At 36.3% G+C, this 72,089-nt stretch overlaps 1 protein-coding gene, 1 long non-coding RNA gene and 1 other non-coding gene across 5 annotated transcripts; 1 reads left to right on the forward strand and 2 right to left on the reverse strand.

The window, feature by feature from the left end:
• Positions 1-16,443: 16,443 nt before the first annotated feature.
• On the forward strand, positions 16,444-22,588 carry LOC126611036 (nuclear poly(A) polymerase 4-like). Of its 2 annotated transcripts, XM_050279211.1 has the most exons (12): positions 16,444-16,967; positions 17,061-17,138; positions 18,254-18,361; positions 18,566-18,628; positions 18,729-18,890; positions 19,483-19,596; positions 19,714-19,776; positions 19,874-20,203; positions 20,324-20,488; positions 20,582-21,366; positions 21,795-21,868; positions 21,966-22,588. In XM_050279211.1, the coding sequence occupies exons 1-11, from the start codon at positions 16,833-16,835 to the stop codon at positions 21,862-21,864; spliced, it is 2,073 nt and encodes a 690-aa protein (XP_050135168.1). In that variant the 5' UTR covers positions 16,444-16,832; the 3' UTR covers positions 21,865-21,868; positions 21,966-22,588. The 2 variants fall into 2 exon arrangements, with proteins under 2 accessions (XP_050135168.1, XP_050135169.1); XM_050279212.1 differs by lacking the exon at positions 21,795-21,868.
• Positions 22,589-36,278: 13,690 nt separating this feature from the next.
• LOC126612704 (small nucleolar RNA R71) lies at positions 36,279-36,383 on the reverse strand. The gene has a single exon (XR_007619271.1). It is a non-coding gene; the product is annotated as a small nucleolar RNA R71 (small nucleolar RNA).
• Positions 36,384-41,517: 5,134 nt separating this feature from the next.
• LOC126609629 (uncharacterized) lies at positions 41,518-42,901 on the reverse strand. Of its 2 annotated transcripts, XR_007618215.1 has the most exons (4): positions 42,601-42,901; positions 42,374-42,488; positions 41,933-42,005; positions 41,518-41,843 (listed from the first exon to the last, which is right to left on the reverse strand). It is a non-coding gene; the product is annotated as an uncharacterized LOC126609629 (long non-coding RNA). The 2 variants fall into 2 exon arrangements; XR_007618214.1 differs by having other exon boundaries at positions 42,374-42,901.
• Between the last annotated feature and the right edge of the window lie 29,188 nt (positions 42,902-72,089).

A 72,089-nucleotide genomic window follows, 5' to 3' on the forward strand; every position in this document is an offset into this window, starting at 1 on the left:
TTAAATAGGTCTATGAATTACTCGTAGGATATATATGAAGCTAGTAGTCTCGATTTATTGACTGATTGTAAGATACTAAGTGTTTTCATTGGAGAATTAGCATACATATGATTATATATGTAGTGTCACTGAACAAATTGCCAGATTTATTCCTAAGATGATACAAAGAATTATGATCACTTTGGATTTGTAATTTTGCAATTGAGTTATGAATTATTATATAGCTAATATGAGCTCTAGGAGTTAGTCTTGAACTCAGTGTTGGTTCACGATTTTAGAGAATCACTTGCAAAATTATTGTTATAAACAGAATCATAATTATGAAAGAGAATTAGTGCTTCAATATGAGGATTTGGGTATTTATATACTGGTCAGAAGAATTTGAGAGTACCTATATTGATGCAGAAGGTATTCTACATGTTTCAATGTTGAAGAATTTAAATGAAATGTATAAATATGTTGTTGAGACTTTGTATAATGATAATTAGGCTTGAATAAATCATAAAGATGATGAAAATGCTCTAAGAGGAGGGATGAACTTCGGTTGTCTGTCAACTAGTTTGATTAAGATATGGCGAGTTTTGGGAATCAAATTAAGATCGAAAAGAGATGCAACTGTATTTTAATATCATCCATACGGAAAGAGAGTAATTTTCAGTGGATAAGCTTCTGTTGATATTAAGAAGAAAAAGAATTAAGGAGCTGATGATTTTAAAAGAGAATGAAGACCACAAGTATACACTTTTGGTGATAGATGTATAAAGAAAGAGTGAAAGACAATAAAGAAAGGGAAAGTGGGAGTGCCATAATTTCATGACTTGAAATTTCATAGGATTGAATAAGAAATTGGCCTATTTAAATTTGGACGTGGACTACTAATTGACTAGGATGCAATTACTGAAATGAGAATTGTGTTTAAGTTGTCTTGTGGTTAGAATTCAAATGGAAGAAAAAGAGCTGAGTTGAAGGAAAAGTGGAGTTAGGACTTACTATTGAACTAGAGGAATGGAAACAAATTGACGAGGTTTTTAAGATTAGTTAGGTATATGAATTATAAGTGATGAAAATAAGACTATTAGAGAATTCTTATTGGCTTGACATGTATGAAAGTCATTGAATTGTTGGAGTTGGAAGATCTTATTTCAGTGTTTAATTAGTGTGCATAAGGTTATCGATAATTAGAATACTAAACAAAGGGCTTAGGATGCATAGTATTGATTCTCTCTTTGATTTGGAAGTTAAGTAGTGATTAATTGTACAAGTTCACTAGACTGATGTAATCATTGGAGCGAAGAGCCTCATATACTTTCTTTTACCACAAGTATTTAAGCGGCTAAAGGAAAGTTATGAAGGGAATGGAGAGTTGTGATTGGATGATCAAAGTAATCCCTAAGCAGGAATATGATGTGTACTTTTGACACAAATTGAAGAAATCCAGTACTTTGACTTATCTCTATGGAGTGTTAGATTTGTAGGTTTAAGAAATAAATTTATGGTTGTTCATGTGGAATTCAGTCTCGTAGCAGAAGTACATAAGATGAAGTTATTGGAGAATATAAGATTTTAGTCTTTGATAAATTATTATGCAGTTGAAGTTATTAGTTAGTAGAGGATTAGAATAGTGAGATAACTTGGAATATTGGTTGTTCAGTAGAATCATGAAATTAGTTTCAGATTGACATCACAAAGTGCTAGGTTGCTATTAAATTTTAATTTCTTAGCATGTGATTTAGTAGTGACTTTTCAAAGAACATTTAATTATTTTGGATTTAGAGATATAAGTGATGTATGTACGAATTTATAGAAATACTTGGAAGAGTATTCACTATAAGTTGAACTCCTTGGAGGATATTTCAGATAAGGGTGGGCCGGGCCCCTTTTTTTAGGAACTGGACCGGACCTGGATGCAAAGGAAACGGGCCAGCCGGGGATAGCATATTCTAATATAGGAACCGAACCTAACCCGGCCCAGTTGAAACGGGCCGGTTCGGGCCGGGTCCACGGGTCTTTAATTTATTTTTTTTGTTATATATATATTATAAATTAAAAAAAAAAGTAACATTTGCACATATTCAAATTCATTCCCAGGCCTCAGCAGATTCACTTATTCACATTTGCACATATTCAAATCCAAATACAAAGTTCAACATCGTTCGATACATTAAATCCAAGACATTCAAAATAACATCTGAGAGACATCTAAAGATCAAATCAACATACAAAATATCCGAGAGTCCAAGACATCCAAATTCCGAAGTCCAATTCCTCAACGACTCATCCTGCATTTCGGTAGCATTCTAGTATGAAATATCGAGATTCAAACACGAACTCCCGCACTCAAAGCATATTATATGTATACAAATGACAGATACATTGACAGATGAATGTATTAGTATATCATTAACACCATTCAACTCTTCTAGTCTTTGCTTTGTTATTATCTGGAACACAATGCATAAGTATGCACACCATCAACATTTGTATGCATGGTATGAGTTTAAAGTACACCACATCTAAGTGACTACTAATAATGACCTCAAAAGATCTGTATCACAAATTCTTCAGCTTAATTGACAAAAGAACCAGATAATATTAAATATAACCAAACACAGTAGCAACTCTTTAATCTGTGGAAGAATGGATCTAGGTATCTTGAAACAGCCGCTACTCCATCTATAGCTACGAGTATGCAGCTAACAATCTGATTGAGTGTGTTTGTTCTCCCCAAGAGAAGGGCAGAAAAACTCAGCTGCCACGCCAAAAACGTCTGTACAATGTGGATACAGAGTAAAAGATGAGAAGAGGAATTTCCAAATATAGGCATAAGAAGAAAACAAGATTCAAAATAATAAACCCAATAGTTTCGAGTCACAAAGATCAAAACGCAGGGAGGTGTTTGGGTTAAAACTTGAACTTTGGGCTTAAAATGGAGTTAGCCCAAAAGGACGTCCAGAAGAAAGGAAACGTGGCTCAGCCAAAGCCCAAAAGGCGAAAGAGGCCTTTTTCCCGACTAAGTGTAAATCACTCAAGCCACCTGCTCAGCTACCTAAAGGTCAAGTGGTGTAAACTAGCCAGCTAATCAGCCCAAAAGTATTTTACAATGGCAGGACAAGTAAAAAGCTGATGAGTCACTACCCTTCTGAGGCATTTGGGCAAGATCAATACTGCAGGCAGCCAAGCCAAATCGTCTATAAAAGGAGAAAGAAAAATCAGAGATAAGGACACTCAATCAAACAAACAAATACACAAACTCTGCTCAAGCCAGATTTGCATATGAAGCTGTAGTCAGCACTAAGCCTTCATCCTTTTCGGGATCAACTTTCACCAGAAAAGCCTTTGTAAAAGCTCTGCTATCCTGTTTAAATCTTGTTGTAGTATCGATTCTTTCCTATAAACTCATCTCCCAATCTCCCCTTCTAGCCCTCAAACCCTTTGTAAATCACAAAAAGAGGAAGTTGCAAGACAATCAGCCTTGCCCGACAAGGTGAAACCTTGCCCGACCTCCTTTGTTTTAGTCTTTTCATTCATAAATCTAGTAATATGATGTATATTTCCATCTGCATCCAAGTTATTTCTAGCTAGTTTATGATTAAAAGACTTATAAGTTCTAACCATTCAGCCAGACAAGATTGATCAATTAAAAGTCCTTGGTCTCAAGGCATAAAAAAGAACTTTATGTGGACTTAACCCATCCACGACAATCTTTGATAACAAGAAGTCCGAAGTTACTTGGGGCGCAAGTAATTAGCCTATTTCTTAGTTTTACTTCTGTTATATCATGATTACCACAGAACGCTTGAGTATAGAATTAATTCTGATGGGAAGCCTCAAGGCCTATACCTAAAGCCCGACAAAGGCACTTATCTGAGTTCGTTCTGCTCTGCGGGCTCGAGCGATTAAAGTATAACGGTTGTGATACTTCTGCAACAATGAAACAACCAATATATGTTCGAGTACTTGGTTAGTTCTGGTTAGAAGCCTCAAGGCCTACACCTAAGGCCCTACAAAGGCACCTGTCAGAATTAACTTGGTCTCTCGGGCATATATAATCAAACAACTGAACATCTGTTTTACATCTGTCATGCTAAAGATGGCAGTGGCACGCCTGAACACTTAAAGTTAATTTTGATTGCGAGCCTCAAGGCCTACACCTAAGACTCTACAAAGGCACATTTCAGAATTAACTATGTCCTTCTCTTACAGCACGCCAATAAGTAGAAGCCCGACAGACGATATTAACCGGCGTCAACCTCTCGGGGAGCTGTGTGCTCGTTGGCCAGGAAACGTCCCCACTGGATATTCCACCAGACGAACTGGAGGGACTACTTGAATCAAAGATGATCAAGTAAGATCTCAATGAAATCAAAGAATATAAGCCTTTACTTGAAATCAATTTACAATTTATCAACATTTTGTAAACAGAGGTTGGTAATTGAATTTTATAATTAAGGAATTAAAAAGGAAAAGGAAGAAGAAAAAACTAGAAGAAAAAAAAAACTAGAATAAAAAAAAAACCTGAATCTGAAAAACGCAATTCTTGTTCTTGATCCAAATTCCAATTAAATTCAAAATTGCCTACTCAAATTGAAATCCCAATCCCAATCCCAATCCCAAATTCCAATCAATAACCAAACACTCCAAATTCCAACACAAATCCGAACTCTCCAATCTCAATCCCACTTTCATCCAAACAGATCCACAATTCCTTCACCCAAATTTTCATGCATGCATCAAATTACTCCCACCTAAAGATTTAGTCTCTAATCAAATCCTATTATTCATGCTATTGATCCTCCACATCAACAAAAATAAAATTCAGAGAAGTAGACTTACAGTAGCCGGCGAAGTAATGGATGTCGTCGAGGTCGGATGATGGTTTGATAGGTGGTGGTGGTGCCGTTGTGTTGGTCGCGGCGGCGGTGATGGGCGTTCTCCGGGATGTCGTCGGAGTCGAATGAGTCGAGGGAGTGACGGATGTTGGAGAGGTGGGAGTGAGAAAGTGAGACTGAAACTGATTCTAGAAACCTAGGTTAGAAATTAACGGTTCAGATTGGATAATAGGTTATCATTCAATCTCAACCGTTGATTATAATTAAAAACGGGTCGGTCTGGGCCCCCCTTTTTCTAAGGTTTAGGAATCGGCCCGCCTTGTAAATAACAATGGCCCGGCTTGGCTCGGCCTATTTGTTCCCAAAAAAATAGGACCTGGCCCGAACCTACACTACCCGTCCCGACCCGTGTGCCCACCTCTAATTTGAGATGAGATCGGAAATAAAAATTTGATATTGATGACATAATTTTTTTGGAAGACGTTAGTGGACAATAATATTGTGATAGACTTGTGGAACAAGGATTTTAAATGGTGTTTTGATATAGAATGAATATTGCATATTGGAGGAATGCAAATGGTGAAATTTCTTAAAGGAATGATAATGGAATATTTCTAAGTTTCAAGGGAAGAAGAGTTATCAATTAAGGATTAATAAGCTGAATTGTCAAATTTAACTTCTGAAGAGAAATATTATGAGTTTAGAGTTGACAGTTATAAGATGTATTTTTGTGGTAGCATGAGCTTGATGATATTTTACAGTCAAGAGATGTACTTGGAGTTTCAATCCATGACCTAAGTGTGGAGATTAAACGCACAAGTGTAGTGTTGAAGTTTTAGTTTGTTAGGTACACATATTTTGATTGTGTGATGAATCAGATGAAATCAAGAATAACGTGTGATAAGAATAAGATATTCAATGTAGTGGACCGAGTGATGGGTTCTGAATGATGTAAACCATTGAGGCATCAGAAATACCACATGTAGCTATGATTCCATTTGGAAACTACATTTAGGGTTTTGCTTAAATGGCCTTGTTATTTACAAGTATTTTCATGAGATTGTAATTAGAGGCAACTGGAGTTGTGGCAATTAAGCTTTCAGATTAAAGTTGCAGTCATAATGATCCTATATACATAATGTGTCTTATGAAAAAGGATCGATTTGTATAGTTGAACGGAAAATGCTTAGGAATTGGTAAGTACCTCTTGTGAAGGTTAGATGTATCATGGAATTGAAGAAGCCACATTGGACCTAGAGTCTCACATGAAAAAGAAGCATCCCCTTCTTTTTAAGGTGTTTAATTAGTAAATTTTGAGTACGAAATTTGTTTAAGGAGCATAGATTGTAAGACCCCAAACTTTTTAATTTTAATTTATGTGTAGGTATTATTTTTAATTAGGGTGAACCTTATATACTTAGCTAGCTGGTACCGTGTTATGCATGTAACTATGCATGTTCACACATATGATTACCTAAACCTTTATGACTAAGCCCTTGAGTTGAAAGGATTAAGGTGGAGGTGTCTTTTAACTTTGCAAATAATGGACAAGTGTATTTGTGATTCATGTTACCTCAAGTAAGAGCTGTCGAAATACAAAGAAAAGTTATCAAATATGAAGTTGCATTGTGGACATGTGCCCTATATTACTATGTAGTTGACACCACCTTATTACAATAGAGAAGAACCGGTCCTATTAAATTTTATCCATATATATATTGTATTTAATGCATTTACGTAGTTACTAAGTCTTGGAACTGACTTATATTGCTATAAATAGGAGACCCTCTCCATTTGTTTTCCAAACGGAGCTAGCATGCAATGCATGCTTTGCAGCTCGTGTGTGTGTGTGTGTGTATATACGTGTCTCTATATTTTGACATGATAAATATGTAAACATACTTGTATACATACTTACATGTATCTATATATTTATATATGATATATATATATATGTGTGTGTATATATGTAGTGAGAGTGATTAGAAAACATAAGAGTGAAAGAAATACATGGTATTTTGACATGACTAAGAAACTTGCTTAAGTACGTGGAGCTTAACTATTTCGGTAGTGACCTGAATAAGTACGTGGAACTTAACTATTTCGATAGTGATGTGGATAAGGACGTGAAGCTTAACTATTCCGGTAGTGACGTGGATCTTTGTTTTAGCTTTGGAATCTAGGTAGGGGAAATACGGCAAACCTTTACATAAATTGATTTTATTAAATTTCGTGAAGTGCTATAATATTCTTGATCTTTTTGGTTGATTAATGTGATTGGATAATAATTGGCTAATTGCTTCAGTTAAATGTTTACTTGTTCTTGGTTATGGAATTATTGATGGAATGCTGTTCATTAAGAATATACTGTGATACATGTGAAAGATGAAATGGCATTATTTGTGCATCATTCATGTTGATGTGGTTGGAATTTCCGTATTCAAATTGGAAGTATGGAAATGAGGGTAGTTGGAAATGATCTTTTGTATAGTTGAATCTATTCATTGTGAAACCAATTCTGGGTGAACCTAGTGTCCACATTAGAATAGGATCAATGGGAATTGTCGATGTGGGTGATTTGGGTTGGAGATCAATGAATTAGATAAGATGACTAGCAAAAGGGGTTTATGAACTTGGGTTATCATATGAGGGTTAGTTTCTATAATAGAACATTCAAACCACTTCTGTAGGGGTAAAATGCATGGTATGGGACGTGTAGGTCCACGTGTTTTATTATATAAATTAAAGGGGGTAGCCGAAGAGGTTGCATTGAATTCATGCATTTTTATCAATAATGATTTGGCAATATGATTTCTTGACACTTTAATATTGTCAATTTACTATGGTAAGGTTATGTCCCTATTGAGCTATTGAAGCTCATCCCTCTATTGTTATGCAAGTTCACGAATTAGACATTCAAGAGGGTAGGAAGCATGAGATAGGATTACATTGGAGTAGAGAAAGCTTATTCATCTATTTACTGTAGGTTGTAAAGAATTTTGATTTGTTTAAGAATCATGAATTATTTTTATAAGAGGAATTTATTTTCTAACCTGTTTCAATTTCCTTTTATTTATTTAGCTTTTAACTCACGTTTCGGATTCAAATTCGAGTTTTTATTTCTGACCTCGAGTTCGGAGTGTGACAAGCATATAGCCGGAAACATTTTTAAAATCAAATTTCTTGTATCAAAATTAAACTTTTTAATATGCTTATAATAAAAGTGCTACCAACCATTGCGTCAATGAACTCTTCCAAAAAAAAACTATAAAACATTAATCTAGTGGTACTTCTTACATGTTTACTTATAGGAAATAGAAATCAGAATCATGTCAATTCTTCATTTCCATGCGCTTACTAAAACATGGGTTGTGGAATAATTTCATTTTCTAACTTCCATGTTTTTAGTAAGACATGAAATTTAAAAAGTATGAATTTAACCTTGATATGATGTACTTGAAAAATTTAAGTATCAAATTAACTTAGAGAGATTAGTTGATCACATTCACCTTTTTATCTTCCTCAATCTACGACTTCCGTCATTAAAATAGGTAAACATTTCATAGTTGCATAATCACTTATATTTCCCTTCTCTATTTTGATGTTAGATCCAATCTAATGGAAATTTTTTCTTTATATTTGTAAGGAGTTTCAAATTCGAAATCCTGCTATCAAACTTTTACCATGGAAAGTAAAAAAAATTAAAATCTACTTCCAACTTGTTATTAGATCATCTCCAACCCTTGAGTTAAAATATAAAAAATTTAGCCTAGAAAACTTAGGTTTTAACCTAGAAACAGTTTTTCTACTCCAACTCTTCGAGGTTAAATTTTTAACCCAAGATTATTAGACAAACTCCAACCCTTGGAGTAAGTCCTATAATTTACCTTCTATTCCCCCTTCATTTCATTTCATTCCAACCCTTGGGCCAATTTGGGGTTATGAGTTAGAAGCTAAGTTTGGGCCAAATACCATTCAGAAAAGTAGGCTAGGTTAGTGGAGGGATCCCCTAATGCGCTTGGAAGAGACGGAGTTGGACGACAATCACCCAAAATCACTCGCGTGAATTGCTGAACGCGTTGGGATGTTTTCAAGCCATCATCATGTCTGCAAAAAGCAACCCCACCCACGTGGGTGTGTTTGCTGCTTGTCGGCTAAAAAAGTCTGAGCCTAACGGCTCTTTTATTTTATCAATGGCTCACATTTAAATGGGTTGTTGGTTATCCGACAGTCCACACTTAATCTAATTAATGTTTTGTTTTATATTTTTAAATTTGTTGAATCTAATGACTGATATAGTGCTATGATGAAATCTAACGATAAAAAAACAGATCTAATGGCCTAAATTTAAATTCAACGGCTAAAATAATTTATTTGAATCAAAATTCATCCAAAAACTCTATAAATACATGTTTGATGGGGTCAGTTTAGTGAATTTTTAAATTTCTCATAATCAAAATATTTTTAGATTAAAATGTTCATAAAATTAATTTAGTATGACCAAGATAATTTTTTCTTTAAAAAAGTATTTTTTAAAAATTAGTCTAAATCCATTCTTTAATAATCTGGGGCTAAAAATTTAACCTATAAGAGTTAGAGCAGAAAAAATGTTTTTGGGTTAAAACCTAAATTTTCTGGGCAAAAAATTTTAGATTTTAACCCAAGGGTTGGAGATGATCTTAAAGAATGAATTTAGGCTCATTTTTTTTTAATGTAACTTTAAAAAAAAATTATGCAAACTATCGTAATTTAATTTTAAAACCATTTTAACCTACACATATTTAGATTCTGATAAATATTGAAAAATCACTAAGCCGACATCATGAAACATTATGGAAGAATATGAAACACATGATAGTTATATATACAACTTTGAGATAATTTTTTTTTTTTAGCCGTTAGATTTAAATTTAAACTATTAGATCAATTTTTCATAGTTGGATTTGATCATATTAGACTTCAGCCATTAGATTTAATGAATTTATAAATATAAAACAAAAAACAATTTGAATGTGGATTGTTGGGTTAACCAACACTCCATTTAATCTGTAGATGACAAAAAGAGGCGTTAGGCTCAGCCACAAGGCCGACAACACCCACGTGGGTGGGATCTCTGCCTCTTTAAACTTCTGCATGTTAAGGCATAAGACGCGTTAAGCACGGAGCTGCCTTCCTTTTGCTAGCGTGTCCAAGCGCAGACGTGGGCCAGCCCACTAACCCAAACTCAAATCTTGACCAGAATTTGCCCCAATTTTGAGTTTTAACCCATAACTCCATTTTGGCCCAAGGGTTGAAGTGTTTTGGGGGGAATAGAAGCCAAATTTTGAGATTTACTCCAAGAGTTGGAGTGGTTCTTATAAAAAAAAAAAAAAAGGGAAAAATCATATGAGTCTCCCCCACGTCGCCACGTGTAATGGGTAAGAAGTAGGGGTGGGCACGGGCCGGGCCGGCCCCAATTTTGGAGGAACCGGACTTTACCCGTTTTAAACAGTAACGGGGCAGGACGGGCCGGGTAGAGGGATTTTGAGTTTAGGAACCGGACCTAACCCGGCCCGTTTCAAACGGGCCAATTCGGGACAGGTCCACGGGTCCAACTCTTTTTTTTTTTTTTTGTAATTTATATACTGCACAGCAACAGAGACATGTTTTAGAAAATTACAAGATCTGTTTCTCAAGCTTTTACACACATGAGCTATTTTTTAAAATTGAGGATGCGCTACACATCAATTCTTATATATTCTTATACACACACACACACACACACATAGGCCTGGCAATTCCTGACACGACCCGATAACCCGACACGACACGACACGACACGAAATTAACAGGTGTTCGGGTCGACACGATAACGAAACGGGTCGTTATCGGGTAACCCGATAAGCACCTGTTAAGATAACGGGTTTGTTCGGGTATACACGTGGGTAACACGATACACGATAAGCAGAATATTAATTTAATAATTTATAACCCTAAAAAAATACTATAATAATTATATATATATATATATATATATTAATTTAACAATTTTATACCCCTAAAAACTATAATAATTATATATATATATATATATATATATTAAATTAACTATAATAATTATAATAATTATATATACTATAATAATTATACCCAAAATATTAACTTTAATAATTATATATATATATATATATTAAATTTTATACCCCTAAAAACTATAATAATTATACATACAAAATAAATAGATTTAAATCTACTTAATAAATAAATATATATATATATATATACACACACACACCATTGAACTTCATGGGATACGAATTATACGAAACTAATTTCAACGATCCAACCGTCAAACATGTTTGTATATACTTCGAGATCGCATACGCCAAATATTGCAAAAAACAAACATTCAGAAAGCAAGTAACGGGACAAAACGTTTTTACGGTTATAAACGAAAAATCACGAGTCATTTTAACTCCGATTTTGATGATTTTTTACAACCACACTCCTTGACCCTATATGAATACAATGATTGAATTCGATCTTCAATTTAAAATATTTACACTAGTGGATACCACAAAATCTTATGTTATACTTAATAAAAGTATGAATAAACTCTTAAGTATTAGTGAATCTATTGTTTTGATGGGATACTCATTCTACAAAACTAGTTTCAATGATCCAACCGTCAAACATGTTTGTATATACTTCGAGATCGCATACGCCAAACATTGCAAAAAACAAACATTCAAAGATCAAGTAATGGGACAAAGGTTTTCGACGGTTATAAACGAAAAATCACGATTTAACGGTTATTTTAACTCCGATTTTGATGATTTTTTACAACTACACTCCTTGACCCTATATGAATACAAGTAATGAATTCGATCTTCAATTTAAAATATTTACACTAGTGGATACCACAAAATCTTATGTTATACTTAATAAAAGTATGAATAAACTATTAAGTATTAGTGAATCTATTGTTTTGATGGGATACTCATTCTACGAAACTAGTTTCAAAGATCCAACCGTCAAACATGTTTGTATATACTTCGAGATCGCATACGTCAAAAATTACAAAAAACAAACATTCAGAGATCAATTAACGGGACAAAACTTTTCGACGGTTATAAAAAGAAAAATCACGATTTAACGGTCATTTTAACTCTGATTTTGATGATTTTTTGCAGCTACACTCCTTGACCTTATATGAATACAATGATTGAATTCGATCTTCAATTTAAAATATTTACACTAGTGGATACCACAAAATCTTATATTATACTTAATAAAAGTATGAATAAACTATTAAGTATTAGTGAATCTATTGTTTTGATGGGATACTCATTCTACGAAACTAGTTTCAATGATCCAACCGTCAAACATGTTTATATATACTTCGAGATCGCATAGGCCAAAAATTGCAAAAAAAAAACATTCAGAGATCAAGTAACGGGACAAAACATTTCAACGGTTATAAACGAAAAATCACGATTTAACGGTTATTTTAACTCCGATTTTGATGATTGTTTACAACTACACTCCTTGACCCTATATGAATACAATGATTGAATTCAATCTTCAATTTAAAATATTTACACTAGTGGATACCACAAAATCTTATGTTATACTTAATAAAAGTATGAATAAACTATTAAGTATTAGTGAATCTATTGTTTTGATGGGATACTCATTCTACGAAACTAGTTTCAAAGATCCAACCGTCAAACATGTTTGTATATACTTCGAGATCGCATACGTCAAAAATTACAAAAAACAAAAATTCAGAGATCAATTAACGGGACAAAACTTTTCGACGGTTATAAAAAGAAAAATCACGATTTAACGGTCATTTTAACTCTGATTTTGATGATTTTTTGCAGCTACACTCCTTGACCTTATATGAATACAATGATTGAATTCGATCTTCAATTTAAAATATTTACACTAGTGGATACCACAAAATCTTATATTATACTTAATAAAAGTATGAATAAACTATTAAGTATTAGTGAATCTATTGTTTTGATGGGATACTCATTCTACGAAACTAGTTTCAATGATCCAACCGTCAAACATGTTTATATATACTTCGAGATCGTATACGCCAAAAATTGCAAAAAAAAAACATTCAGAGATCAAGTAACGGGACAAAACATTTCAACGGTTATAAACGAAAAATCACGATTTAACGGTCATTTTAACTCCGATTTTGATGATTGTTTACAACTACACTCCTTGACCCTATATGAATACAATGATTGAATTCGATCTTCAATTTAAAATATTTACACTAGTGGATACCACAAAATCTTATGTTATACTTAATAAAAGTATGAATAAACTCTTAAGTATTAGTGAATCTATTGTTTTGATGGGATACTCATTCTACGAAACTAGTTTCAATGATCCAACCGTCAAACATGTTTATATATACTTCGAGATCGCATACGCCAAAAATTGCAAAAAACAAACATTCAGAGATCAAGTAACGGAACAAAACATTTCAACGGTTATAAACGAAAAATCACGATTTAACGGTCATTTTAACTCCGATTTTGATGATTGTTTACAACTACACTCCTTGACCCTATATGAATACAATGATTGAATTCGATCTTCAATTTAAAATATTTACACTAGTGGAAACCACAAAATCTTATGTTATACTTAATAAAAGTATGAATTAACTCTTAAGTATTAGTGAATCTATTGTTTTGATGGGATACTCATTCTACGAAACTAGTTTCAATGATCCAACCGTCAAACATGTTTGTATATATTTCGAGATCGCATACGCCAAAAATTGCAAAAAACAAACATTCAGAGAGCACGTAACGGGACAAAACTTTTCGACGGTTATAAACGAAAAATCACGATTTAACGGTTAATTTAACTCCGATTTTGATGATTTTTTACAACTACACTCCTTGACCTTATATGAATACAATGATTGAATTCGATATTCAATTTAAAATATTTACACTAGTGGATACCACAAAATCTTATGTTTATACTTAATAAAAGTATGGTATAGTACTATTGTTTTATTTTTTTTCATAATTATTTTGGTAAACTTCTCATAATTTGAATGATTTTTAATGTTTGGTTTTTTCTATGCTTAGTTTATGTAGAAGATAGTTATGACGTGGAAAACCTTACTGAAAACATCATCAACATAACTCTTGAAGGCAATAGATCAAGCCAAAGTTCCAATGCAATTTCATGATGATCGATGTAAATCGAGGATTTTGTAAATTGAGGTTTAAACTTTTGAGAAAGATTTCACAACCTTGAAAACAAAAACTGTTTCATTTTGCATATCCTTGCACATTTAAAATTTGTAATAAATTAGTAGTGTATGTATTATTTTTTTATTAGGCTCTTATTTTCGAGTGTAGATGTAGTACTTAAACGACAAATGTGTTTTAATGTTTTGAAGTAATATTTATGTGGCAATGTGTGGTATGTGCAAATTTAAGAAAAAAAATATATTTTTCTTAACGGGTCATAACGGGTCGGGTCACTTTACCCAACGGGTAAAGTGACACGACCTGTTAAGGACCCGTTAAGATAACGGGTGTGACACGACACGACCCGTTAAGATAACAGGTGTTACACGAAAACGACACGAACACGACTGACACGACCCGTTTGCCAGGCCTACACACACATATTAATGAACCGGATGTGGGAACTCGGCAAGTATCATTATCAATCACCAATAAGGCACTGAACTCAAAACTATATAAATCCTTATGTAATGGACTGTACAAATTCACTGAATTTCTAAATCCTCAACAACTTCATCTCTTCAACTAGTGAAAGAGTACAACCATACTATTGTTTGGCATCATAACAATATTTGGTATTGCAATAGCACCTTAACAAGAGGGTACACAGACCCTTGATCCTATCATTGTAAAATAAAAGGCTAGAAGAAGTATGATTCGACATAGCCTAGTCTCCCACTAAAACAAATGACATTTTTGCATTCAACGGACAACACTAGATTTCATTAACCAAACATAAATATAATCGTAAAAGAAAGGCAAAATTAAATGTACCAATAAATGAATGAAGTTCTATAGCCAATTTTGCACCATGCTCAATGCCATTTCAAGCATCTGTGGTACTTGAGCTAAACAAAATGTGAATGATTAACCATAATAGCAGAACCCCATCGGCCGTAATAATACATCGAATCTGCTCTAGATTAACCACAACAGCCTTTTCACTTCCAAGGATGGTTGAAGATACATCTTATATAAAGCTTTGAATGTAAATTCATCTCTGAAGAACATCATATACAAATTCAATCTACAAACTCATCTTTGACTTACAAACATCAAGATTGCAGCTTCAATTACCAATTTTAGTTCAAAAATAAATATCTTCAAAAAATTGTAACAAATTTAAATACCAACAACTTAAAATCAACAATCTATAAGCAGATCCATAAAATTCAAAACCAATCAAAAAGTTTCAGCAAGTAATTAAATCACAGCAGTCCATATAATGAATCGAAAAACTTATGCAATCACAACCCCAAAAAACCTAAATTCCCAAATCAGAAACCCACATAATTCCTAAATTAATTGAAAAGCTTATGCAAAAACCCTAAATTCCTAAATCAGAAACCCAAATTCATAAATTACCCAGGGATTTGCAAGATGATGGTGGTGTTCTCAATGGCGAGGATGGTGTGGTGGTGGCCAGAACTCGCGATGGTGTGGTTGTGGTGTTCTTCCCCGATTGATGTCGACACAATCTCAAGGAGTCAAGTCCAGTAGGGGTGGGAGGGAGAACGAGAAAGTGGGGGGATGGACAGAGATGACGCCTTATCGAGGCCTGAAACGAGAGATGAGAGGAGATTCGGGGAGTGAGTGCGACTGTGCGAGGTCTGAGAGAGTCGGAGAGACAGGTTTGAGAGAGTCAGAGAGATGGACTCTGATATATGTTTTCGAAAAGGATGATGAGTGGTGCCGTTGTATTCACCGAGAAGGATGATGGGTGGTGCAGTTGTATTCGCCGAGGAGAATCGACAGTTGGTGAGGGGATTGGAGTCGAGGGAAGGACAATTGGAGTCGAGGGAAGGACAATTGGAGTCGATGGAAGGGAACTCTCGAGGGACTGAGGTCTTAGAGTTTGAGAGAGTGAGAGTGAGAGTCGGGAATTGGGATAAGAGAGATAGAGAACTTAGGGTAACACTAAAACAACAGTTTAGATTAGATATGTAGCTTATTCATCAATCTGGTCCATTCATTTTAATTACAAACGGACCGGTCCGGGTACCCGCAATTCCTATACTCCAGGAACCAGCCCGAACCGAAAATCACAAAGGCCGCCCCGTTTCTCTTTTTTAAAAGTAGAAACCGGCCCGTATCCGTCCCGAACCGTCATTACCTGCTCCGACCCGCAGTTCCTATACCCGTTTGCCCAGCCCTACTAAGAAGGATCTGTTGAAAGTTACAAAAGTTTCCTTGTAGTTGACGTTACTACTGTGCAGTGTACAAACCCGGCCGGTGGAAGAGCGCACCAGGTTTCCCTCTTCCTTAATTAACGGCGCGCACCGCGTAACCACCATAACGCCGTTAAAAAGTAAAAAAATATCAAAACACAAAAAAACCCATTAAAAAAAAAAAAAAAACCAACCGGCCGCCAGGCACTCTCTCTCTCTCTCTCTCGTCTCATTGACTCCTCCATCTCTCTTCTCCGACGCGTTTTAGGGTTTGTTTTCCTTGTTCGGTTTTGTATCTGAATTTTCAGAAATTTCCCAATTCGTTACGCTTTTGGAATTCTTATCTCTTTAGGAAAGTTCTCTGCTTTTCGATTTCCTTCCGTTATTAGGGTTTCGGCTATGTCTTTACTGTAAAAGCCTTTCCTCTTGCCCTCTTTTCGTAGATTCTAGGGTTTGGGTTCAAGATCCTGCGATCTTTCTAGTGGAATTCTAGGGTTTTCTGATTTTGTTCGAAAGGATTTTATTTTATTTTTTTTCAATTTCGTTTTGGGGATGCTGAGATGGTGAGTTCCGAGGGATTGAGTGCTCCGCTGTCGCTTCCTCAAGTGGCAGCGAGGCAGTACGGAGTGACAAAGCCAATATCGACTGCCGGGCCGACGGAAGTCGATATTCTGAGGACATTAGAGTTGGAGAAGGTTTGTGCTATCGAATTTTGATTTGGAAATATTGATTATTTTTTGGTTCTTGATGTTCTGGTTGTGAAAGTTTTTGTTTCTGGGTGTTTGAAGTTTTTGGTTGATGCTGGGCTTTATGAAACCAAAGAAGGAGTTGCCAAGAGAGAGGAGGTTCTTCGGCGTATCGAGCAGGTGATTATTCTTTGTTTTTAAATTTCCATAAGAGAAAGTTTTTGGTTGTGAAAATTGTGCGCTAATGAACACTTAATACAGTTTTAGTATTGTAGACTTGTTTGAGTCACTAAAATCCAAAGAGAGCGATTAGAAAGTTATGGTTTAGGACAGTAATTATTTACTATTAATTTGATAATTGTTTTGATGCTTACCATCTTCCAAAATTTTCAGTCAGAATCTATTATGCAGAATATAAATCTCTTCGGTTGATTGCCTTCTTTTGTTTGTGCTAATTGTAGGTGTGATTGATTTTACTATTAACAAACTTGTGTTTGTCTTATTTATTCATTGTTGCCTAATTTTTGGGTTTAATTGCTGGGTTATGCTAGGGTGACCAACTGTTTAGACAAAATTTTGTAAACATATGACGTGGTTGTTGATGATTGGATTGTTACTTAAGTGTGTTGATTAATGTGCTTATTTCCTTTTGGTGACACATCACATGGTTTACAAATTTGGTGTAAAAAATTTTTCTTCCTAGCATTACTCTTAATTGCCACTTGTAATTACAAATATGCGCTGGTAGGGTGTTTATATCTCATGGGTTTGGATGTGTAATTATATTTTGTGTCATATGGGAACATCGAATAGGTTTTCTGAGGTTTAGAATAAGAACATCTAGAAGACTGAAAGGGGTGAAAATATTCTACACTTCACTAATGGCAATGATCCTGTATTAGTGTATGATGAGTAAAAAGTTGCAGACATACGGTTATAGAGGTAAAGTTAGAGTACGTGTCTTGTATAAATTATAGTATCCCCTTAAAAACTATATGACTAATAAAGTAGCAAAAGCTAACTTGTGATGCATGACCAGGATGATAGCCTGTACAAGCAACTATTTTTGTTACAGAAAACATTTTGATGCTGACCGTTGGAATAAAATTCATGGTTTTGGGTTTGATGTGTTTCTGATTAAAAGCCATGCTTTTGATATATCAGCCTTATGAGATCTGTGATTAATGTCTATGTTAATCGGCATTGATATTTTGTTTTTGTTCCTTTTATAATAATCTATTTAGTTTCAGTGATTTGTCATTTTCAACTTTCCCATCCCCTCTTCTGATTGTTAGATTGTCAAGGATTGGGTGAAGCAACTTACTCGCTTGAGAGGGTACACAGATCAAATGGTTGAGGACGCTAATGCTCGTATTTTTACATTTGGGTCCTATAGGCTCGGGGTAAGTGTGGTTGCTCTTGATTTTGTTTTTAGATTTCGATTTGTGGTCTGAATTGGTTTGTGAGAGAGGGAAACAAGACTTTGAAATACAAAATGTCTTTAGTCGTTGCTCCATCAACTTTTTACTAATTTGTTATTTTTCTTTGCCAATGATATTGGTTTTGCTTGTTCAGATTTTACTTGTATACTGGTACTTTTTATGTAGGTGCATGGTCCTGGGGCTGACATAGACACGTTATGTGTTGGGCCATCCTATGTCAATCGAGAGGTAAGTATTGATGTGAAGCAGTTTTTCCTTGGAGTTCTGAGTCTTGTCATTGTTCACTCTATAACTGTATGTTTATTTAGTACTGTTATGTCATATTCAGGAAGACTTCTTCTTTGTATTGCACAACATTCTTGCTGAGATGGAAGAGGTGACCGAGCTGCAACCAGTTCCAGATGCTCATGTCCCTGTAATGAAATTTAAGTTTGACGGAATATCGATCGACCTCCTTTATGCTAGTATTTCTCTCTTGGTTGTACCAGAAGTAAGTGCTGAACACTTGTTGATGAACTTACTTGAAAAAACCCAAGTATTATGGAAGAAGTATGGAAGTGCAACACTTTATTTTTTCTGAAGTTGACGTGCTATTTTGTGTATGACATGGTTTAGGGGTTTTCTCTCTCCTCTCTCTATGTTGTCTTTCTGTTATTTTTTTGATGTGATATGCGGGTTGGCCGCAGGCTTTGACTGCGTAGCTGTTTAGGATAGATTAATTTGTTTTTATGTTCACCATCTATACGTTCGCTGTTTCTATTTAAGAGAACTCTGCCGTTTATTGAACAATATAATAAAACATTCTTTACGTGTAATTCAAGGGAAATATAAGTGTTCAGTTAGCTATCTGAAAAAATAAGCTTAGCGTATAAAATTCCCTTATGGTGATCGTAGGAAAACAGGTTTTGTACATTACCAGGTTTTGCTACTTATTTGCTGTAGCTAATTTTCAACTTATCGAGATGTATAGCATTTTAGAATGTTTTTAATTTATCATGTTAATCGCATTTTTTTTGTAGCCTTGGCATTTGTCCTCTTCATCATTTTGCATAATCAATCTAGGGGTCTTTTTTATTAAACAGGACCTGGACATTTCTGATGTATCTTTGTTGTACAATATCGATGAGCCTACTGTTCGAAGTCTTAATGGCTGCAGGGTCGCAGATCAAATTTTAAAGCTTGTTCCAAATGTTGAGGTCAAATGCTTCCTATGATTGGGTTTAATTTGTATGCCGATTGCCAGTTTTTATTTTATGAAGACATATATGTACTGATTTATAGTGAACCTCTCATGTGGTATTTTTTGGTTGTAGCACTTTTGCACAACACTCAGATGCTTGAAATTTTGGGCTAAAAGACGCGGTGTTTATTCCAATGTGAGTACCTTCTCACTTTGGAAGTTATTCTGTTTTATATTTTTTATTTTTCAACATTTAAGCTGACTGCGTCCTGTATGAAAACATTTATTTTCAGGTTACTGGATTTCTTGGCGGAGTAAACTGGGCTCTTCTTGTTGCCCGGGTTTGCCAACTTTATCCCAATGCAGTTCCCAGCATGCTTGTTTCTCGATTCTTTAGGGTCTATACGCAGTGGCGGTGGCCAAATCCTGTCATGTTGTGTCCCATTGAAGAGGATGAACTTGGCTTTTCTGTTTGGGACCCTCGCAGATATCCTCGTGACCGGACTCATCATATGCCAATTATAACTCCTGCATACCCTTGTATGAATTCTAGCTATAATGTTTCACAAAGTACTCTGCGTGTTATGGTCGAGCAGTTCTGTTACGGAAACAAGACCTGTGAGGTTTGTACTTGTTCTGTTCCCTTGCCCGCACATTTCATTTAGTTTTGTGGTATGTGTTATTTAGCTTGCTTTGCCTGGCTGACTATTTTATCCTTTCTTCTTTTCATTTTTTAAATCCAGGAAGTGGAATTGAATAGAGCTCAATGGTGTGCATTGTTTGAGCCGTACATGTTCTTTGAAAGCTACAAAAACTATCTCCAGGTTGACATAATTGCTGCTGATGTTGACGACTTGCGTGCTTGGAAAGGCTGGGTGGAATCTCGACTGAGGCAACTAACTCTAATGGTAATAACTGTATTTTCATTTTTTTCTTCTTTTAAAAATAGAAATGTTAGTATATTGTTACCTCATATTTTGGTGTGTTTTTTATATTTGCAGATTGAACGGGATACTTTAGGGATGTTACAGTGCCATCCTTGTCCACATGAGTATGTTGATACGAATAAAGAATGCGCACATTGTGCATTTTTTATGGGTTTGCAGAGGAAACAGGGTGAAAAGGTTCAGGGTCAGCAGTTTGATATACGAGGGACTGTTGATGGGTTCAGGCATTCCATTAATATGTACATGTTTTGGAAACCAGGGATGGAAATTCATGTATCTCATGTTCGTAGAAGGCAACTTCCTCCTTATGTGTATCCTGATGGTTGTAAACGACCTCGACAATCCAGAGTTATGGTCCAGCAGCAGGCTGATGATGGCGAAGCTTGTGGGAGTGGTTCTAGTGAGAGACACCTGAAGAGGAAGGATCTTGATGGGGTGGAGGTGAATCAAGATACTCCACCGCAGAAATGGCAATCTACTAGCCCTCTGCCCCATGGTTTGGTTTCTCCTGTAATTATCAATCACAAGGCAGGCAGTGCATCTCCAGAGCCTTCGGATAAAGGTTTTAGCATGGAAGTAGTAGAGTCAAATAAAATAACACTGTCTGGTGAAATGGAGCCTGGATATGCCTCCAATTCCAGTACTATTACAAATGTTTCAAGCAAGGGCAGTTGTGATGATGCTGGATTTGGATCAGTGGCTGGTAGCTGTGAGGGGAACACTAGGAGCGTTGAGGGAAGCAGTGTTGGGAGTAACAACCCAGGATATTTGCTGGGTGATGTGTGTGAGGCAGACTCCGAAGCTCTTTCGGATAGTGGATGCGTAAATGGAAACCTACGGTAAAATGAATCCCATGAAGCATTAGAGGTTTTGGATTTAAGTTCCTTTACTTTGACTCAGTTTTCTGGTGAATCATTTTCATTATCTGGTTGCTTTCTTCTACAACGTATTATTATGCTAGTTGGATGTCGTCTTAATTTTGTTCAGTTTAACTCAGAGATTCTATGACCAAATGCACCAATGGCATAAAAGTAGCAACATCTGAGGTATCTTCAAACACTAGTGCACGTCCTGCCAGGATCTGCGTTGGTCCTCATTTATGTTGTGCATGTTTAAACATTGGACATTTGGGAATACCCTGCACCATAACTAGCTCGTTTTCATTCTCCTTAAGATCCTCTTATCTCGGAGCTTTAGTTTGTGCTGACCAATCTATCTAATTTCTTTTCATCTTTTTTTTTTTTTGTTTTTTATGTTTTGCGTTTAGTAAAAAGGTGAATGCTGCACTTGGGACGGTTGGTACTCAATTCCAACGAGGGATAACTCAGAACAAATAACAGGGTTGGGGCATGTGTATTGAACTTCTTCATATAATTTTCTTGATTATTTTGAAGTCTTGTTTATCTTTATGCTTCGCCTTTTGCTGTGGTGATAACAGGTTGAGCCTAACATCAATGGCCTGAGCATGTTGGATCTTTGTGGATTTTTCTGAAATTAAGGAGCTTCAATTAATGAGAGAGGACGAAAGCCAGCAGCTCGGGTAAGTGTTCTTTTTATTGCTGGCTTTCATTTCGTTCTTTACCAGGCATGCTCGTCTATACAACCTTGTGGTCAAAGCCAAGAGATTCGAACGGGAAGTTTGTCTTTTTGTACAATTTACTTCTTTAGCATTTATGAATTATGCTTATCTGCTCAACTTTTGAGCTTTGGAAGAGTCTTAAGAGAATTTATTCAATTGCTCGCTGAACTTCTGCAGATAGGCATTAGTTTTTTACTTTTAGTCGTCTGGGCGGGTGTGGCCAAAGGTTTTTACACTTCGTAGGTACACTGGATCTAGGGAAAAAAAAAAAAAAAAAACCAAAAAAATTGAAAAAGGAAAAAGAGTTCGTAGTGTGTTCTTTTCGCAACCATGGTGGGGATTGCTTTGGCTATGTAAGGTGCTCAATGTGCACTGGCCTTTGTGTTCTGAGTTTGAGTGGGACCACTGTTGAGGTTTGTCTGATCTTCAATGTTTGTACATTCTATCCTATGTAATGAATATTGAAAATGTCTCCGTCTCCATGGCTCGTTACTTGTTCTGTAGAGATAATGTCTGGTTCAGATTGTGTTTATTCGTACGACTGTTTTATTAATCCTTCCAAAATCAGAATACAGTACAGTTTACGCTGTTGTAAAGCGTTGAAGTAAAGACGCCATACGTATTGCACTGAGAAAATTGTGAACTCATTCATAGCAGTCTTTCTACTTGATCATTCATCGCAACAAATGCCGAACTTGAAGGCTGCATTGTTTGGTCATTCATCGCAATAAAATCGGTCCAACTCCGTTCAAGTAGTTCTTGAGGATCCTTGAAAAGGTTTAAATTGTCACTGTACTGGTTTGGTACTGAAGTGCTTTTATAAAAAGTAGGTATAAAAAAAAATCGAGTTCAAAAAGGTGTTTGGTAAACACTTAAAAAACAACTTATTTTTATATTTTTGGATGAAAAAAAAGCTGAAAATGTGAAGCAACAAAAATAAGCTAATTCTCATAGTACAGCAGAAGCAGTTGTTTGGAGTGATTTTTGAAATGGACTAAAGTTGTCGCTTATCACGAAGTATTGCAATCATATCCATTGACGAAGTTTGATTGCCAGTTTGATCACTTTATTGATTTGATATGTTGAACGTGAGATCCTATATAGATCAGCGAGTCATATTAATGGACTAGGATTCTCTTCTCTCATTTTTCTATCTCCTTCCATCTTCTCTTCTCATATTCTTTTATTTTGTCTTTCTTTTGCTATATAAAATTAATATTAAATGTTGATTTGGCTTAACTGTAACGGTTCAAATAGGAGAGGAGGGAAGGGGAGGGAAAAATGGGGAAGAGAATCCTACTCCCATATTAATTGGGTCATTTTGACATAAAAATCTCATCAATTCAATGGGGAGTAGACGTTCAAACAAGGAAAATATATAAATTGATATAATTTCAAAACCTAAGTGAGAGGTCTTAAGTTTGATTCTCATCGAAAGCGAATTTGAACCACATTATTGTTAGTTCATTATGAGGCAGTCCACGCCCTTTCTCCCTAAGGGTGAAATATGAAAAATTAGATCATGTCCCAAACGTCATCAGAAAAGTGCAGTAAAGTATAGATAGATTTTAGCTTTTATATTAGTACCCCACAATATGTTTAATACACCCAACATTAAAATTTAATATGCAATAGCAATTTTGGCCTCATAAGGTTTAAAAAATAATAATTATTTACATACGCTCCAAATTACTTTTAACGTGTATAACCCAAGTTCTATCTTTCTTCTTCACCCCTTAAAACCATACTCACCCTTCTAGAACAAAACCCTAACTAATGAAACTACAAACACGTTAATTGAAAAAAAAAACATGAAATCGACATTTTAGAAGCTTCAAATGAGGTAACAACAACAACAACAACAAAGCCTTTTCCCACTAAGTGGGGTCGGCTATATGAATCCTAGAATGCCATTGCGCTCGGTTTTGTGTCATGTCCTCCGTTAGATCCAAGTACTCTAAGTCTTTTCTTAGAGTCTCTTCCAAAGTTTTCCTAGGTCTTCCTCTACCCCTTCGGCCCTGAACCTCTGTCCCGTAGTCACATCTTCGAACCGGAGCGTCATTCGGCCTTCTTTGCACATGTCCAAATCACCGGAGCCGATTTTCTCTCATCTTTCCTACAATTTCGGCTACTCCTACTTTACCTCGGATATCCTCATTCCCAATCTTATCCTTTCTCGTGTGCCCACACATCCCACGAAGCATCCTCATCTCCGCTACACCCATTTTGTGTACGTGTTGATGCTTCACCGCCCAACATTATGTGTCATACAACATCGCTGGCCTTATTGCCGTCCTATAAAATTTTCCCTTGAGCTTCAGTGGCCTACGACGGTCACACAACACGCCGGATGCATTCTTACACTTCATCCATCCAGCTCGTATTCTATGGTTGAGATCTCCATCTAATTCTCCGTTCTCTTGCAAGATAGATCCTAGGTAGCGAAAACGGTCGCTTTTTGTGATCTTCGCTAGATTGCTCCGGTCATTAGTGTGGATAAGTATATAAATGGATAGAGATAGGAAAGCAAACACAAGATGTACGTGGTTCACCCAGATTGGCTACGTCCACGGAATAGAAGAGTTCTCATTAATTGTGAAGGGTTTACACAAGTACATAGGTTCAAGCTCTCATTTAGTGAGTACAAGTGAATGATTTAGTACAAATGACATTAGGAAATATTGTGGGAGAATGATCTCGTAATCACGAAACTTCTAAGTATCGGAGTGTGGTGTCGTCTTGACTTGCCTTATCTGTCTCATAGGTAGATGTGGCATCTTCTCTGGAAGTACTCTTCCTCCATCCAGGGGTGGTATCTTTAACTGGTGGAGATGCACAAGGTAATGTATCAATTTCACTTGAAGCTTACTTGTAGTTTCAGGCTTGGTCAAGCGCGATACAAACCATGTAGTAAGAGTCCCCCAAGTCGCCGAGCTAGGGGGTCTGCTGAAAGAGGTGACAGACAAGGTAAGCAATCAGAGCTCCGACTGATTGTTCACCTTCTCCCCATCTTGCAGCAGCATGAAGGATAAAGAGAAGAAAAATGAGAAGAAAAATGAGAAGAGATGATATGAGATACTTTTGCTTTTGAAGAAGTAACTTTCCACAGGCTTATTCTTGAACTGAGCTGGAGGATTTTCTGGTTTCCTCCAGAGTATAAGGCCGACTGAAGAATTTGAGGGTCAAAACAAGTCCATCAAATCTAGAGTACGTTCCACCCTGCTGATATGGGATACTTTTGCTTTTGACAGAGTAATGGATGTATCGGCACGTGTGCTGTTACGCTTGTCTCCACATGCTTCCTTGTATCCTTCGCACTTGCCCTATTTGTTCCTCAAGCAGATGCGGAATCTTCCCTGGAAACATAAGATGTTGAAGATGAGTACTCGAGAGCAATGCCAGGTAAGTAATCAGGTAAGGGGTTCCAGGCAGTCAGTTCCTGGCTGGAAGCTTGATTCCAAGTGCTGACTGATTGCTCTCTTTCTCCTTGTCTTGCAGGTAAAAACAAGGCCAAAGGAAAAGACAGGGAAAAAGCATGATATGTGATACTCTTGCTTTTAACCCTGATGATATGAGATATTCTTGCTCTAGTATAGCTTGTTTGCAGAGGTATTATCGGGGGGAAAGAAAGCTGAATATTTCGAAAGGCTTCGTTGGGAGTGCCCTCTCAGATATGATGAAGGGTTGAGCATTTTTGCAGGTCTGCCTGTCTGTTGGGGATGGAGGTCGACATATATAGGAGTCTCCCTAACAAGTAGTAATGCTATTCCTTTACCCTGCTTGGTCATAGCACGGTAGTGGGAGCTGCCAGTTTCACATGTTTTAACTCTGTCAGAGCACTTTGAAAAAGTGGTCTGTGGTATCTGGCTCTCGAGATTCGAAGAACGATGCCTCTTCGATTTTTGAGAAAGCAATCATGCTGTGGGTCTGGCTCTCGAGATTCGGAGAGCAGTGTCTCTTCGATTTTTGAGAAAGTAATCAGGTTGGGAGTCTGGCTCTCGAGATTCGGAGGGCGGTGCCTCTTCGATTTTGGAGCAAGCAATCTTGTTGGGAGTGTTTTCTCGAATGTGAGTAAAGGTTGGGCATGTTTGCTAGTCTACCTTGCCATGAAGCACAGAGGTTGACACACAGGGACTTTCCAATTATCCAGCAATGGTACTGTTCCTTTACCCTCTCTTCGATTTTTAAGAAAGTAGTCATGTTGAGAGTCTGGCTCTCGAGATTCGGAGGACGGTGCCTCTTCGATTTTGGAGCAAGCAATCTTATTGGGAGTGTTTTCTCGAATGTGAGTAAAGGTTGGGCATGTTTGCTAGTCTACCTTGCCACGAAGCACAGAGGTTGACACACAAGGACTTTCCAATTATCCAGCAGTGGTACTGTTCCTTTACCCTTGTGGGTAATAATATGGTAGCTAGACCTTCAAAATTTATGGGTCTAAACTTTGTTAGTGCTGTTTCTTTGCTATTCTTTTACCCTTCTTGGTCAGAGCGATGTAGTAAGAGTTGCAAGCTTCACGTGCTCAACTTTGGCAGAGAACTTTGGCAAAGTTATCTGTGGTACCCATGAGCTATTGTTGCGTGTGGGAAGTGGGTGATTGAACAATAAGATTCATGTGTTTTCTACTTCCCCAGAAGTCTTCGACAGAATGCCCATAATTTTCGCAAAGCTGAGTGTGCGTGTGACAGGTGCTGACAAGGCTGGAAAAGTAGGTGCCTCTTCGATTTCTGAGATCGGCCCTCGTGGTCTCTGGGGAGCCCAGCTTTTGAGAAAGCGAGCGCCTCTTCGATTTCTGAGATCAGCCTTCGAGGTCTTTGAGCAGCCCAACTTTTGAGAAAGCAAACGCCTCTTCGATTTCTGAGATCAACCCTCGTGATCTCTAAGCAGCCCAGCTTTTGAGAAAGCAAACGCCTCTTCGATTTCTGAGCAGGCGCCTCTTCGATTTCTGAAGCTCCGTCGAGTGCAGATTTTTATAGGGGCTGGCATTAAGTTCCAAAGCACACTTGAATCTCCACCAGTAGAAGCTTCATTCTTGCATTTCTAAGATCTTGATTTGTCCGACCTCTTCTCTCTTCAACACCTTTGAAAATGTCTGGCCCCTCCGACCGTCGTTTTGACTTGAACCTTGTTGAAGAGGCAGCCCCGCCTTCTCCAGACAACATATGGCGCCCATCATTCGTCTCCCCTACTGGTCCTCTTACCGTTGGGGATTCCGTGATGAAGAATGATATGACCGCTGCGGTGGTGGCCAGGAACCTTCTCACTCCCAAAGATAACAGACTACTTTCCAAACGGTCTGATGAGTTAGCTGTTAAGGATTCGCTGGCTCTCAGTGTTCAGTGTGCAGGTTCTGTGTCTAATATGGCCCAACGCCTATTTGCTCGAACCCGCCAAGTTGAATCATTGGCGGCTGAAGTGATGAGTCTCAAACAGGAGATTAGAGGGCTCAAGCATGAGAATAAACAGTTGCACCGGCTCGCACATGACTATGCTACAAATATGAAGAGGAAGCTTGACCAGATGAAGGAAATTGATGGTCAGGTTTTACTTGATCATCAGAGATTTGTGGGTTTGTTCCAAAGGCATTTATTGCCTTCGTCTTCTGGGGCTGTACCGCGTAATGAAGCTCCAAATGATCAACCTCTGATGCCTCCTCCTTCTAGGGTTCTGTCCAGTACTGAGGCTCCAAATGATCCCCCTCCGGTGCCTTCTCTTTCTGGGGCTCTACCGACTGCTGAGACTTCTCCTAAGCAACCTTTGTGAAGGCTCCCTCTTGTGTGTTTATTTTGACTCATGTATATGTACATATTTGTAGCTTATCGGGGATATCAATAAATAAGCTTTCCTTCATTTCAACGTATTGTGTTAGATACACCAAAGCCTTCTTCGCTAAGTTCTTTGAATTTTCTTTTGTTGAAGCTTGTATGTTGAAGCTTTCTGAGTGGAGCATGTAGGTTGGGGTAGTGTTCCCTTAATTTTCCGAGTGAGGAAAACTTCTCGGTTGGAGACTTGGAAAATCCAAGTCACTGAGTGGGATCGGCTATATGAATCTTAGAACGCCATTGTGCTCGATCATGTGTCATGTCCTTCGTTAGATCCAAGTACTCTAAGTCTTTTCTTAGAGTCTCTTCCAAAGTTTTCCTAGGTCTTCCTCTACCCCTTCGGCCCTGAACCTCTGTCCCATAGTCGCATCTTCTAATCGGAGCGTCAGTAGGCCTTCTTTGCACATGTCCAAACCACCGTAACCGATTTTCTCTCATCTTTCCTTCAATTTCGGCTACTCCTACTTTACCCCGGATATCCTCATTCCTAATCTTATCCTTTCTCGTGTGCCCACACATCCAACGAAGCATCCTCATCTCCGCTACACCCATTTTGTGTACGTGTTGATGTTTCACCGCCCAACATTCTGTGCCATACAGCATCGCCGGCCTTATTGCCGTCCTATAAAATTTTCCCTTGAGCTTCAGTGGCATACGGCGGTCACATAACACGCCGGATGCACTCTTCCACTTCATCCATCCAGCTTGTATTCTATGGTTGAGATCTCCATCTAATTCTCCGTTCTTTTGCAAGATAGATCCTAGGTAACGAAAACGGTCGCTCTTTGGTATTTCTTGATCTCCGATCCTCACCCCTAACTCGTTTTGGCCTCCATTTGCACTGAACTTGCACTCCATATATTCTGTCTTTGATCGGCTTAGGCGAAGACCTTTAGATTCCAACACTTCTCTCCAAAGGTTAAGCTTTGCATTTACCCCTTCCTGAGTTTCATCTATCAACACTATATCGTCTGCGAAAAGCATACACCAAGGAATATCATCTTGAATATGTCCTGTTAACTCATCCATTACCAACGCAAAAAGGTAAGGACTTAAGGATGAGCCTTGATGTAATCCTACAGTTATGGGAAAGCTTTCGGTTTGTCCTTCATGAGTTCTTACGGCAGTCTTTGCTCCTTCATACATATCCTTTATAGCTTGGATATATGCTACTCGTACTCCTTTCTTCTCTAAAATCCTCCAAAGAATGTCTCTTGGGACCCTATCATACGCTTTTTCCAAATCTATAAAGACCATGTGTAAATCTTTTTTCCCATCTCTATATCTTTCCATCAATCTTCGTAAGAGATAGATTGCCTCCATGGTTGAGCGCCCTGGCATGAACCCGAATTGGTTGTCCGAAACCCGTGTCTCTTGCCTCAATCTATGCTCAATGACTCTCTCCCAGAGCTTCATTGTATGACTCATTAGCTTAATACCCCTATAGTTCATGCAATTTTGTACGTCGCCCTTATTCTTGTAGATAGGCACCAAAGTGCTCGTTCGCCACTCATTTGGCATCTTCTTCGTTTTCAAAATCCTATTGAAAAGGTCAGTGAGCCATGTTATACCTGTCTCTCCCAAAAGTTTCCACACTTCGATTGGTATATCGTCTGGGCCTATTGCTTTTTTATGCTTCATCTTCTTCAAAGCTACAACCACTTCTTCCTTCCGGATTCGACGATAAAAAGAGTAGTTTCTACACTCTTCTGAGTTACTCAACTCCCCTAAAGAAGCACTCATTTCATGTCCTTCATTGAAGAGATTATGAAAATAACCTCTCAATCTGTCTTTAACCGCGTTCTCTGTAGCAAGAACCTTTCCATCCTCATCCTTGATGCACCTCACTTGGTTTAGGTCCCTTGTCTTCTTTTCCCTTGCTCTAGATAGTTTATAGATATCCAACTCTCCTTCTTTGGTATCTAGTCGTTTATACATATCGTCGTAAGCCGCTAACTTAGCTTCTCTGACAGCTTTCTTCGCCTCTTGCTTCGCTTTTCTATACCTTTCACCATTTTCATCGGTCCTCTCCTTGTATAAGGCTTTACAACATTCCTTCTTAGCCTTCACCTTTGTTTGTACCTCCTCATTCCACCACCAAGATTCCTTTTGGTGTGGGGCAAAGCCCTTGGACTCTCCTAATACCTCTTTTGCTACTTTTCGGATACAACTAGCCATGGAATCCCACATTTGGCTAGCTTCCCCCTCTCTATCCCACACACATTGGGTGATTACCTTCTCTTTGAAAATGGCTTGTTTTTCTTCTTTTAGATTCCACCATCTAGTCCTTGGGCACTTCCAAGTCTTGTTCTTTTGTCTTACTCTTTTGATATGTACATCCATCACCAACAAGCGATGTTGATTAGCCACGCTCTCTCCTGGTATAACTTTGCAATCCTTACAAGTTATACGATCCCCTTTCCTTCAAATGAGGTAAGATTTAGTTTATTTATTTATTATTGTTTTAGTGATTTCAATGACATCGACATGCCTATAGCTGATTTCTCTTAAAAAAAAGTATGATTGATGATGAGAATCACACACCTAATAAACCTTAACCATATCTGATCACAAGGATCCCTAGATCAGATACCATGGCTGCCATAATTTTTTTGCGTTATAATTTATTTAATTTTAGAAGCAGCGTAATAGCCTAATCTGTTCCTCTAATTCAATGATTTAACAACTCAATACATTCCCTTGATTCGACCATATGAAAAGAAGAGGATTCATCATCATCCAATGTCACTGCAGCTACTATATATCAAGCTCTACATTCCTATGGCTGCCATATTTGTTTCGATTTTTTTGTTTTTTAACTTCCTCATCTTCCTCATCCACTGCTGCGAAAATCATCTTTCTCATCTGCTGACGTTGAATACCCACAACCTTCCACCTCTTTCCATAGAGCAAATAGGATCACAAAATTGAAGGGATAAAGAAATATGAAGGGATAAACACATGCAAATAGAATCAAATAATTGTTCGCAACACATCGTTCAAATATTGAGGGATGTAGGATGATAGTATTTAGAATTATATGAAGGCATAGAGAATAGAAGAGATCCGGATTCACCGGATTCACTCCGGCCTTCGGAAACCATCAGACTAAAAGTGTATTCGAATCACTTTAATAGAGAAATTAGAAAAATTCCAAAATCACACCGGCTTCAGTATCACACCGAAGTTGTCTAGGATGACTAAGAAATAAATTCTGTGGATAATAGCTATAGAACTCATACATCTCTTCTTGATCAGATTCTTCTTCATTATTAATTTGTCTGCTTGGCCTATACGTGTTGAATAGCGTATATAAATGCAATTTTGTAGGGTCTCTTATATTAGCATCTCCTAAAATATTTGATACATCTCATTCTAGTTCTTCTAATTTTAACGTATCGGCCTTTTTAGCTTTGATTGCTGAAATACCCTTACTTTCAAATATATCTAGATTCTTATTAAATCTAGTCTTGTTTTACTATTGCTATTAACTTGTAATTTTCATATAAAGCCTACGCATAATTGTAAATTATCTTTATTTTCTATCATATCGTATCTTATCGATTTTACAGAAATATGAAGATCTTTGTAAAAGCCTTTACATGGGAGCATAAATCGTAGTTGACAATGGACTACTCTAGCATTTTCTGACATATCAATTTCCATCATTTCGATTGTAACTGCATCTAGTTGTCTATGTCTGTATCTAAGATACTTATTAAACCTTCACTCCTAATTGTGGTCTGGTTAAACTTTTGACTCCTACTACTATCCTTCCAAGATGTATTAAATTATATATATTATCTATCTATTTCGTCGTAAAATTCTTTAGTTATTAAATTAATTCTACTTACATCCTTTTTGTCTACTGCTCTTATTATCTATTCTTGATAATGACTGTATAATTTACTTTGGCTAAACCACTCCCCTCTTTTATACCAATTTTCAGGATTCAAAAGATATAAGATATTTTTGTTCAAAAAAAAAAGAAAAAAGATATAACGTATTATTTCTAAAAGCTTCTGCTTCTCTTTCAGTATTTATTTCTTCTTCTATTCTTACAAGTTCTTTCCCTTTGTTATACAAACTGTTATTACTTTATCTAATATAATTTGGATTAGATTTTACTAGCGCTCTAGATGATCATGCGAAATTCATATTGCTAATTTAGATAATTCTTTTGTCCATTCTCTTATTTTCCTTTTTGAATTGATTAACTGCAAAAGCTCTACTTTAATTTGAATGTTATAGTCGAAATCACCAAGTCTTCTAATGATTCTAACTGAAAAAGTTCTTCTATTCTATATTCTTCTAAAGAAGTCTGGAGTATAAATATCCATCTTCTGAGATGTTTAATCTGATTATCATCATAGGTGCAATGAGTATTATATTTTGGTTCTGCACTCATAAATTTGAAGTAAATGCTTGAGTCGTTTAGTTGTAAGTCCAACTCGATACTTCTCATTTTTTTTTTCTCAAATAAGTAATATCTTAGTAATAAGAAAATATCTTACTTGAGTTTTAATGAAAATTTATCTAGAATTATTCTTTAAGTGTTCTTATTACTAATATAACCACAGTTCATGAAAATTCCGGCACCTTTCATACATGTTCTATTAGCGCCTAAATAGACCTAGACAAAGCTTATTAGCAGCAATGGTCATTTTAAGGTAAAAGACTCGGAGATATTAGTTGTGCAGAAAAACATAACCGATTGATTTTCGTAAGAACAAAAGAGTAATACAAGGTCAAGATTCATAAAGATTAATTAAGTATTCATAGCACTCAAGCAAAAGTACTTCGTTAAAACAAGAAAATTATATACAGAGTTTACTGAGGATTTTCTCTTTCGGGAAGTCCCTTGAAAAGCTAAGATTTTACAAACTTACCTTAAAAACACTCCTGAAAGACACACGTTTTGGGTGGAATTCAGAAGATTTCAAGTAAAGTTACTTGCTATGAATTCTAAACATCTGCTAATGCAAAATCATCCTTTATTTATATCGTTGAGGAGTTCACCGAGAACCCATCTCTCAACCACACAGACCAAAGTGATTTCCACGTAAGGTAGGAATCAGAAAATAATAAAATTTTATTAACAAAGAAAATGATAAGATGCCACAGCCTGGCAAAGCAAAAGGAAAGAACAAAAATATGCCACGAGACTCAGATTTTTAACATGTTGTTTAATACTCATCACCAGCCTTTCTGGAAATACAGATAGGAGAAAGTCCTGATCTGTGTAAGGAATGATTAAGGAATCTAAGGAATCTAAGACCCCATAATCTAAGAGTAACCCAAAAGTGATTGGCAAGGTTATAACCGAAGAAATTCTAAATGGTCTAAATTATGATAAATTAATAGTTGCTTTCGTGAAAAAGAAGGGGAAACTACTTGAGGGTGAAACATTTTGTTTGATTATATGAACATTTATTTCTGGTATTGATCTAGGGTGATGGGCTAAGTAATTCAATGCGGAAAAACAATATCCACATTTATTTCTTTCTTCAGATAAATATATTGAATATCTTTTGGTAAATTCTTAATCTTTTCTCTCATATGGAAGTTTGTATTGTTAAAGTTAATTCTTTGCTTCTGTTTGCTGTCTAATTTCTGATGTCCTTTTATGTAATTTGTAACGTTTTTCAGTCGACTCAATTCTGTGTAAAAGGGCTGACTGTTGCCTTTATCAGTCAACCCATTCTCTTTATCAGTCGACCCAATTACTTCAGTCGGCTTATGTATTGAGCCATATATATCAGAAATATATGAATGAAAAGATCAGATCTCTGTTTTTATAAAAAGCATCATCCCTCTGTTTCCAAAGCACTTTGTTTCTTTGATTTTCAATCTTTATCATTTTATTCAAGTTTTATTAATGATGAAAGATTGTCTAAATACCAACATGGTATCAGAGCCAATCTGATCAAAGAGTGGGGCGTTTTTTTATTCTCAAAAAGGGGGAAAATTCTAAGTGAAACCCTATAATCAAAATTTTTCAAATTCATGGCTGGTTCAAGTAGCAGTGGTGAGATTCGAACTCCTATCTTTAGTGGGTGAACCACGACTTCTGGAGGACAAAGTTGAGAACAATTTTTGTATCTCATGATTTGTGGAGCTTGATTGAAGATGGCTATGTTGCACATCTAAGTACTGTGGTTTTGACAGAGACTTGATGAGTAGATTTTATATTATATATTTTACCCTAATCTTAGTATATTTTGGTTAATATTTTGGAAGAATTTTGATACTTTGAATTGTATTTTCAATATAGGACTTTCGACTTCCTCTGGAGCAAAACAGGACCAAATGGACGAATTTTGGAGTAATTCCAGTTGGAGGACGTTCGTTAGTCACTTATCGTGATCGTATCAAAATTTGGGATTTTTCGACCAAGCGGTTATTTTCTGGTGATAAAATAAAGAAGCGGTGCGCAGTGCTGGAAAATGACGTTTTTGGGCTTAAATTGCGTTTTTGGAGTCCAAGATGACCTCGGATGGGTTCGTGGCCTTCTGGAAAAGTGTTCAACATATCCCAAACATTAAATCTAGCTACATTGGGCCAGTTTTGGAGCAGCTTATGGGTCAAAACGTGGCTGTTCAGATTTTAGACGAATTTTATCATTTAATTTAGGGTTATGTTTCCTAAGTTTTTTTGGGGGGATTATTAATTTTTAGTTTCCTAGGGTTTGGTGGAGGCTGAGCAGATATATTGCTTGGCCGTCTACCATTTTTCTTGACGTTTCTTTTATGCAATTTTGGAGACAGAGATATTTGTTAGGGTTTTGGAGACTTTTTACTTGAAGGTGTTTTCAATCATTTTCTTGAATATATTTTCTATGATTTCAATTATGAATATGGGGAACTAATTTCTATTGCTAGGGCGAAACCTTGAGCCTTAGCATGAATATGTGATTTTTATTTAATTGCTTATGATTGATTGCATGCATACTTTGAATTGTTAATCACCGAGATAAAAAACTATCTAATTGTCTTAATGCTTGATCACCATTAGGATCTTTAGAAAAGTAATTTGATGCAATTTTGGTCGGAAGGTTCCCTGAAATTGATGCTAGCTTCTTGTGATTAATAATTGTAATTTCACTTAGGATGAATATCGCGTCTTAAGGATTGCATGGTTTTTCAAAGGATTTTCATAAAGCATAATGAGTCTTTCATGTTCAAATTTGATCCAAACGTCCGGACGGGTTGCATGTTAGATATACGTTCTATGTTGGAGGTTCCAAGTAGAATATGAATTAGGAAAATCTAACCTTCAAAGTGGCATGTATAGATCATAAGTAATGGGTAAAAATTCATAGGATTGTTAGGTGATGGTAGAACCCTAGTGCTTTCTTAATTTTATTCTCCCAAAACTGTTTTCTTCTCTCTAGCTCTAATATTGTAGATTGTTTATTTTAATTCATTAATTTCGTTTTTATTTTAATTAGGTTATAAAATCAATCACCTCAACTTCTATTTTACAATAATTAAATGAAATCTGATTAGTTTCGAATTATTTAATAGTCCCTGTGGAGACGACCTTGCGAGATCCGTTTATACTACAATAACCTTGTGATTCTTGCAAGTAAAATAGGAGATTTAAGCTCGTTCACATGAGTAGTAAAATCCCTATCAAGAAAATGGCGCCGTTGCCTTGGATTATTTAAAATAATCCCTACGAATCAGATTTTCAATTAGTTATTGCTGTTTATATATATATATATATATAATTAATTTCATTTTTATTTTATTTTTACATATTACAATAGTACAGCAGTGCAGATTTCATAAATCTGTGCATGGTCAGCACCCGTTCAGCAGTGCAGAAATTTATTCCACTTGATCCAGAACTTGAGCAGAATCTAAGGAGGAGACGCAGAGAGCAAAATTTGCAACGGGTTCCTCCTCTGCAGGGAATTTTTCTACAGTCTTTAAATTCTGAAGACCTGCACAGCAAAGAAAAAATGGCATTTGTAATTCCAGAAGCTGGTCTACCCCTGGGTGATTCACTAACAGCTCATACCACAAATATACCAAGTTGCATTACTTATCCGGCAGTGGAGGAAGGGTCTGCATTTGAAATAAAGCAGCACATGTTGAATATTCTACCTACGTTTCATGGGTTATCATCTGATGATCCTAACATGCACATTGCAGAATTTTTAATGGGGTGCAAAAACATTTTGGTAAGGGGATTTTCAGCCGAATCTATTAAGCTGCGTTTGTTTCCATAGACACTAAAAGATCAAGCAAGGAGATGGCTCCTCACACTCCCATCTGGAAGTATTAGTACTTGGGCCCAACTCAGTGAAAATTTTTTAAACAAGTATTATCCGGCTTCTAAGACTCTTGACATGAGAACTCAGATTTTATCTTTTGCCCAAAAACCAAATGAGGAGTTTCATGAGGCGTGGGAGCGGTTTAAAGAGTTGATTAGAAAATGTCCACATTCGGGTATTAACACTACTGATCAAATACACATATTTTTCAGAGGGTTGAATATGACTACAAAAACTCTTGTCAACGCTTCATGCGGAGGTTCGTACAAAGATAAAAATGCACAAGAGGCTTGTTTGTTATTTGAAAAAATGGCAGCAGATACTCAGCAGTGGGCAGTTGAGCAGCCACAATCTAGATCTGTTTTTGAGATGTCTAACGGCTCTCCGTATGTTACAGCACAAATTGAAAAAATGGAGAAAAGGCTTGATGCAAAATTTGACATGTTATTACAGAGAATACCAAGTTCCCAGGTTGCTGTACAGTAGCCCTTACAAGCTGCCTGCAGCATTTGCAACATGATAACTCACGATTTTATGAGCTGCCCACATAAAGATGTTTCTCCAAATTTTACAGCAGAGCAGGTTAACGCATTTAACAATTTCCAGCGCCCCCGATATGACCCGTATTCTAATTTCTACAACCCAAGTTGGAGAGATCATCCTAATCTAAGGTGGGACAAGGAACAACACACTAGGCCTTAATTTCAACAACAGGTACAGCAACCTGCTGCACCTAAGGCTGCTTGGGAGGTTGCAATTGAAAAATTAGCAAATACTACCACTCAAGAAATTCAAAATCTACAGGCAACAGTGAAAAACATGGAAAAACAGATGGGGTAGATTGCTTTGCAGGTTTCTGGGAGGGCAGGTGGTACATTTCCCAGCCAAACCGAACCAAATCCAAGGGGAGGTGCAGATTGCAAGGCAGTTAGAGTTCTACGTTTCGGCAAAAGTTTTGATAACAGGGATGAAAATTGCATTCAAAATTCGCGGGTGGCTTCACAGCCAAAAACAGATTCGGGGAATGTTGAAAAATCTGCCAATTCGAAAGATTCTGAACAATCATTGAACAGTTCCGAAAATGGTGCAGATATTGTTGTGGATCGTGTTTATGAGCCACCTATACCTTATCCCGAACGGTTGAAGCCTAAAGTTAAAGATCAACAATTGACAGATTTTATGAAGACTTTGTCTAAGGTTCAGATTACTCTGCCGTTAATTGATGCCATAAAAAACATTTCGTCTTATGCCAAGTTTTTTAAGGATGTTTGCACAAAGAAAAAGAAGCTCGTTGATTTTGAGAAAGTGATTCTTACAGAACAGTGCAGCGCTGTTCTGCTTCACAAGTTGCCCCGGAAGAAACAAGATCCAAGGAGTTTTACAATTTCATGCACAATTGGAAATTCTCATTTTAAACGTGCTTTAATTGATTTAGGTGCTAGTATTAATTTAATGCCTTTTTCTGTTTTTCAGAGACTGGGACAAGGAGAAATCAAGCCTACATCAGTTATTCTACAACTAGCGGACCGTTCAGTTGCTTATCCAAGGGGTATTATTGAAGACCTAATTATTAAAGTTGATAATCTCTATCTTCCTGCGGATTTTGTGATTTTGGATATGGATGAAGATATGCAAACACCGATTATTTTGAGACGCCCCTTCATGGCAACAGCTAGAACATTAATTGATGTAGAGGCTGGAACACTTACACTTAGAGTGCAAGATCAATCTGTTGTGCTCAGTTTGTTTGAAGCTACTAAAAGGCCAGGTGATGTGCATGATTGTATGCGTGTTGATGTGCTTAACAGCTTATTACATGCTGAAATTATGCCACGTTTGACATCTGATCCATTGTTAAATGTGTTGCATGGGTTTGAGAATAAAAATACAGAAGATGAAGAGGTTTTTGAGTATGTTTCAACTTTGGAAAGTGTTCCTTTTCAACCCCCACGTTGGAGGCACGTTTTTGAGAGTTTGGGGGAACCCAAAAAGCTGTTGCAGCCTTCTAAGGTACAGCCACCTAAACTGGAGTTAAGAGTGCTTCCAGAATACTTGAAATATGCTTATTTGGGTATAGATTCTTCGCTGCCAGTTATTATTGCTGCTGATTTATCATCAACAGAAGAAGATAAACTGTTGCGCATTTTAAGGAGTTATCAAGATGCAATTGGCTGGACTATAGCTGACATTAAAGGGATCAGCCCTACAATTTGTATGCATAAAATTTTGATGGAAGATGGAGTAAAGCCTGCAATTGACGCTCAACGTCGTTTGAATCCAATTATGAAAGAAGTTGTTCGTAATGAAGTTATGAAGCTTTTAGATGCTGGGATGATCTATCCTATTTCATATAGTAAGTGGATTAGTCCAACTCAAGTGGTGCCAAAACGTTCTGGTATTACAGTTATGAAGAATGATAATAATGAACTTGTGCCTACTCGTTTGACTACTGGGTGGCGTATGTGTGTTGATTATAGAAAGATCAATGCAGGCACTCGAAATGATCATTTTCCATTGCCATTCATTGATCAAATGTTGGAAAGGTTGGCTGGTCGTGCCTTCTATTGTTTCTTGGATGGCTATTCAGGGTACAACCAGATTCCAATTGCCCCTGAGGATCAAGAAAAGACAACCTTTACTTGTCCTTTTGGGACTTTCGCATATAGAATAATGCCTTTTGGTTTGTGCAATGCACCTGCCACATTTCAGCGTTGCATGATGAGCATATTTACCGGGTTAGTTGAACATGTAGTTGAGGTATTTATGGATGACTTTTCTGTTTTTGGGGATTCTTTTGACCAATGTTTGCAGAATTTATCTCTAGTTCTTGAAAGGTGCATTAAGACCAACCTGGTTTTAAATTGGGAAAAGTGTCATTTCATGGTTAAGCAGGGAATTGTCCTAGGCCACTTGATTTCTAACAGGGGTATTAAAGTTGATAAGGCTAAAATTGATGCAATTGAAAAGTTGCCACCCCCAACAACTGTTAAGAGTGTTCGCTCTTTTCTTGGCCATGCCGGGTTTTATAGACGGTTCATCAAGGATTTCTCCAAGATTAGCCGACCATTGTGTAATTTATTGACTAAGGATGCACCTTTTGTTTTTTATGAAGCTTGTTTGGAGGCCTTCAAGAAGTTAAAGACACTCCTTACTACAGCACCTATTATTGCAGCACCTAATTGGAGCCTACCTTTTGAATTGATGTGTGACGCATCAGATTATGCAGTGGGAGCAGTTCTTGGACAGCGGAAAGATAGGCTTCCCCAAGTTATTTATTATGCTAGTCGAACCCTCAATAATGCACAACTAAACTATGCAACCACAGAGAAGGAATTGTTGGCTGTTGTTTTTGCATTGGAAAAATTTCATTCGTATTTAGTTGGGGCTAAAGTGATTGTTTATACAGATCATGCATCTTTGAAATATTTTTTGTCTAAAAAAGATGCTAAGCCTCGATTGATTCGTTGGATTCTTTTATTGCAAGAGTTTGACTTAGAAATCAAAGATAAAAAGGGTAGTGAAAATGTGGTGGCTAACCATTTATCCAGATTAATTGTTCCCACAGCTTCCGAAGAGGATTCCCTACCATTAAGGGAGAGTTTTCCAGATGAACAGCTATTTGCAGTCCAATTTCGTACACCATGGTTCGCTGATATTGTTAATTATTTGGTTAAAGGTGTAGTGCATCCAGATTTAACGTTGCAGCAGAAAAAGAAGTTTTTATCAGATGTCAAGCATTATTTATGGGATGAGCCATACCTATTTAAGTATTGCTCAGACCAGATTATTCGCAGGTGTATTCCTGAAGCCGAACAGGAAAGTGTTTTGAAGTTTGCTCATCATTTTGCTTGTGGGGGACATTTTGGGAAGAAAAGAACAGCAGAGAAAATTTTGCAAAGTGGGTTATTTTGGCCTACACTTTTTAAAGATGCACATAAATGGTGCAAGGCTTGTGATAGGTGTCAAAGAGTCGGCAACCAGTCCAAAAGGAATGAGATGCCCCAGCAAAGTATTTTAATTGTTGAATTATTTGATGTTTGGGGTATTGATTTCATGGGACCATTTCCATCTTCCCATGGGAACCACTATATTTTAGTTGCTGTAGAATATGTTTCTAAATGGGTCGAGGCCATTGCAGCACCAACTAATCAAGGATCAGTGGTCCTGAAGTTCCTCCAAGGGGTTATATTTCTGCGTTTTGGAATTCCACGCGTTATTATTAGTGATGGGGGGAAGCATTTTATTAATAAACCGTTTGCTAATTTGTTGGCAAAATATGGGATTAATCATCGTGTGGCTACACCTTATCATCCACAGACATCTGGTCAAGTGGAAGTTTCAAACAGAGAATTAAAACGCATTTTGGAGAAAACAATTGGTTCAACACGTAAAGATTGGAGTTCAAAATTAAATGATGCATTGTGGGCCTACAGGACAGCTTATAAGACTCCTATTGGGATGTCACTATTTCTACTCGTTTATGGGAAAGCATGTCATCTACCTATGGAGCTTGAACATAAGGCTTACTGGGCAATTAAAGAGCTAAATTTTTCGTACAACTCAGCTGGGGAACAACGTAAATTGCAGCTCAATGAGCTGGAGGAAATTTTTCAGGGTGCTTATGAAAGTTCTCGCATCTACAAGGAAAGAACTAAGGCGTTTCATGATAGTCAAATTTTACGAAAAGAATTTCAACCAGGACAAAAGGTTCTGCTATTCAGTTCACGGCTAAAGCTGTTTCCAGGGAAATTGAAATCTCGCTGGACTGGGCCATATTTGGTTACTAAAATCTATTCTTATGGGGCAGTTGAAATAACTAATGAGGCTCAAGGCAACGCATTCAAGGTGAATGGTCACAGGCTGGAACCATACGTGGAGTCACCGTTCGATACTGCATACGAGTCTTTGACTCTGAAGGAACCAGTGATCTAGCCACCGGACTTCAGCAATGTCTAGCTACAGACTTCAAATAAAGCGCTAATTGGGAGGCAACCCAATTTTTCTAAACTCTTTCCTCATTTTAATTTTCGTTATTTTCACTAACAAAAACACAAAAAAAAAATATATATATATATATATATATATAATAACGAAAAAAAAATGAAAAATTCAAAAAATGGAAGATTGCAGGTTGATTTTATTTACCCAGTGTATTTGATTTTATTTATTTATTTTTTTTAACGCATATTGGTTAATTGCAGGTTGCAAACGTGAAAAATAAGTGAAAAATAAAGCGCGTCCTATGCTGGAATCCTGCACCCAGCAGCAAGTCTAACGTTCACATCAAACCACATCTACACTATGCTGGAAATTTAAAGCAGTCAACATAAAAAGTCATTCACAGATGCAAGTTTGGGGGTGATTGTTGCAGATCCAGCACAAAAACAGAATTTAGAGCAGTTAATTTTCTGCAGCTCAGTTTTGCGATGCATGGAGGAAGCACAATTAAATCACAAATCCATACACCACAGAACTGAGTACAGTTATTATTACCAGATCTACAACAACTACACTTGCAGGGATTCGAATTTTACCTCCTAGATGCACCGATCTGGGTCATGCGGCTTGTGCTGTTTTCAGCCGTTGAGCTTGTGTGTTTACTTCTGTTTCCTTGGCTCTATCATGGATCCACATACCCTGCACACAGAGCAACACAATGAACCCATGCTAGGACATAACTATCATTTTTACAAATCAGACTCATCCCAACCCCGGACTAGTTTTACCTTCATATGGGAGGTGGATCTGTGCTGTCCGAGCTGTCCTGTTCTCCCTTTGTTCCGTGACCAAATTGTTGTCCTGCACAGTTCACAACAGAAAGACTAATGACACTTTGATTTTCATGATCCATGTTATGTATCACTTAAAACACACAACATTGTGAAAGTCATTCTAGGTCTGCAGGTATTATCCATTTTGTTTATTTGTTCATCAAATCTGGAGTCCTCTACGTTTTATGTTTTCCCTTTTTCTTGGTCATATGAATTGTTTTTATTTCTTATTCCTTTAAGTCCACCTTTGTCATATTAATTTTAGTCCGTATGTTGTTCGTCTAATCCATGGTAAAACAAGAATATACATGATAGGGTTTTTGCTAACATTTTTTGGAAGAACTTTTGATGAAATTACTACTGACATTCGAACAAGTTCAGGGATGCGTGTTATACCTTCAATATCGACAGATCGAGAACATGTGCCCACACACAAATTACACATAAAAGCTGAAGGGGTTCAGGTTTCCGTAGAGACAAGCGCGTGGTGTAGATCGGCTCAGATTTGCAACTATTGGGGGTCCTCACACCGATAAAACGTCATGCATGTGTTAGATCTCGCTGCCTTTCACTCATACACATAAATCTGAAAATGAAACCACAAGATTTGAGCAGAGATTTACCTTCCTGAACATCAGTTTTTCCACTCATGTCGTCATGGTTGCGTTCGAGAAACACGGAGGTGTGTCGATCGCTGGGCTGTTGGTTGCAGCACGGATGCAACGTTTCGCGAGGATGAAGAAACAGAGAAGGAGGGACAAATGTGGAAGAAACTGAGAGAGGGCTGAAAAATAAAAAAATAAAAAATAAAATGGAATGGTTGTATAAAGAGGGATGAAAACACACAGAGCTTTTCTTCCGTTTGTTTACTGAGAGAGACTGATCTTGCGTTTCTGAGACGCCATGAGAGAGAGAGATGCAGAGATGAAATGGGAGCCATGAGAGAAATGAAAGACTTCTTTCAGTCTCTATTGAAATGTGAGAGACTTGCGGTTTACAAAGCCTTCAGAAAAGTAAAGTTGATCTTAACCGTTCCATTCGAATCCTATGGAAATCCCCTGCCTGATGCCTGACACGTGGGTGCATCCTCAGTTTTTATGCTCCCTAGGACACGGTTTGTAGAGAGAGGAGATAGCCGTTTGGGCTCTGTGTTTGATGACTGACAATTTTTTTTTTTTAAATCTGCATGCCAGCTGCATGCCTTTCTAAAAAGGGGATCCAATGTTTTAAATTTTTGGTGCACGCCTGTTGTGCCCATGGGCTTGGTGCGTGGTCTGCCTGACTGACATCCTTTCCACTTGCATGCCAGCTGCATGCCTTTCAAGCAAAGGAATCCATCGTTTGCCATGCCATGCTAGTTTCCAATGCAAGCCTAGGTGCATTCTTTTCATCTTTATTTTATTTTATTTATTTTGTTCCTTGTCCTGTCGTTTTGGTCATTTCTTTGTCCTATTTTTGTACTTATTCATAGCTTTAGTTGGTGTTTGTTTTAATATTTCGTTTTCTTTGTAAAGTTGTTAATTTATTTTCTTTTATTTTTCCACACCTTGAGGACAAAGTGTGACATAAGTTTGGGGGTGGGAAATAACATTTTTGGTTTTTAATTTTTTGTGTCAGTTAAAATTTTTCATTCTATTTAAGTTAATATCCATATATTATTTTAAACGTTAGAATAAATGGACATGGTAAAGATTAATCCCACATTAGAGTCTTTGCTATTTATCGTTACTTAGACACTAATTCATGAATTATCCTTTGAACTTTGCACATCACACCAACATGGTTTGTGGGGAGTGAGATTGAAACACTTGCTTTTAGTCTAAGTTTATTTTTAATTTTTAATTTTTGTTTTAAGTAAAATCAGTTATTATTGAGAATAAAGTAATAATTGTCTCACCCGAGGTTTTGCCTAGTAACCGGGCCAGTCCTGCCTAATCAGCAGTGATTCTCGCGTCAAACAGTAGAGTTTTGGCATGGGGCAGGGTGATTAGTTGGTTTCATAGCCTTTTCAGCTCGGGTTAATAAGTCCTTCGGGGTGTTCTACACCTAGTGCCCTAAAGCCCTAGTGGTTTGGCAGTCATTGACCTAAAGCTCGCTACATGGGTTGGATTGAAAGCTTAAGTGAACCGACATTGCACGACCACTACTGTTACTGAAAGAAAAAAATGTTATAATTGAAAAAAAAGAAAAAAGAAAAATAATTATATTTAATGAGAGTATGTGTGAAATAAAGAAGGACGAGAGGTAAGTGTTTTTAGTCAAGTCTCCTTAATTATGTTGGTTCACTTTACACCAAAGGAAGTTTGTGAATTCTTTTCTAATTGATTCTAAATGGCTTAGACTCTGTGGTGGGATTGGTTGGAACTTTTGAAAAGATGTTCTAGTTTTTAAAATTTGCTATGGATTGCAACTTTGAAGGTGAAAATTTTTGTCAATTAAATTTAGCTAGTTGTCGAGTTTGTTAAGTTTTTATTTTTGTTTGAGTCTTGTTCTGCTTGAGGACAAGCAAAAAGCTAAGTTTGGGGGTATTTTGATGAGTAGATTTTATATTATATATTTTACCCTAATCTTAGTATATTTTGGTTAATATTTTGGAAGAATTTTGATACTTTGAATTGTATTTTCAATATAGGACTTCCGACTTCCTCTGGAGCAAAACAGGACCAAATGGATGCATTTTGGAGTATTCCAGTTGGAGGACGTTCGTTAGTCACTTAGCGTGATCGTATCAAAATTTGGGATTTTTCCACCAAGCGGTTATTTTCTGGTGATAAAATAAAGAAGCAGTGCGCAGTGCTGGAAAATGACGTTTTTGGACTTAAATTGCGTTTTTGGAGTCCAAGATGACCTCGGATGGGTTCGTGGCCTTCTGGAAAAGTGTTCAGAATATCCCAAACATTAAATCCAGCTATATTGGGCCAGTTTTGGAGTAGTTTATGGGTCAAAACGTTGCTGTTCAGATTTTAGACGAATTTTATCATTTAATTTAGGATTATGTTTCCTAAGTTTTTTTGGGGGGATTATTAATTTTTAGTTTCCTAGGGTTTGGTGGAGGCTGAGCAGATATATTGCTTGGTCGTCTACCATTTTTCTTGACGTTTCTTTTATGCAATTTTGGAGATAGAGAGATTTGTTAGGGTTTTGGAGACTTTTTACTTGAAGGTGCTTTCAATCCTTTTCTTGAATATATTTTCTATGATTTCAATTATGAATATGCGGAATTAATTTCTATTGCTAGGGCGAAACCTTGAGCCTTAGCATGAATATGTGATTTTTATTTTATTGCTTATGATTGATTGCATGCATACTTTGAATTGTTAATCACCGGGATAAAAAAACTATCTAATTGTCTTAATGCCTGATCACCATTAGGATCTTTAGAAAAGTAATTTGATGCAATTTTGGTCGGAAGGTTCCCTGAAATTGATGCTGGCTTCTTGTGATTAATAATTGTAATTTCACTTAGGATGAATATCACGTCTTAAGGATTGCATGGTTTTTCAAAGGATTTTCATAAAGCATAATGAGTCTTTCATGTTCAGATTTGATCCGAACGTCCGGACGGGTTGCATGTTAGATATACGTTCTATGTTGGAGGTTCCAAGTAGAATATGAATTAGGAAAATCTAACTTTCAAAGTGGCATGTATAGATCATAAGTAATGGGTAAAAATTCATGGGATTGTTAGGTGATGGTAGAACCCTAGTGCTTTCTTAATTTTATTCTCCCAAAACTGTTTTCTTCTCTCTAGCTCTAATATTGTAGATTGTTTATTTTAATTCATTAATTTCGTTTTTATTTTAATTAGGTTATAAAATCAATCACCTCAACTTCTATTTTACAATAATTAAATGAAATCTGATTAGTTTCGAATTATTTAATAGTCCCTGTGGAAACGACCTTGCGAGATCCGTTTATACTACAATAACCTTGTGATTCTTGCAAGTAAAATAGGAGATTTAAGCCCGTTCACATGAGTAGTAAAATCCCTATCAAGACTCAAATAAGGGAGCTGAAGGAAAACATCAAGAGAGATGCAAAAGCTCTTGGGGTCATCCAAATGCTATCTCAGATGAAATTTTTCCGAGAATCTCAAATGAGACAAGTGCCAAATCATCTTGGGATGTGCTGGAGAAAGTCTACAGAGCTCTACTAAGGTAAAGGCTGTCAAACTCCAATCTTTGAGAAGAGATTTTGAGTATATAAGAATGAAAGATGATGAATTGCTAGATGATTACCTGAGTAGATTGGCTAAGATTATTAATCAAATGAAAAGCTATGGTCAAATCTTGTCTGATGAGAGAATAGTTCAGAAGTATCAATTAGCTTGCCAAGAAAGTATGACAACATAGTTTCAATCATAGAGGAGACTAAGGATTTGTCAACTTTGAGTGTTGAAGAATTGATTGGTTCTCTCAAACGTTTTGCTTAGAGATTATCTAGGCATGACAACAATGATGTAGAAAATGTTTTCCAAACACTTACAGTGAATCCAAAAACTCAAGCTAGTTCAAGTCAAAACAAAGCCAACTCCAACAAGAATTGGAAATGCAAAAACAAAGCGTGGGAAGAAAAGGGTAATTTTGAAGAGAAGAAAAAGGTTGAGAAGAGTTTGTATGTTTCGAAGTGAAAAATTTGTGACAAAGTTCATTCCAGTGAATGTTGGTTCAAAGGAAAAGTGAAATGCCATAAGTGTAGCAGATTCAGGCATATGCAAAAAGATTGTACCTACAAAGATAATCAGCTAGCTCACTACACCCAAGTAGAAGATGAAGAGACCAATATGTTTTATGTTGGTCATGATACAACCGTCTAAGAAGAAGCTAAGTTTGGTTTGTGGACATCGACTGTAGCAATCATATGACGGCGAATAAGAACATTCTCCATAATGTTGACACTACAAACCTAACCCGAGTGAAGATGGGAAATGGGCAGCTAGTTGATACATTGGGAAGAGGTACTATTGTCGTGCATACGAAGAATGGAAAGATGTTCATCAAGGATGTCATGTTAGTTCCTGATTTGAAGCAAAATTTGCCAAGTCTTGGACAACTCATTGAGCATGGCTACTACTTATATTTTGGAGACAATACTTGCAAGATATATGATAGGAGGAATCGTAAACAACTCTTGGCTAAGATTGAGATGAGGAAGAGTAGAAGTTTTCCTCTCACAATTGAGTATGCAACTCAATCTGTATTCAAGATGGAAGTGCAAGAAGATTCAAAGCTATGGCATAAAAGGCTTGGCCACTTGAATTTTCAAAGTCTCAAGAAGCTACAAGAAAAAGAAATGGTGCATGGGTTGCCGAGTATCTAAGAAAATGAAGAAATTTGTGAAGGGTGTGCACTTGGGAAGCATCATAGAGATTCATTTCCACATGGTAAAGCTTGGAGAGCAAAATTTCCATTAGAATTGATTCATACAGATGTTTGAGGACCCATGAAGACCTCTACTCAAGTGGGAAACAAGTATTTCCTAATCTTCATGGATGATTATTCCAGAATGACTTGGGTATACTTTTTAAGACAGAAATCAGAAGTGTTCACAATCTTCAAGAAGTCTTAAGCTATGGTTGAGCGACAATCTGGTTATCTAATCAAAGTTCTTAGAAGTGACAGAGGAGGAGAGTATACATCCACAGAATTTGATAAGTTTTGTAAAGATATTGGTTTGGAAAGGCAGCTTACAGTCAACTACACTCCACAACAAAATGGAGTAGCTAAGAGAAAAAACAGAACCATAGTCGAAATGGCTAAGGCGATGTTGCATGACAAAGGAATGCCTCAATATTTGTGGGGTGAGGCAGTTAATACAGCGGTCTACTTGATGAATAGGCATCCAACAGTGGCAATTGAAGATAAGACACCATTTGAGGCATGGAGTGGAAGAAAACCTTCCGTGAATCATTTGAGAATGTTTAGGTCAATCTGCTTTGCTTATGTTCTGAAAGAACTAAGACAAAAACTTGATGAGTCAAGTGAAAGATGCATTTTCGTAGGCTATGCTTCATACACGAAAGGGTACAGACTCTACAATTTAAAAAGGAAGAAAGTTGTGGTTTGTAGAGATGTTCTTTTTAGTGAGAAATCTTCGTGGGATTGGAATCAAGCAATCATCCGAGAGGAATCTGCACTAATCAGAATTGAACAAGAAAATCAACCAAATGAAGAGGAAATTGAGCCAGAAATTCCACAATTATCACTTGAAAACAGTCCTCAAGTTCACTCTCCTACACCTTTAAGTCCAAGTTCAACGCCGGTTCGGTTAAAGAACTTAAATGAAGTCTATGAAAGCTGCAATTTTTGTGTTGAAGAACCAGAAAACTTTGATGATGCAATGAAAGAAGAGACTTGGAAGGCTGCAATGCAATAGGAGATCAATGTCATTGTGAAAAACAAGACACGGGAACTAGTGGACAAACCTTGTGACAACTCCGTCATTGGAGTGAAGTGGATTTATAAGACTAAGCTCAATCAAGATGGTTCTGTCCAAAGGAACAAAGCTAGATTGGTAGCAAAGGGTTATTCTCAGAAACCCGGGATTAATTTCCAAGAAACATTTGCACCGGTAGCTAGGCATGAAACAATCAGAGACCTTATTTCCGTAGTTGCTCAGAAGGGGTGGTTTCTACACCAACTTGATGTCAAGTCGGCTTTCCTAAATGGAGTCCTAAAAGAAGAGGTGTTTGTTGATCAACCTCAAGGATTTGTTCTTAAAGGACAAGAGCACAAGGTGTATAAGCTTAAGAAGGCACTTTATGGCCTGAAACAAGCTTCGAGAGCATGGTATGGAGAGATCGACTCATATTTCAATGAAAGAGGTTTTCAAAGAAGTGAGAATAAACCTGCCCTCTATGTCAAAACAGAAGGTATTTTAGATATCCTTATTGTTTCCTTATATGTTGATGATTTGGTTTATACTGGAAGTAGTCATAATATGATCTTGAATTTCAAGAATGACATGATAAGGAAATATGAGATGAGTGATCTAAGCATGTAGCATTATTTTTTGGGAATTAGTATCATTCAATCAAATGATGGTATCTTTATTACTCAAAAGAAATATGCAAAAACACTTCTAGAAAAGTTCAAAATGGTTGGTTGCAAGCCTGTTGCAACACCTTTAGTTATGAATGAAAAGTTTCAAAGAGAAGATGGTAGTGGTGATGCTGATGAATCTGTGTATAGAAGCCTAGTTGGGAGTTTGTTGTATTTGACAGTGACTAGACCTGATATTATGTATGCTGCAAGCTTGTTGTCCAGATTTATGCACAAGCCTACTTGCATTCACTATGGAGCTGCAAAGATGATCCTAAGATACATACAAGGTACATTTGACTTTGGTATTATGTATGAAAAGAATGTTGAGCCAAAATTGTATCGGTTATGTGATAGTGACTGGGGGTAGTGTGGATGACTTGAAGAGCACATCTGGCTATACTTTTACATTAGGGACTGGTGTATTCTCTTGGGCATCTAAGAAACAGAAATCAATTGCACTATCAACGGCAGAGGCTGAGTATGTGTCGGCTTCAATTGCAACTTCTCAAGCAGTGTGGCTGAGAAGAATTATGCAAGATTTTGGTGAGAAACAAGAATCAACAACTCATATCCTTTGTGACAATAAGTCAGCTATTGCCATGAGCAAGAATCCTGTCTGTCATGGTAAATCAAAGCATATTGCTTCGAAGCATCACTTCATCAGTGGTGCTGTGGAAGACAAGGAAGTGGATGTGGTCTACTACAAGACAGAAGATCAAGTTGATGATATCTTCACCAAGGCATTACCAAAAGACAAATTCATCTACCTAAGAGAACTTTTGGGACTGAAGCAGCAAAGCATTAAGAGGGAGTGTTAAAGTTAATCCTTTGCTTCTGTTTGCTGTCTAATTTCTGATGTCCTTTTATGTAATTTGTAATGTTTTTCAGTCGACTCAATTCTGTGTAAAAGGGCTGACTGTTGCCTTTATCAGTCGACCCATTCTCTTTATCAGTCGACCCAATTACTTCAGTCGGCTTATGTATTGAGCCATATATATCAGAAATATATGAATGAAAAGATCCGATCTCTGTTTTTATAAAAAGCATCAGCCCTCTGTTTCCAAAGCACTCTGTTTCTTTGATTTTCAATCTTTATCATTTTATTCAAGTTTTATTAATGATGAAAGATTGTCTAAATACCAACATGTATTAGGAAATCTGTTTATAGGCCTTTTTAAATGTACATTTTGAACTTTTAAAACATTTTTCTGAGAATTTAGAGAAAGAACCTCTTATTCTAGTACTGAATAATTTATCTTCGAAGTTTTAAAACATTGAGATAAGACACTGCATTCTGAACATTTAATATTATTCTGAGGATTTTGAGTTATAAACTGATTTAAAGCTAAAAAAGCATCATTATAAGCAAGGTATTAAATATCGGTAATATCATAAATATCGGTAGTCCGAAAACACGGAAATATCGGGATAATATCGATATCGATAAAAATTACATGGAAACCACGGAAATTGTAAGAAATACTTGGAAATTTTTATTGAAACTTTGCAGGATGTTTATTTAGTCAATTATCTATTAGTTTATCACAAAAAATTGGAAGGAAATGCATTGCATGATGGATTTAACATTATCAAGTTGATTATATAGCGAGCTGACAAACATTGTGAGTGTAGAAAATATGTAGTAATTAATGAAAGAAGTCTAAACACACCATAATCATTTATATATAATGAATTAGTACAATATTTTACACTTTATACATTGCATGGTAAGATACATGAATGACTTAATACCACATAGAGTTCCTATGAGGTTCAAATTTTTCACTATCTTCATCATCTCTATGTGTAGAATGAGTGTATTGTGAAGAGTAGTTATCAAATGATAAATTCCCAAAATAGTTTTGCATGTAATTGTTAACATGCCACTCATATGGATCCGAGATTGGTTGACCTTGTCCATAAGCAAAATCATTTGAAGATTGAGTCTCGGATTGTTTCCATGAGTCGCTTAATTCCATCCCAACAGGATTGGGATATGAAGGGTAGGGAAATGGTTGGTTATGAGTATAACCATAGCTACTACTTCCCAATCCAACAGAGTCCGAAGTTATAGATAACGAGTCATCTTCTTGACTTGACAAAATCCATTTGCCTCTTTCTCTACGAGTATAGTCCTTCCCTATGGCACCAATTCCTGGTCCTGCCCGCCTACTGCCATGGTCATCATCCTGTGTTGCATGCGTGAAGTTTGCCTCACCAGTGAAGGGGCTCATAAATTCGGGGGGTGGTCCAACATAGTTTCCATATCCACCACCACTACCTCCAGCTCCACTATATCCTTCATCATTCCCACCTCCGGTGGTAGGTGAGTCTCCTGATATTGTACTAGAGCTATCATTAGTATCAGCACGATGTTGTGGTTGTGTAGGATTGGAAGAAGGTGGAATTCCAGTGTTTCTTGGTCTTGGGCGCAGAAGTTCTTCCAAAGAGTCAGCGCTGCTAGATCCCACCTCCTCCTCTAATACTCTTTCTACATTTATCCCTTCATTACGTGCTTCTTCAGCAACTCTGGGAGCTGGGTTGCCTTCATCATCATCTAAATGAAGAGGTCTAATCCATTGATAAAGTTGGTTACCCTCTGTATCATCATCTTCACCAACAATATCAAACACATCTAGTGGGTCACCACGGTCGACATGATATATTTCTACTTCCTTATCACGAATTTGAAGCTTCATATTGTAATAGCAATAAACTAATTTTTCCAACCTACTATGAGCCAACCTATTTCTTTGCTTTGTGTGTATGAGTGCAAATGTGCTCCAATTTCTTTCACAAGCAGATGAGGAAGCTGTTTGTGATAATACTTTGATTGCTAACTTTCTCACAGTTGGTGCATCGGTCCCATACATGATCCACCATTCAGCTACAATGAAAAACAATGTTAATAAGCCTAATAACTCCAACAAATTCTATTATAAACTTATAGTGAAATATGTTTACACTCACTAGGAGACATTGTTGTTCGAGCAGCAATTGATGTTGGTTCTCCAAAAGTTCTTCTTGCATCTTTAAACCATGTTAGCTGAATTCAATAAATCGTGTTAGTTTAATCCAACAAAGTAATTATTATAATTTAAGTAATTGTGTGGTTGAGATGACCCAACCACACACACACACAGACATGCCACCACACATGCACGTAACACACGCACACTCACCTCACACGCATACAGTCTCTCTCTCAGTCTCTCAAACCTTCTCTCTTCTCTGACTCTGAGCTCCCTTCTCCCCCTTCTCCATTCTCCCACACACACAGATCTCTCACTCCCACACACACAGATCACACACACACACGCATAGAGACCCAATGTCTCTCGATCCTTCTCCCCCACACACACACACGCACAGAGACCCAAGGTCTCTCGATCCTTCTCCCACACACACGCACAGAGACCCACATTGGCTTCTGCTTCTCCCTCATCGCCGCCGTCTCTCTCATTTCTCTCTACACCGAGGGTCCGAGACCCACATACACACACGCACACCCATCATCATCAGCAACCTCGTCTTTCTCCCTCTCCTTCTCGTCTCTGCAACTCGGCGAACACAGGAACTCCGGCGAGTTCCTTCAATTTCTCCGGTTAGGTAAGCTTCGGGTTTTTCTTTTTCTATTCTAGATCGAAGCTTAGATGTGAAATTGAAGTTCTATCTCATGTTTTTGCAAGGTTTTTGGGATGAAATCGGCTCGGGAATAGGCACACCCATCTCCGGCGAGTTCGTGGGTGTCGACGAACTTTCCGAACACCTCCGACCGTTTCACGGCAAACAGACGTTATAAAAACGTTCCTCTCGTCTTCTATTTCATTTTCATACCTAGATCGGAGTCTAGGGTCCTGTTTTACAGTCGACCGGAGCTGTAGAAGCTCCGGCGTTCGTCTCCGACTTGCACAGTTCCGAAATTTCGCGATAATATCGATAATATCGCGATATTATCACGAAAACCATTTGGATAGTTAAAAAAATATCGGTTCCCGTAAAAACCGATAATATCGGCGATATATCGCCGATATTATCGGCATTTTGTACCATGATTATAAGTATAGAATCCTTTCCAAAGAGGATATCTTGAAAATCCGGAAATCTGCTGAGCAACTTCTGTCCAAGTTTTATAAATTCCTTATTTATTTTCTCTCAAAACTACATAACAATTAAAGTTCTATGGGTCAGAAGAAGTTTTGGGCCTTAAGAAAATATTATTCTGAAGTTAAAGATTTTGATTATGAAGGTCACTGATGACTACATTAGTTTCTGAAAATACAATGTTAAGAATTTAAGATATGACAAAGTTGTTGAGCTTTTTTACTATTTTCTGAAAGAAACTGCTTATGAAACTGCCATAGGTTATCTAGAACAATTTGATGAAAATGATTGATAGGCTTATGGCCCATATGTCTAAATTGGTTTGTTGGAATCAGATAAGCAGGTAAGCTGAATTTTTGATCAAATTCTAGTTTAGTTTGATTAGGGAAAGTTATTCTGGGATAAATTACCCTTGGAGTTGCAGACTGAGCTGGATCTCGTTAGGGGAAGCCATATCTGGAATTAAATCAAATATGATTAGTATCTAATAAAGCTCTACTTAACTGATATGGAAAAAGAAAAAAAAAAAATTCTTTCCTTTTATATGTTCAAACTTAACTTTATACCCTCTACCAGTTATACTAATAACAAAATTTAACCATCTTCTTTTGCTTAATTAGACTCGTTTAATTTAGGATAGAATCTAACTATTGCTTCATAATCAATTCTAATTGTAAAAGGTTTGGATAAATAAATTCTGAATTTATTTACTGCATAAGTAACTCTTAGTATTTCATACCCGCAAAGTCTTTCCTAATTTACTGCTGAATCCGAAGCATTTTTTGCTAATAAAATCGCTCCCCAGCCTATTTCTGAGGCATCAGTTTGTATTACTAAATAATCATCTTCTAATCGCAGAGATAAGTCTGGAATTCGTTTTATTTTTTCTTTTATTCTTTTAGCTAATGTTATATCCTTTTTATTAAATTTGATTTTTGATATAAACTACTAATTTCTTTTGATAAATTTTGAATGAAAGGTCTAGCATAATTTAATTTTCTTAAAAAACTTTGTAGTAATTTTTTATCTTCTAACTTGTCTAGCATTTCTAATATTCCTTTGCTTACGTCGGGTTGTAGATTAATTTTCCTTTTCCTAATTTTAAACTTAAGAACTCTATATATTCTTGAGCTAATATCGTTTTCTTTTCGCTAATGATTAAACCTTGTTCTAAGAATTTCGAAAATACTTGATGTAAATGATCGTAATGTTATTCTAAATCTTTACGCAAAACAAAAATATCATCTATATATAAACTATAAAAAGTTCTGAAAAAGGTTTAACATTAAAAATATTGTCCATTTTTCTTTGGAAATGGACGAAGTGTTTTTTAATCCAAACGGTAAGACTATCCATTCATAATGTCCTTCAGTGAAATTGAACGTTGTCCAAGGGATACTTTCTTTGTCTAATTTTATTTGCCAAAATCTAGATTTACAGTCAAATTTACTAAGGGGCATTTTGATTCAAGTCCAAAATATTCAGCTATTTTCAAATCAAGCCAGTTTTATTTAATTTGTTATTATACCCGTTTTGCCCCTTAGAGTAAAAATACAAAATAGATTTAAATTTCTTAAATTTTAAATTTTAAATGCCTTTATGGACCCACTTTCTAATTGAAACATTTTAAAAATTCATAGACAACAAATATGATAAGTTTATTAAAATTTTAAAATTTGGAGAGGTAAGAAACCTGTGATATCAATATAATTAATCTATAATATAGGCAACCTATAATTCTTACGAGAAAGTTTAAGTTATTAACATATTAGTTCAAATCCTATAATTAAGGAATCTGTTCAATTACTAATCCTAAAACTAAAGGATTATGTGCATTACATATTTATAATAGTTTATAATCTTAGGGGTATATTGGTATGAAAATGTAAATATGCTGATGTGAAATCCTAGTCATCGGACCTATTTCACATAAATGGACTATTTCCAATTGTGGCTCATAAATTGGATCTATATCAAGTTTCCCCATTTATTAAATATCTTTTAGTCTTGAATTATATTTATTATGATTTCTTTAGTAGGTATCTTGTATCCATGTATTATCATTTAACCTGTGGTATTTAATTACCATTCTAGCTTTTTCTCTTGATATTTCTACTCTATATCTGACCATAAAAGCTACTGATCTATGTGGGCTACTACTTTTTCTTATAACTCCTAATTTTGTAAGCCCCTCAATTTGTTTTTGAAATTCTTCTTAATCTTTATTGTCATAACCTATATTTTTAGTAATTATTCTCAAATCTTGATTTATTATATCTAATTTAGCTACCTTTTTTTTTCACAATATCTGATAGGATTTTCTCCTAATACTTTAGTTTCTTCTGCTATTCTAATTAATGCATCAAGTTCTGGTTTTGTCTTTCTAAATTTACTTTTACCAGTAAAAATATTTTCTTCATCTTCTTCTTCTGAGGATTCATCATTGTAAAGGTTTTCTGTTCTAATTTCTAATTCTTTTTCTAGAATTTCTCCTATTTGACTAAAATCTTCAATTGTAAATTCTTCTTCATTAGGGATGAGGTATCCTTCTTATGAATATGATCTAGGCAATTACGCTAATATTCTGATTCTATTAAAGGAATTATAACACCTCACTCAAAGAAAATAACCTGATTGTTCGGTTAGAGAAGTCCTCCTCCTAATGATTTTATAAAATTAAACCCCAATATAAATTTATATTGATGTTTTATATTACTCCTATCTATGAATTTAATAGTGTTGTATCAAATGAAAGTGTTCCCTCTATTTGAATTCCATAAACTTTAGTCTGAAATTGTTCCGGAATAAGTTCTTTGTCTATATGACTTCTACTTGCACATGTGTATACAAATGCTATTAGATTCGTTTCTGTTTTATCTAAGAAGTAGATAGTACAAGATATATTAATTCATGTTGGTCTTTTGACGATCATGTTTTCTGCAGATAAGACTTGTTCTATAACACTGATTTCTTGATATTCTTGTAAGGTTTGTTGAATGATACACATAAGCATCAGCAATCCACATCAGCAAGGTATCCACATCAGCTAATCTGTGCTAATCTGTCAGTTAGATAGTTGGGATTGTAGGAAGTTATAAAGTGGTTATGAGTTTGTTAGAAACTGAAAAAGATAGAAATGAGCATGTATAAACAGAGAACTTCTCTCTCATACTTGTATTGATTTTCATTACAAAATATACAAAACCTTATTCATTCTCTCTCTCTCTCCCTGTCTATACTTCTTTACAGCTTGGTATTATTTGTTTTTCTTCTTCGATTCATAGTGTACTGTTAATATGGTATCATCGCCATGGATGATTCTTCCACTTCCGTTGTAGTATCTCTGACGGGTAACTGATCTCGGTGTAAGATTGGGGACGTTTTGCTGTTCTTGGGAGGTTTTGTTACTTGTCTATGGAGTTTTCATTGGTGATGAAGATTTGTGCACTACAGGTGTTCGATGATTTGTAACAGTGAGTTTCTTTCTAATCTTCTATATGTTGTATACAAGCCGATAGCCAGTTGTAGTTGTTCGATGTTGTGAATGTTTACAAAGGCCGATTGCCATTTTATTCTTTCCTCCTCAAAGGCCAATTGCCGGAGTGATTGAATCTTGAAGTTTTCTGCTATATTTCCTCTGTTAAAGGCCGATTGCCAAAGAGGGTCACTTGAATTGATCTTGTTTGTTCATCATATACGAAATCTTGGTTGATAGATTCTTAAAATCTTGATTGTCAATATGTCTAATAATACCATAGACTCTGTGAAGGTTGAAAATCTTTTGGGCATGCTCATTGTGAAGTTGCAAGATGATAATTTTGTTAAGTGGAATTTTTAGTTTCAGTCAGTTTTGCGTGGGTATGATTTACTGGATTTCTTTACTGGTGACAATCCCTGTCCACCTAAATATGTCATACATACTGAAACTGGTGTGACAAGGGAGATCACTACTGCTTATAAGAATTGGGTCAAAAAGGATATGGCTTTACTCAGTTTGCTTATTGCCACTTTATCTGATGATGCAATGGAGCATGTTATTGGATGTAAAACATCACAGGAAGCATGGACTGCTTTACAAGATCGTTATGCATCTGTGTCAGTTTCACGAATAAATCAATGAAAGACTGAGTTTCATATTGCAGATAAAGGAGGGGATTCGATTGATAAGTTTTTGTTGAAATTAAAGGCTATCAGAGATCAGTTAATCTCTGCTAGAGAAAGGGTTTCAGAAAATGATCTGGTTATTGCTGTTTTAACTGGATTACCACAGGAATTTGATATGATTAGAACTGTGATTTTGGCAAGAGAGACACCAATTTCTTTGAAAGATTTTCGTGCACAGCTTCTTGGTGCTGAACTTACCATAGAATCCAGAGTTTCAGCTCTTACAGGTTCAATGGCAGCAATGTATATGAATGGGGATAATGGTAAAGGACATACTGGTTCCTGTCAAGCAAATGGTAGTTATCATGGTGAAAGCTCAGCTATGGGGGCTAGTGGTTATCAAGGAGGTGAAAGTTCCATTATAGGGGCTAATGACTATCAAGGAGGATATGGGTTTACTGGCAGTAATCAGAGGACCTTTAATTCTCAGAATAAAGGGTCATTCAATTCTAACAGGAATTCTTATGGAAACAATGCTTCAAAACCTTACTTTGGTAACAAGAATAAAGGGTTGACTAATACTTTTTCTGATCCAGGCAGAAATTCTCAGTCAAGTTTTACTAGTCAGTCATCTCATGGTGGATCAAAGAATGGTTCAAATTGGCAGAATTGGAATGGGAATACTACTTATAAATCATCAATTACCCCTTAATGTCAAATATGCTCAAGGAGAGGTCACACTGCACCTAACTGTCATTTCAGAAGTACTACTAATGCCAATCAGTATCAAATCTTGGTGTGTCAGATTTGTGGAAAGAAGGGTCATACTGCATTAGAGTGTTTTCACAGGAACAATTATGCATATCAAGGGGCTCCACCGCCTCCATCACTCACTGCCTTATCTGTACAAGGTCAATCTAGTTTCTCTCCAGCATCAAGTGAGTCTCAACCACATGGGTTTTCTGCTACTGACACATGGGTGCTCGATACTGGAGCAACTCATCATATGACAGTAAATCTCAATAATATGAACCAAGTTACTGCATACAATGGTGATGACAAGATAGTCATTGGAAATGGTCAAGGTTTGGATGTGAAGCATATCGGTTCTACTAACCTTTTTACTCCAGATCATTGTTTATTTCTAAAAAATGTTTTGCATGTTCCACATATTACTGTGAATCTTTTATCAGTAAAGAAATTATGTCATGATAATGGCTGCTGGTTTGTATGTGATGATACTGTGTTTTTCATACAGGACAAGGCAACCAATGTGGTACTCTACCAAGGAATGAGTGATGGGGAACTCTTTACAATACCTTTGACAGTGTTTTCAAGATCTTGCTTTGTGAATAAAGGAACACAAGATGTAAAGGTTGGCTTTGTGGGAAAGATGTGCAATTTGGCATAAGAGGCTAGGACACCCTTCTGAAGAGATATTGACTGCAATGTTGAAAGCAGCAAAAGTACCAGTTAGTATAGATTCTTCTCAGTCAATGTGTACTTCATGCATTTCAAGTAAAATGTGTAGGCAATCTTTTCCTGTAAAACAAAGTAGTGTTACTTTTATGTTTGAAAGAGTACATTCGGATGTATGGGGCCTTCTCCAAAAGTGTCAATTGAAGGATATAGATATTATATCAGTTTTATTGATGAGTATTCAAGGTTCTTGTGGATATTTCCTTTAGTCAATAAATCTAAAGCAGTTTCTGCATTTATAAAGTTTCATGCTTTTGTATCCAATCAATTCAACACTGAAATTAAATGTTTGCAAACTGATAAAGGAGGAGAGTATATGAGTAGTGTTTGTTGCTTTTCTAGAATCAAAAGGTATTGTTCATAGAATATCATGTCCATACACTCCTCAACGGAATGGCATTTCTGAGAGGAAACATAAACATTTGGTAGAAACAGCATTGACTTTAATGTCTGAAGCAAATCTGTCTCCATCTTTCTGGTATCATGTTTGTTCATATGCAGCATTTTTAATCAATAGAATGCCAAGCAAAGTGTTACAAATGAAGTCTCCATATCAACTGTTATTTGACAAGGTTCCTGATATTCAAAGCTTAAAAGTATTTGGAACTGCAGTATATCCATTTCTTAGACCTTATAATGCCAATAAGCTGCAAGCAAGGTCTGTTCAATGTGTTTTCCTTGGTTATGCTCTGGGGTATAAAGGGGTTGTATGCTACAATGTTAAAACAAGGAAGATGATTTTATCAAGGCATGTAATTCATGATGAATCCGTATTTCCATATAAGATCTTGCACAGTACTAAGTTCAGTGACAGCTCAAAGACTGTGTGTACTACTCAGAGGCCTATTATAGTTCAGGTTCCTATTGAGAATGTTACAGAAGGTCAGAATTTTCGTAGGGCAAATAATGATGAAGCTGTTCATGATATGCCACTCTCTATATCAGATAATAGTGGTCATTCTGCTGAAAGATCAAGTTCTTTGAATGAAGTATCAATTTCAGAATCCACATCACTGTCACAGGGTATCTCATCAGCTCCAGATTCCTATCCTATCACTCCTGGCTCTATTGGTGTACCACAAATGTTGCCTGTCCACAATGACACACAGCTTGAGGTAATTTTACCTTTTTCATCTCATATATCATCTAATCTTGGTGAATTAAGTAATGCTTCTGTTCATCCAATGGTCACTAGGTTGAAGAGTGGTACAATACCACAAAGGAGTTATAAGGGCTATTTAGCTACATTGCCTGAACTTCAATCACTTCAATTAGCTAAAGACACTTACTTTGGTGGCGGTTTTTCCTTTTTGGTTGTTAATAGTGATGCTGCTGAACCATCGACATTCAGAAAAGCTACTACAATGCCACAGTGGCAAAGTGCAATGCAAGAAGAGTATGACTCTCTTAGGGCTCAAGGAACTTGGGAATTAGTACCACCACCTAGTGATAGGACTATTATTGGCAGCAAATGGGTATACAAAATCAAAAAGAATCTTGATGGCACAGTTTCATAAACACTGTATGTCAGTTCATGGCTAAACCAACCGAGGTTCATTTTGGGGCAGTTAAAAGGATATTACGGTTTTTAAAAGGAACTATGCATCATGGAATCACATTCTCAGCTAATACAGAAGTGGGGATTCATGCATTCAGTGATGCAGATTGGGCTGCAGATTTAAATACCAGAAGGTCTATCACTGGATATGTAGTCTATATTGGATGCAATCCAGTTTCTTGGCAATCAAAGAAACAGGATTCTGTGTCAAGAAGTTCTACCGAAGCTGAATATAAAGCCTTAGCTCATACAGCTGCTGATATAGCATGGATCAGAAGTGTGCTAAAAGATATGGCTGTAGTATTGCATTCCTCTCCTGTGATCTATTGTGACAACAAATCGGCCATTGCTATAAGTGCAAATCCAGTATTTCACTCCAGGATTAAGCACTTAGACACGGATTATCATTTTGTAAGGGAGAAAGTTCAACAAGGAGATCTTCAAGTTCAATACTTGTCAACTGAAGAACAAACTGCTGATATTCTAACTAAGGGGCTGCATAGTCCATCATTTCTCAAGCATTCTTTCAATCTCGAGCTAGGAAACCCAGTTGAGATTGAGGGGGGATGTTGAATGATACACATAAGCATCAGCAATCCACATCAGCAAGGTATCCACATCAGCAAGGTTGTTATCCACATCAGCTAATTTGTGCTAATCTGTCAGTTAGATAGTTGGGATTGTAGGAAGTTATAAGGTGGTTATGAGTTTGTTAGAAACTGAAAAAGATAGAAATGAGCATGTATAAACAGAGAACTTCTCTCTCAGACTTGTACTGATTTTCATTACGAAATATACAAAACCTTATTCATTCTCTCTCTCTCTCTGTCTATACTTCTTTACAGCTTGGTATTATTTGTTCTTCTTCTTCGATTCATGGTGTACTATTAATAAGGTTAGATCATTTTCACTATTTGGCTCGACGGTTTCTTCAATTAAAATTCTTTTTCCTAAGACTTGAGGCAAATGTTCTTCTTTAGGTATTTTAGGTTCTAAATATTTGATTTGATTTTTTAATAATTTTATTTCTATTTTTTGTTCTTTAAGCTAGGAGTCATATTTTCTTCTTTCATCTTTTAATTGGTATTCTAACTCTTTTATCTAGTATTCTAATTCTTTATCTTTGTGCTTTTCTTTCTTTAATTCTAACTCTAAATGCTTTAGTGATATGTTGATAAAATGTCTATCGTATATGAATTGTTGTCTAAAGAACTGTTCTTCTGTATAATTCGAACATTTAATATGTCTTATAGTGTTACAATTTTATGTATTACTTTATTATTCTTGTCTGGGAAATAATTACATTTTCGAACATCTGTCCTTCACCGAGTGTCTTATGAAATGATGAATACAAATCATTATAGTTTAAACTTTTCTAGTTCTTCTAAGAGGTTCATTGTTTCATTTTCCGAAGAGGATTCATTTTCTGAAAAGTTTATCATAATGTCTAAATCTTCACTAGAATAAATACTATAAAATGTTTGTGTTTGTATCATCTGACATGTTTATAAACATTTGTTCTGTTTCTTCTATAATTTTACTATATTCCCTAGTTTTCATATTTTGATTTGATTTCGAACATTTATTTGTCAAATGATCTTTTGAGTCACAAATGTAACATTTTTACATTCTTTTCTTGGTTTGTATTTATTAAATCTCTTAACATGTCTTTTTGGTTGATATTTCTTAGGGTACTTAGTAGATTTTCTATATTTATATCTTTCTTGATAACTAGGTTTTTGAAACTTATCTCTTCTATTTTTAAAATGTTTCTTTTTTGTCTCTATATAATCGCTAAATCCTGGTGTGTAGATTTCTTCATATTAACTATATTCCCCTTTAATTTTCTTCATTTCTTTCTTTATAATTCTTCTATGCAATAGTTCTTTAGTTTATCAAAAACCCATTCTATTCTAAAAGCTAAATTGTTTAGTTGATACGTGTTTGTGACTATTAATCTTTTTGTTTCTTCTGATAATTATGTTGCATTTTCAAAAGTCTTTCTTGTGTAATCTTTCTTAAATTCTTCAAAAAGTTAATTTCTAAGTCTTTGTCCTATTAATCCTATCTGGTCGTATATCATTCACAGGTTGATTTTTCTAGGGATAGTCCTGCTCTACTTGACAAGTAATAATTTTTTTTTTTTTTGGTATAAGAAACAATATTTTTTATTTCTTTCTAATACTTGTATGTTTTAAATGTACTAAACCTATATTTTGGTCTGCTACTCCTCTTATTGGAGTTATCCTTCCAGTTGCTAATTCTCAGATGAAATTTGTGAAATTAAATATATTCATTCCTGCTTCTATTCTTAGTTTAAACTCTGTTGAATATTTTTCTTTAAAATTGTTATAGATTTTTGCTATATCCAGTCCTAAGAATGTTTCTGTATAGTAGAAAAACATTTGTATCCTTCTCAAAAAAAGTGTCAGACACCATAGCATGCCTTATTAATTCACTTTTCCAAGTGTCCATTGCTTGACTCCACACTTGAGGATGTATGTGTGTTAATTCTAATATTAATCCATTAATACTTGATTTATGTAATATTTTGGACTAAATAGGTAAAGATTTATGAATCTTTTTTAATATCTAAACTTAGGCACCGAGATGCCAGATGAGAGATGGTGGAAAACAAGTGACTTGACTCTTTGGGGTTAGCATGAACAGAGCCTCTAAGCACGCCGTCTGCCTGCTGGCTGGGCGAGTCGAAGTTATCTTCTTTTGATCTTTTGACCGAATCTAGTCGATCGAATTAGAACCGGAGGTCTTGAACTCGAGTTTGTGCATCTCGAAGAAAACTCCTCCAGCATTGAAGTGCCTAATTTGATATCTTAAAGTTTCCAGAAAGTTATATCTACTGGATCAACTGCTTTGCTTTTCATATCCTATTCCTCTAAACCTATATTATTTTCTTATGTTATTCTATTTATCTGTTGCGCCTAAGTAAGGTTCGCTTCATACTCCTGGTCTTTTATTTCTATTTGGAATTAGTGCTCTATCGTAACTAGTCCTACTAAATACTAATGGTTCTGGTTTATCCTCCATTTCTTGATCCATAAAAACTTCTTCTAAGTTATAGTCTTTATCAATTATATTCCTCATTTCTTCTATAGATTTAACCTGTCTACATTTAAAAAAAAATCTGAAAAAGGTTTCTTTCCTCTACATGTATCTCCCAATTATTTTCTGACCAGTCAAAATATTTATTTAGTTCTTTATCAAAATCATTGTCTTCCATCTTCTGACAATGGTTATAAACCAATTCTATATACTCATCTAGTTTTACCGGATTCATTAATATAATCTTCCTTTTGAAGATTTACTCTTTTTACTAATCCTTTTATATTACCTATACTTCTTATATTTTCTAACATTTGATCTATCTTTTTTGTTAGGATCTTCATAAGGTATCAATTGTTTATCTTTATTAATAACTGTTGACCCTAAAAACTACTTAGCCTACATGGCGTGCAGGCCGAGTAATTAATAAGCTAACTACGTCATTCTGTTGAATGCGGGGTGTGCCAACTAGTCGACCAAGTTCGGCCTGGGGAGTAAAATGTATGTTGATGTGACGTTGGGCACGCTGATGACTTCTTGATCTCGCGACCGTGGCTGAGGAAGGAACACGTCTCGGCCTTCGGGTTCTAGAGCCTGAAGACAAGGCTGCTAGTTCTGCGAAGTTCAACAAATATTCGGCATTTAGTGTGCTGAATGTAGTAACCTGGTAACACCTCACTTCAGCGAGAAGGCTGATAAGATGACCTTTACCAACAAGGACTAGGAAATCCCTATTGACCAAGACTTGGATAAATAACTAGTTGGTCTTGAAGCATTGATGTTTATCCAAACTGAAGGTGCTCCTCAGTCGGTTGACTCTACGACTCCAGTATTGTTTATCCAAACTGAAAATGTTGCTGGTTGAGTCCACGGTGCTATTTATCCAAACTGAATATGTGTTGGCGGAAAAAAGAAAATAAAAATCTCAAGGTGTTCGAGAGGTTTGCTTAGGGCAGTTGTGTGTTGAATTTGAGAGGCTTTTGAATGATTCACCCCCTTTCTATTTATAGTAGCGATTTCCTAAATAACTAAACTAGAATTTTACTTAGACTGGAATTCTCCATCTCAATCTGATTTGGCCTCGATCAATCCTAACTTCTATAGGATTCTGAACCAAGCTCCTTAATCATTCAAATTCAACCCTTGACTTTCGGCATCTTTTCTGATTCATAAGCTTTTAGCCTCTGAAGAATCCCTATTGTATTAGAATTCGACCACTTCACCTATATCCAAGAGGAAATCACATTCTGATAGGACTCGGCTAAACCTTACTAGGCTTTGGCCCATGGCAAAAAATATTTTCGATATTCCTTATCGGACCGAGAGCAACTCCAAACTTGGCCCAAAGTGTTATTTTGGGCCCAAACAATAACTGAAAGTTTTTCTAAAGAAGATAACCTAATTTCTAGAGATTCTAATTTATTTAGGATTTCTAAAAGAAGATAGTTTATACAGTTTAACATTTTTCTGGCTTTTGTGGCTGTTCTCGATGCTTGTAATTGACTAAAAACTAGGGAACTTTAACGAAAAGCACCCGGTACTGTTCACTTTAACGAAAAACCACATTTTTACACTAAAAAGTCAATCCTGGTACTATTCACTTTACCCTTTATTTTGTCCTTATCATTAAAACTCAAAGTTTTCAAACCCTTTTCATTAGTTTTCCTTAAAAACTATTCATGTCTAATAAAGTATCTGTTTTCTTGATTGCTTCTTGAAAATAATGATAACCTTTTAATTTATCCATCAAGATTTTCTAAAAGTTCTTCTATCTGATCTAAAATTGATGTAATTATTCTTGTTTTAAAATGAATTTCCAATCTATTTACTAATACTGGTCTAGTCGTTACTACTTTTAACATGTTGCTCTATTTGTAAAAGTTGGTCTAAAAGCCTTTCTTTTATTTTTAATATTTTGTTTTATCAGACCAGTCTATGAAAGATAAATCGTTTGTAAACTAATCGACACTATTCATTTTTAGCTGTAATCTATTATAGTTATTTGTAACTAATTTTGGGTTTCTTCAATATTATTTGTAAAAACTCGTCCCTAATTTTACGATTTTATTGCTTCTAAAGGTATGAATTGATCAAAATGGCCTAGAGGTGAGAATGTTGACTTCTGTTGATCGTTGTGTAGTGACATGTATGATCCTTTTTTTTTACCATATTCGTGTAGTAATTGTTGTATGAACGCATGGGCGCAAACGAAATTAAAATTGGAGTTACGATGGAGATTTTACGGAACTAAGATGTCGAGGGGAAAATTAGTCAACTCACTATCCTAGATATTTTTCTTCTATTTGTTTTATTATTTTTCTAATTAGATTTCTGTTTAGTGGGACCCACACCCATTTCTCCTTCTTTTTCCTCTTGCCCCATGTCACTCTCTCCCCACACTCTAGGAGCTCTCTCGATCTCTCCTCCCTCACTTTCCCCTCACCTCTCCTTGTATCCTCATCTGCAACAACAACAGCTGCACATCATCATCATCCCTCATCCTCTATGCAAACCCCATGAACCCAGAAACGACAAGGGGACTCTTCCTTAGTTTTCCAGCAAGACCCGCGAGTTTATAGGCATTTTTCAACCATCTCCGGTGAACTTTCAGCCTCAAAATAGGTATAATCTTATTCCTCTCAGTTTAAGGCTCGGGTGATTTTTTGGGGTTGATCATTGACTTTTTACGAAAATTTCCCAAGACCCTTTTTAGGGTATTTCGACGCCCTGATTTCAAATCAGAGCTCTGTTTTTCCAAACTTTATCGTTTTAATTGAGTTTTACTAATGGGTCCCAATATTATGCTTAGGTGCAATTACTATAGGAGACTTTGGCTTTCCTAGTTTGAACAGCTGCAATCTCGGAAATATCTGTGAGTGAGTCTTTTCTTTTATATATATAATATATATAAATATATTTATTTAGTTTCCATATATGCTTAATAATGCATTTTTTACGTAATGCCAAAATTAAATTAATGTTTATGAGAAATGTCGTATTGTTGGGATTTATGAAATTACTCTAAATCCTACAGGATGCACATGCACGTGTACTATTATGGGATGCTTTAATTATATTTACGATCATGAATAGTATTATAGTGACTAGAACTATTGAATTATCGTGGCATGATCATATTTACATTATCTGCTTATCGTGTGCTACACTGGTGTTAGTACTTGCCCAGGCCAAGGCCAGTCTTCACATGTATATTCACATCGCACCATACGCTCACTTTGGATCCATTGTAGGTGCCAGTGTTGTCCTAGATTACTATAGGCAATTAGGACTCGTTTGTGATACGCATAACGCCAGCCTTCACGTGATTGTAGTATTAGATCATAAATCATTATTACACCCAGTCTTATTCATGTCAGAATATCTCGGCATGAACTCGTGTGTCAGCATATGTCGATGAGCACTCGATATGATCTGTTCATTTATGCGAGATATTGTGATTACTAGATGTTATGTGTTTATTTACAAATTATGGTGATGTATTGCACTCTCAAGATATTACCGTTTACGGTAAGTATTTTCATACTCGTAGTATATTATTTTTGGCAACTATACTTGTTTTATGGCGAGGGGTTATTACGTTTTTGAAAAGGTTTTTCAAAGCTTTATTTTTAGGCCTACTCACCCTTATTTTTTGTCCCTCCAGGTTTTAGTGGTAGAACTTTCATGTCGACAAGGATTCTTGGCAAATGTTGGTATAAGAGATTACCTTCGATGGTATAATTCTTATCCTACTTTTATTGTACTTTACATATGCTTTGACATCACGTATGAATTGGGTTCAATCCCGCTCACATGCGCACTCTTGCATTTAGTCATTTTTAGGTTTAAATTTAGAGAAGTGTTATTGGCACTCCAAAAATCTCATTCTACACCCCTCACTCGTGTATTTTTCTTTCTAAATATAGAAAGTTTGGAGTGTAAAATAAGATTTTTGGAGTGCCAATAACAATTCCCTAAATTTATTCATATTTTCCACATCACTACACTAAATGGCTTCGTCACATTTTTGGTGTTAGCCATCACAGCTAGGGGTGGGTTCGGTTCAAATCGGTTCGGTTTTTTACCAAAACCGAAACCAAACCTAAATTTCGGTTCGGTTCGGTTCGGTTCATTTTTTTTCGGTTCGGTTTTTTCCAGTTTGGTTTCGGTTCGGTTTCAGTTTTTTGTTTTGGTTTTTTTTTCAAAAAATGAAAAACATTGAAATTTAAAATTTTAACATCTCTAACACAATCATAACATAAACATTCTAACTAGAATCAAAGACAATGAAAATAAACATTTAAAGTTGAACTAAAATCATCAATCAAGTCTTCCAAAGTCCAAACTAACAACCTCACAACACAAAAATCGTACAAATGACTTAGAAAAGTTAAATTGTATGATGTTGTTCAAAGATCAGGGTTATTTGCTTGTAACATGTTGACAACTTGATTAGTAAAAGTAATGCGTGGGTGGATTTATTTAGTATGTGTTGGATTCTTTTCCATCACAAATTACGCAAGTAATCTACCCAAAATAAATGTTTATGGATTCTGTTACATGTTATATGAAAGTAGATTTGGAAAAGAAAGCTGGGGCAGAAGTAGACAGTGCTATGGAGATGGATGTAGGTACTTCAGGAGGAGGTTTGGTTCCGGAACCTTATATGGGGGAGAAATAATAGGTTAGGGTTTATAGTTTTTATAGGCCTTTTTTTAATATTTTGAGCTTAAAGTTTGGCAACACATTGGGTTTAGCACATTTTAATTTACAAATTGGGTTTAGAAAATAATACCCAAAACAAATAATTAAATAAAAAATTAATTTAATTAATTCGGTTCGGTTCGGTTCGGTTTGGTTCAGTTTCTAGATCACTAAAATCGAACCGAACCAAAAGAATTCGGTTCGGTTCGGTTTTTTCAATTCGGTTCGGTTTTTTCGTTCGGTTCGGTTTTTTCGGTTTCGGTTCGGTTTGGTTCTCAGTTTTTTTCGGTTTTCGGTTTTTTGAACCCACCCCTAATCACAGCTCGATTTGGAGTCCAGGTGAACATTCCAGATCGGGGTGTGTCATTATTTATTCTATTTTTGTAAGTGATTTATTTGGTCTTCAACATTTTTTTAATAAATCTCTGGTATTAACTTCAATTACTTTTGGTTTGTCTTCTAAAATAAGCCTCATGTACTTGTCTAATTCTTATTTAGTGGATACATTACTAAATCTTTCTAAGCTTCTTTTCAATTTATCATTTCCCTTCTTTAAATAATTTAAGTTTTCTACGATCTTTTGATCAGGAAATAATTTCTTTATTGGTTTTATATTTTCTATCTTGTCTTTTATTTCTAATAACATCTAAACTATATTTTTATTAGCATGATAAATTAATCTGTCTAAGTCTTTCGTTAAGTCTTGATATTCCATTTCTTTGAGCTGATTTAAAATTCCAAAATTTATGCAACTAATTAGATTTAGTTGGGCTGTCACATCCCAGTCTCGACTCCATCATAGCACGATATTGTCTGCTTTGGACCCCGGCCATGCCTTCACGGTTTTGTTTCTAGGAACTCACTCGAGAACTTCCCAGTGGGTCACCCATCCTAGGATTGCTTTCGTCCGAACTCGCAGATGCGCATAGAACAAAGACAATAGGACTAGACCGTTCAAGCAGAATCGTAGCTTTTCAGCTTGAGCGCATCTCCTTACTACAACCTCCCTTTTAGACTACTGGTGTGCTACTCGATAGCTTCCGTTTCGACTATTTAATCTATTTCTAGTTCGAAAAGAAGTTTTGTTACTGGACCTAGAAGAAAGCTTAGGAAACACATTCAATTGACTGATAATACCCGAACCGCTTAACTTCGGAGTTAAGATGGAATCTGAAGTCAGTGAGTTCCCAAAAAGCCTTGTGCTATATGGAGGTAGGCATGTACATATAAGGCACATCACCCCCTCTCCGTTGGTCGATGTGGGATGTTACAATCCACCCCCTTAGGGGCCCGACGTCCTCATCGACACACTCGCACCACACAGTAGAGTAGCTCTGATACCATTCTGTCACATCCCAGTCTCCGACTCCGCCGTAACACGATATTGTCAGCTTTGGGCCCCGGCCATGCCCTCACGGTTTTGTTTCTGGAAACTCACGCGAGAACTGCTTCCCAGTGGGTCACCCATCCTAGGATTGCTCTCGCCTGAACTAGCTTAACTTCGGAGTTACAATGGAATCCAAAGCCAGTGAATTCCCAAAAGGTCTCGTGCTATATGGAGGTGGGTATGTACATATAAGGCACATCACCCCCTCTCTATTGGTCGATGTGGGATGTTACATGGGCACTCAACATTTGTCTATTTACTGTAGCATCTATGGGAACATGAGATAAATGAAAATAAAATTTATTTATTTTTATTTATGTAAAGGATTCGACGCAAAAATTCAATTATTTCTTATCAGAATATTTAAAATATGATGAAAACTAAGGCTAGAAGCTACTTCTTTAGCAAAACTATACATGTTCAAAATATATTCTGAGCATATCTAATACCGTTACAACTAGTATGTTAAAATAAACTCGATATATTCTTAAAAATAAAATATAGTAATCTAAATCTGTCCTAATTTTTTCAATAAAATATTTTATCATTTTTATTCTATACTAGGATCTGAAACCAAGTTTTGGCGGTTACCCTAGACATGTATCCATTCTATAACTTGGAAACAAATTCTGATGATAAAAGCTATAGAACTCACACATTTATTCTTGATCAGGTTCTTCTTCGTTAGTAATTTGTCTGTTTGACCTATACGTGTTGAATCTTACTAATTGATTTCCATCATACTGCGCATTACTACTGGAAAGAAAAAAATAATAATGAGGAAGGTTGTAGTACCGCATCACTCTTATTAAAATAATATAGTGTGAACGGGCGATTATACAACAGCATTCAAGCACTAGGAAAATTAAATATGCAATGTAGGATGGAGGATTATACTGCATCTAGAATTGTAGTAAAATTAAATATGCAGTTCAAGATGGGTAATTATACCGCACCATTTAAAATTGCAGTACAAGATTAGTAATTAGGAGCTACACCAAATAAAAAAGAAAAAAAGTAAGTAATTATTAAATTGAGGACTAGGAGAAGGCATGGTGCTACCAACTCTTCATTGTGGTGGCGAGGGATAACAAAGCATGTGAGGAAGAGAAGGAAGATGAACAGTAAGATCCTTGGGAAAAACATTTTTCGGCAAAGGAAATGAATGTTGGTTAGGGTTAGAGAGCGAGAGAGATAGCCTTTGATATAGATCAAAGTGGAAGGTAGCAATGCATCACAATGTTTATTTTTATAACTGTATCACATACAAGGGTGCAGATAAAGAGAGGGGAAGGAGATTGAAATTATTACTTTCACTTTTAATCTTGTGTGTTGAAATGAGGTTACAAACATACCTCTATATATAGAGGTTTTGATCCGACACAACTTTACATGTATGAAGAAATTTTTTACCTCCCTAAGACTTTTTCACCTAAGACTTTCAATGGTTGTCACCAAGGTCTATTTTGATTTGTTTCCTCATACATTCACACTAAATTTCACAACATTTATCTTATTAAAACCCAAATGATTAATGGTAAAACAGTCAAATTAAGGGCTGGTTTGGTATTGCTGTGCTTTGAAAAAAAGCTGCTGTGAGAATAAGTGGCTGTGCTGTGAGAATAAGCGGCTGTAAAATAAATCAGCAGAGTGTTTGGTAAACTTTTTTGTAAAAGTGCTTTTGGAAGAAAAAAAGCAGTCTGATAGTGGGTCTTTTCATTAAAGGAGCAATGGAGCTCCATGTGCTTTGAAAAAAAGCCAGTTTTCCAAAGCTGCAAATAGCAGCTTCAGCTTTTTCCTTTGATTTCAGCTTATTCTCACAGCAGCTTCCAAAATAAGCCCTTTTTTTTCAGTTTACCAAACACCTAAAACCCTCACAGCTTTTTTTCATGGGTGCTTTTTTTTTAAGCACCTCACTCCCAAACCACCCCTAAGCCATCTAATAGGAAATTCCAAATTCAAATCCTTCATTCAATAGCTTTCCATCTAAAATTCATCCTTTATTTTGACCAAAATTAATAGAACCTAATAGGGGTGGGCAACAAGTCCTAAACCTGCGGGTAGGGGCGGTACTAACGATTTGAGATAGGTTCAAGACAGGTCTATATTTTGTTATATACAAATTGGGGCGGGGCGGGGCAAGTCCAAGTAAAAGGTGGGGTGGGGTGAGTTCTATTTTCTAAAAACACGGGCCCCCGGTCCGAACTGTGGACATCCAATTAAATGTACATGGTTCAAATCACAGACATACACTCTGGTCTCACACCTTCTCGAAGACTCTCCTCTCCTTAGTCCTCCATTTCGGATCTGTCGATTCTCAATCTCCTTCATCTCGATCTCTCTCTCCCACAATCTAGACTGATTTTTCTCCCTCCCAATTCTCAGACTCCTTTTCGAATCACGATAGCTGAGCTCCCTCCTCAGCTTCTATAAAGTCGACTCCAAGTCTCCGACGACCACCATCTACTCCTCTCAACTTCGGCCTAGAATAATCATCAAGACATGCCTCAGAAATCATATCGATAGAATATAACTTATATAAAACACGTCACTACGTAGTTCGATCCGGAAGATCTGCAACTCAGATTTCCGATCTAAAACTTCCAGAGATCTACAATATACCTCTAGGACAACATCCTAAAATTTCATTACCATCCAACGGTCAGATCT

This window comes from Malus sylvestris, chromosome 17 (genome assembly GCF_916048215.2).
Source record: "Malus sylvestris chromosome 17, drMalSylv7.2, whole genome shotgun sequence".
In the NCBI taxonomy this organism is placed as follows: domain Eukaryota; kingdom Viridiplantae; phylum Streptophyta; class Magnoliopsida; order Rosales; family Rosaceae; genus Malus; species Malus sylvestris.

Bases quoted from the DNA above. Each gene is read 5' to 3' on its own strand.
- LOC126611036 (XM_050279211.1), top strand. From the start codon at position 16,833: ATGGTGAGTTCCGAGGGATTGAGTGCTCCGCTGTCGCTTCCTCAAGTG. The intron at 18,629-18,728 runs GTAAGTATTGAT...TGTCATATTCAG, and splicing joins CATCCTATGTCAATCGAGAG to GAAGACTTCTTCTTTGTATT. The intron at 20,489-20,581 runs GTAATAACTGTA...TTATATTTGCAG, and splicing joins TGAGGCAACTAACTCTAATG to ATTGAACGGGATACTTTAGG.